The sequence below is a fragment of the Triticum aestivum genome, chromosome 7B, assembly GCF_018294505.1.
Source record: "Triticum aestivum cultivar Chinese Spring chromosome 7B, IWGSC CS RefSeq v2.1, whole genome shotgun sequence".
Classification (NCBI taxonomy): Eukaryota; Viridiplantae; Streptophyta; class Magnoliopsida; order Poales; family Poaceae; genus Triticum; species Triticum aestivum.
Window position 1 is genome coordinate 573,207,462 of NC_057813.1, and position 70,366 is coordinate 573,277,827.

Genomic DNA, 70,366 nt, shown 5'->3' on the forward strand with positions numbered 1-70,366 from the left:
ACTCCCCTATACCGAGTTTATATTTTTCTATGGTAACTAGGTCTCATAAACGGACGAACTACGTTTTTTTATATTTTTGCAATTTTTTCTAATTTAGTTATGGCCATTTGAAATCTGGTCAAACCCTAATAACCCCGTTGACTGGCTCATAACCCCGCAGAAATGCTCCAAACCCTAGCGTCGAACGTCCGCCGTCGGATCCTACCAAGCGCCAAACACCACCCGTCAGATGTGGGGGCAGGCATGCGTGATCCGCGTGACGCATCCTGATTGGCTACTGCACTCCCTTTTACGATCTGCCCCCCTTTACATATGAAATTGTATTTTTCGCACATGACCACCACATGTCAGTGTTATGAGTTGGTTCAAATATTCAAACTGCAAAATACAATGTGGCAAATCGTCAATATAGCTTCCCCTTCTCCTCTTCTCCATCTGACAGACAAAGGCATCGAGCAGATCTTGAGCAGTTTCTCTGTTTCTTTCCCCATCTTCTCGTTCTTCTTCCTCTCGAGCAATTCCTCTGTTTCTTCCTCTCCGGCGATATGTCGACCTCCTCGCCAGCCCCCCATTACACGTGGCCAGTGTATGGTCCAGTGCCGATGACTCGATGCACTGACTGCCCACGGACTGCGCCACTGAAGCGGTTGACTTCGAAGGAGGAGAAGAATGGGAACTTTGGGCGCGAGTTCGTCAAATGCGAGAGCAAGCCGAAGGGGCAGGTTAGATCTGAGTTTTCCTCGCATCCTTTATCTCTAATTTCTCAAAAAATCTGTCAGCTTTGGGATTTAGGTTACGTGATTTCGTTTTTAGATCGTGAAGAAATGCCACAATTTCGAGTGGATGGATGATTACATCCAGAGGCTTCAAGGGTTGGGCTTGCTGGATTCGAGGGGGAATGCAATCTGCGAGTTCAATCTGCCCCATGACAGTGTCGCTCCGAAAGCAGAAGCGCATCCGGAATACCCGACGGTGGTAGATGTTGAACTGAAGACGGAATTGAAGAAGATGAACAAGAACTTCAAGCAGTTGATTGAGTTGAAGAAGCAATCCAATCTGATAGCTTTAGTAATACTTGCTCTAGGAATTTTTTACTTGATGGCCATCTCTCGTTAGAGATGTTTGTCTACTGTTGTTGCCACTGTTTAGCAATCCAAGTCTGTTTATCTCAAATGCAACTCTGTTTAGTGCAACTGCCGATCTCTGAATGTATGCAGTTTACTGTTATGTTTCGACACTTTCAGTTTCGGTAGAAGACAACTACCAGTTCAGTGATAGGATTATTTTGTTAGCTAATAACCTTGAGTATTGGATCATACCCTAGCTCGTGAGATGACAGTAAGCAGTACTTGAGCAGCACAAGGGATATACATCAAGTTCATCTCTTCTCTCTCGCACTTGCCAAACTTTTGTCCTCAAGTTTGTCAGTTCTGCTAGAAAAAAACCCTACTTCGCGGGCCTAAAGAGAATCAAGCTGCAATAGGCCCACAAAGGATAAATGAGGCCCAGAAACAAGCGATGTTTCTTTTTTTTGTTTAGGAACGATTGCTTTGTTCTTTTTTGTTTCTGATTGATTTTTTCATTAATTTGATTGCCCAATATCTTCTATTTCATTGAGGAATTTTTTTGGCTTTCCTTTATGGGTCCCTTCATTTTTTTTGATTTCTCTTCACCGTATGTGCTTTTGTTTTGCTTGCTCACAACCTGGCTTAGTTTGGCGGTGATGTAATTTTAGAATCAAAGTATTTGCAAACCGCGGTATTATTATGCCTAGCAAACCAATACTTCAGTATTGGAAAATGAGGTCCAACCCTCTTTTTTATATACTTCAAAAATAGTGTAGTTTTCTACATATAAAACTACACTTTTGACTAAAGCCAAACATCTCAAAGTATTTGATACTTCAATATTTCTAGAAACCAAAGTATTCTTAGAATACCTAAAAAATATAGAGCTCCCAAACCAAAGCCGTGTACAATATGTTCTTATTCTTAGAAGGCATATATAAACACATCATTTTTAGTTAGTTTGGTTAATTTTGCCCACGTCAATTAGCCGTGTCTAAACTTGGGACAAACAAAATACAAACATAACAAAGCATTAATATAACACACATAACTTAACTTAGATAGGGTTGCTAGGGCAACACAAGTTCTTACATATAACACGATACCGATAGATAATTAACCTTACATAGATAGGGTAGCTAGCTCGGGCAACACACACACCAAACTCACACTACATAGTAGATAGGGTAGCTAGGGCAACACCGCCATGTCTTCACCGTCGTCTTCACCTTAACCGCCGGCTTCACCGTCTTCTTCGCCGCCGGCTTCAGTACTGCTCCTCCTCAAGGCCGTTCTCGCCAAGGTAGTACGGGAGGCTGTGCATGCGGTTGCGAGTGGGGAAGACGCTCTCAAAGTCAGTGAAGATGTTATAGGTGGTGAATGCGATGAACTCGCACCCACACCAATACACCTTGCCGAGCAGGTAGTAGGCATCGAACCTATTGGTGAAGTGGACGACGAGCCCTACCATTAGAGCGTTGGCGTGGGGACGTTGCTCCATGAGGTTGAACATAGGCGGCGAGCCCGCCGGGAGGTGGTGGAAGCCCGCACGGAGGAACCCCCGTGCAAGCTCAGTGCTACCCCTCCAGCGTGAGAACGCCCACATGCGGAGCGATGCCTCGACGACGACGTTGGCGGGGTACCGCCGTTCCGGCACGGTGGGCGGCTCTTGGAACGTCGGCTCGTTGAACTGCATCTTGCTCGCTTCTTGTTGTGTGTTTGCTTTGGCTTTTGGGGGAAGAAGAGAAGGGGAGGTGCAGATGGATCTGTAGAAGAAGAGGCAATGAAGGGCGGTTTAAATAGCCGGGGGAGACGAAGAGGGTACACGCGGAAACGGCGTAGATCATGACTCAGTGCGTGTGTGAACCGATGCGATCATGAATCGATGCGAGCGTGCATGAACCAATGTGTGAACGTGAATCGATGTGAGCGTGCTTTGCGTGCTCTGCGTTGGCGGCTACCTTGCTCCCCCTTCTGCGTGCTCTGCGTTGGCAGCTGCTTGCCTCCCCCTTCTGCGTGCTCTGCGTTGGCGGCTGCCTGCCTCCCACAACTGAACCGATGCCTCGACATATGGACGCGAGCGTGCAGCCTTCCCCTTCTGCCATCGGCACGTATGCCTGCGACGCGTGAAACAATGCTGCGGAGCGACCGTGCAACATGTTGTGTGCGTGCGGCGTGCATGTCGTGTCGGCAACCGTGCGGCACGGATCGATGCGCGCGTGTCGGCGTGCATGCATGCGATTAGGTCTAGGTCACTAGATGCGTTCGTGGCGGCGTTCACATGCATAGCAGGCCACATCGATGCCAAAGCCGGGCATGCATAGCAGGCAGCATCCATCGATAGCAGGCTTTTTTTAATTGGGCTTCCTTTTTAATTTATTACCAACAAACTAACGGGCCCGTCGTATGAACACAAACACGGCCCAACCAGTGAAGCCACAGCCACAGTCAACAGAGTCCAACGTAGCCCCACAAGTCAGTTAACGGCCAAGACGGCAAACGTCTGCTATGAAAATTTGTGAGAGTTTCAGCTAAGAGAGTGGGGGAAAGTGTAACGCCCCGAGACCGACGCTCCAGAAGACTCCCAGCTATTCCGAGTTTCGCCGTGTGTTTTATTTGCTTGTTGCATTGCATCATGTCATCTCTTGCATTGCATCGTTTCATCATGCCATCATATCATTAATTTTTAAAACTCAACTAAATAAATTGTATGGATCTTCGATCCATTTAAATCGAGGGAATTCACATGGTGTTTTCTCTTTATAACATATGCTCCCAATATTATTAGGGAGCTATAATATTTCATTATTTGGAATTGATCATAACACACTTGCAAATAAATCCCAATGCCTTTGTTATCTCAATTCTTGGTCTCCAACTCTGTCCATAAATTCTTTCGTCATTTTCCCAAGCTCCACCAAATTTCTGAACATTTTTGGACTCTTCCAAAATGTTATCCTAGTCCATACCATTCGAATTATATTCAAATAAGTTTGAATTTAAATCTTGCATTCGTGCCTCTTTTCTATTTTTCTTGGATCAAGCACATTTTTGTGAGTTCGGGAAAACTATCTGCGTGTCCAACTTCTTCCCCTAACCCCTCTTTCTTTTCTTTCTTAATCTCTGTTTTTTTTTCTTTTCTTTTAGTAGTGAGAGAGAGCCCAGCCGCAACCTGCAGCCAGGCCGGCCCTGCCCCCAAGGCCCATCTGCGCCTAGGCCCAGCCGCGCCCCTACCTAACCCTAGCCTCTCCCCTGCTCGATCATCATCTCCCTCGCAGCCTCTCTTCCTCCTCTCGTTCCCTGCCCGCCGCCACACACACACACACACACGCATCGAGCCAGGGAGACGAGCTCCCTGCGCCTGATCCCCTCGTCAGCGCCCGTGCCTCCTCCTCCCTCACCTGCGGCCTCCTCCTCGTCGCCCCGCGCCTCCCGGAGGGCCACCCTGCGCGCGTCCCCGCCGCCAAGTCCCTCGCCATCTCTCCCTCCTGCTGCCCTCGTCCCGACCCCTATGCCTCCTCCTCGTCGCCTGAGACCGCCGCTCCTCCCATCCCTGCAACCAAAGACCTCGTCCCCATGGTCCAGGCTGCCGCATCAAGCTCTTCCCGACGCCTCCCATGGAGACAGTGCCTTGCCGCCGCTGCTCTTCTGACGCTCGTTCCCCATCATCTCCGCCTTCGCCTCCTGCTACCGGCGCACCGCCATACCTCCGCCTCATCTTGCCATCGTCCGTGCAAATCCTGCCGGCGCCATGCCCAACCTTCTCCTCTGCTTCGTCCCGGGAGAAGAGGGGCGTGCCTCGTCCCGCTCCTGCGCTTTGACCGCCAGGGTCACTCCCATGGGCTAGGCCCAGATCCCCGGCTCCTCGTTGTCCTTCCACCTCGTCAGCTTCCTGCCGGAGGAGCTTCGCCCTTTCCTTTGCCCTGCCTTGGAGTAGTGTCGCTGCTGCCTTTTTTTTGTGGTTGCCAGGCCCAGAGCCACGGACGTCTCTGGATCGCCAAGTCCAGGGACGCCATGTTCCACTACCGTCGACCCTCAAGTTCATAAGTACCCTACGGATACGCAAGACCGTCTCAGATATCGCCAAGTACCACGACAATATGAGTACAACTACCGTCGACATGCTTTTCGCCGAGTCCCTCTCGGATCCGACAAGTACCCCGATGACATGTGTACCACTACCGTCGACCCTCGAAGACCCCGTGGACCCCGAACATCCACGGGACATGAACAACTACTTCCACTATGAGATGTACCACTATCGTCGCCAAGATCGCGAGTACCTCTACCGTCGCCGCGAACGACTACTTCCACGACGTCCGTGAACCACTACTTCCACTACAACCGCCGCGAGAACGACTACTTCCCTCGACGACTCGAACCGCTCCGAAAACGCACGCTTCGAAGGTATAACCACCGAGATGACCGACCGTGATCGAATGCATGTGTGTTGTATGAGATGCTCGTGTTTGCACCGTGCCCGTTTGTCTTTGCACGTTCCTCGTTTGCCATGCCGCCGTCCCGTGGGAACCTGGTAATCCGAGATCACCCCACCATCTTGCATGACTCGCTCACGTCCACACTTTCTTTTGCACCGACATCTCGACGAGTTGTCGGATCATCGAAATGTTGCCGTGGCACCATTTTCGTTATCGTTGCCGTGGCACCCCTTTCATTCCACCACGGTGACAAATGCTTCATAACATGCTCATATCAACATTTTCATAAAAATTGCATAAACTTGTATATGTCATCCGCATCATGATAACAACTTTTAAATGTTTAAAATTGTTGTTTGCATTGAATTGCTAAATGACATGTGGGGATTTTCCGGAATTGTTGTTTGTTGTTTCCGGCCCCATTTAAACTTGCCTAAATAGTTAGTTTACTTATGCTTCACCTCTTGCCATGTTTAACAACATTTAATATTGTTGGGCACATAACCGAGAGAGAACTAAATAATTGATGTGGTGTTCCGTCAATATGCAACTCGTTGCATATTGAGCTCCACTTAAATTGTAGTGTTGTTTTCTTTACCTTGCCATGCCATGCCTCATTAAACTGGACATGCATCATATTTGGTTGTGCATCATGCCATGATTATGTGATGGTTGTTTACCATGTTGTTTGCTTCTCTCGTTAGCTTCGGTTTCGTTTCAGAGTTGTGAGGATTCGTTCGACTACGTCCGTTTGTCTTCTTCATGGACTCGTTCTTCTTCCTATCGGGATCTCAGGCAAGATGACCATTACCCTTGATATCACTTCTATCTTTGCTTGCTAGTTGCTTCGTTCTATCGCTATGATGCGCTGCCTATCCCTTGTTTACCATGCCTCCCAAGTTGCCATGTCAGCCTCTAACCTTTTCACCATTCCTAGCAAACCATTGCTTGGCTATGTTACCGCTTTGCTCAGCCCTCTTATAGCGTTGTTAGTTGCAGGTGAAGTTGAAGATTGCTCCATGGTGGACAGGATTATGTTGGGATATCACAATATCTCTTATTTAATTAATGCATCTATATACTTGGTAAAGGGTGGAAGACTCGGCCTTATGCCTGGTGTTTTGTTCCACTCTTGCCGCCCTAGTTTCCATCATACCGGTGTTATGTTCCCAGATTTTGCGTTCCTTACGCGGTTGGGTGATTTATGGGACCCCCTTGACAGTTTGCTTTGAATAAAACTCCTCCAGCAAGGCCCAACCTTGGTTTTACCATTTGCCTACCTAAGCCTTTTTCCCTTGGTTTCTGCAGACTCAAGGGTCATCTTTATTTTACCCCCCCCCCCCCCCCTGGGCCAGTGCTCGTCGTGAGTGTTGGTCCAACCTATCAACCGCCGGTGGCCACCAGGGGCAACTCTGGGTTGGCCTACCGGAAGTTTGAACAATCCGGTGTGCCCTGAGAACGAGATATGTGCAGCTCCTATCGGGATTTGTCGGCACAACGGGAGGCTTTGCTGGTCTTGTTTTACCATTGCCGAAATGTCTTGTAAACCGGGATTCCGAGTCTGATCGGGTCTTCCTGGGAGAAGGTATATCCTTCATTGATCGCGAGAGCTTATCATGGGCTAAGTTGGGACACCCCTGCAGGGTATAAACTTTCGAAAGCCGTGCCCGCGGTTATGTGGCAGATGGGAATTTGTTAATGTCCGGTTGTAGATAACTTGACACTTGACCTCTTTAAAACGCATCAACCGCGTGTGTAGCCGTGATGGTCTCTTTTCGGCGGAGTCCGGGAAGTGAACACGGTTTTGGGTTATGTTTGACGTAAGTAGGAGTTCAGGATCACTTCTTGATCATTGCTAGCTTCACGATCGTTCCGTTTGCTCTCTTCTCGCTCTTATTTGCGTATGTCAGCCACCATATATGCTTAGTCGCTGCTGCAACCTCACCACTTTATCCCTTTCTTTCCCATAAGCTTAAATAGTCTTGATCTCGCGGGTTTTGAGATTGCTGAGTCCTCGTGACTCACCAGATACTATCACAACAGTTGCAGGTGCCGATGATACCAGTGCAGATGATGCAACCGAGCTCAGATGGGAGCTCAACGAAGATCTTAGTTGTTGTTATGTTTCGTTTCATGTTGATCAGTAGTGGAGCCCAATTGGGACGATCGGGGATCTAGCAGTTGGGTTATCTTCTTTTCTTTTGGTGTTGTCCGTAGTCGGACTATGTGTGTACTCTGAATGATGTATGATATCGGGGATCTAGCAGTTGGGTTATCTTCTTTTCTTTTGGTGTTGTCCGTAGTCGGACTATGTGTGTACTCTGAATGATGTATGATTTATTTATGTTCATTGTGTGAAGTGGCGATTGTAAGCCAACTCCTTATCCCAGTCTTGTTCATTACATGGGATTGTGTGAAGATGACCCTTCTTGTAACAAAACCACAATGCGGTTATGCATCTAAGTCGTGCTTCGACACGTGGGAGATATAGCCACATCGTGGGTGTTACAAAAACTGAGCAAAAGTTTGGAGCGTGGGAAAAACTAAGCACAACTAAGGAATTGGGGGCACAAATGGAATAATCCCTAAAATTTAAGCCCAGCATATTAGTTGGCTCTACTGCCCAGAAGATTGGGGCCCAATCGGCTGAGGGCATGCGAGAGAGAACAACCTTTCGAATTGAACCCCTAAAAAAACCTTTCGAATCGAGAACATACAAAATGACAAAATTCTTCAGCTGGAACTGGAAACACTGTGCTATCTATCCGTACAATCAAACACAAAGATTTCAGCAGTCTTCAAATTGAACATGAAAAAAAATTGTCGTTTCCTTGGCATGAGAAAGTGACTTGCAATAATTAAGTTATGTGCAAAATATACGGCCATAACTTTGTCCTAAAGCATACACGGATCTTGGAGGAGGACGAATCGAAGATATTTAAATCAGTATAAATTAGCTCTAGATAAAGACATCATCAGCGAAGGCATTAACTAGCTAGGTGGCCACTGATAAGAAGTGTTTCCACTAATGCAACGCCTCCAACTATACAATGTGTAAAGAGTAAAGGCATCTTCAAAGCCGTACGGCAAATCGCCCGCAAATGTTCGGACCGTGATGCCCAGACTATTTTTTACATTCAACACGGTGCCAAATGCGTCCACGCATGTCTAAATTACCCGCCAACCGGCACCATACCCAGGGGAGGTATGCGGGCGTCTAGACTCGTGCCATGTACGTGTCCGACTATGCGGTCCTACCCAAAACCCTCTTGTTGCGTGTACCGCTCTCAAACGTTTATTGTGCATTCATGTCGGTCAGTCGCTCCAGGGCGGACACAGCTAGACGCTGCCGGTCATAGCGACGTGGCCTACCGGGAGAGCGGTGGCGCTTCAATGCAGATGCGGCAACCAAGAAGCCCTTCTTCAGCCGTTGCGCCGCATTGAAGTGGCATCGGTCCGCCTGCCCTGGCTATTTATGGAGGGCTCTAGCGCCAGCCAAAACACATCCCCTCTCATACCCACACCCCACGACCTCACTCCTCTCCTCTCAGCTCGTCGCATCGCTGCTCCTCTCCTCAACGATGGGCAATTCTGGTTGGTTCTCGACACCAGCGGATGGATCCAGCTCTCCGTCCAAATCATGGCACAAACGCCCATGTTCTCCTAGGCCTTCCACCTTCACCGTCCCGTAGATAAAGGAGGAGATCATGCTCTCCTCCGCCGCAACGGACTAGGAGTACCAACAACACCTGGAGGTCCTCCTCGAGTGGTCGCAGTCTGGTGCACCCCCCCCCCCCCCCCGATCGCCTCTCCACCATGTGCAAGGAGGACGCAAGACGTATCCAGGTTCGGGGCCCTCCGAGGAAGGTAACACCCCAAGTCCTGCTGGATCAACTATGGGGATCACAAGAGCTAAAATGGCGCTCCTTGAGCTGTGTGGAAGGAGGAAGAAAGAGTTAGCTCTCCACCTCTTGTGTGTGTGTGCGTGCGTGTGTGTGTGTGTAGAATGAGCCGACCCCCTCTCAGGGTGGGCTCCTATTCCCAAGACGACTTCTTAACTCCCAGGAAAGTCAATGACATATATAAATTGGGTGGATCACATGTAAGCGGGCGATGTGGTATTATTTGACAGGCAAGTTGACCTTCTTTAATACATAACATAACCTGGTTCGGTTGGTTGTGGCATTATGTGCTTAACAGGAGGTTGCGTGTTTGATTCTATGCTCAAGCACTTTTTGCATGGGTCTGGCTTGTCGAGAGAGGTGGGCCCGATTCCTTGGGCCACCAGCCGCATCACACGGGCTGGTTAATTTGGTCTGCGGGGTGTTGGGTTTCATTCTTCTCTCGGGCCAGAGTAGACGTGAGTAGTTTTTTAAAGACGAAGGGAAACGGGTGTACGAAGGTTTTTGAGACGGACGGGCAAAAATTATGGGACGGACGAAATTACGGTGGTAAGAAACGCTTCTTCTTTTATTAGTAGGTATAGATATAGATTGTTAGGGCAGGCTTAGTATTACTTCACACAATTTACAATACAGAAAAAACGTGTGGTATCTCCGCCCGCCAAGCATCCACCTCCATCAGCTCCACATGACTCACTCCGCTATCGCCACCCCATCGTCGAGGGCCGTCGCACCAACCTGCAATGCCCTGCCGCCACGTGCTAGAGAAGACTGTCACTACAAACCTAGCGCTACTGGGCAGGCACCACCGCCACCACGCCGTTGCCTCCCTGTTTTGGAAGCCATGGAGGACGCGGCTGATCGTAACCCTAACCGCTCCACAACCCGTGCCGACCACATGGCAGGATCTGGACCCGCCACCCTAGGCACTCGTCGCCCACACCACCCCCTGTCATGCCGCCCACTCCACAAGCCGGCGCCCACGGTGAAGCCGGGCACCCTCGGCCGACGCCACACGATGGCTCGTCGGCGTCAGATCTAGCTGGATCGAGCCAAAGGCCGTCTCGCACCCACCCGCCCGAGGAGAAGGTTTTCGCAGTAGTCGTGTCACAAGCAAGCTCATGGACACCACTGCACTGCCACGCGAAGACGTTGCCACCCTGCACCCACGCTATCACGCCACTGGGCCCTATGGCAACCCAGTGCCCTCGCCTGCGAAGCCATCTCACGCCAGCTAGTGGATCGAGAGGAGAGGAAATAGGGCCCCGCCGCCACCTATGTCGATCGGGCTTTGCTCAGCGGCCCCTCATCGCGGCGGCAGGGGGAGGAAGACGGGATGGAAGGAGAGAGAGGGGCAACAAGCTAGGGTATCCCCTGGTCACTCACAAGAGCGGCGCGGGAAAGTTAAACCTGTTACCCCCATATGTCCTAACCTTGCCTTATATAGGGCTGACAAGGTTAAGGTTTACTAATAGCCAAGTCAACCAGGTTGTTCCTGAGTGGTAAGGCTCGTCACAATAGGAAGTATATAACATACTAATGTATGATATACCATTACAGTGCATAGTATCATAGACTATTATCATAACTTTCATCTTGATGAAGCACCGTTAATCCACCCAAGTGGGCCTCGTGGACTGGACATAGGCCACCCTGCCAGGCCGATTGGGACCTCATCATATTCAGCGACCTATGCGCCGGACAAACACGCACCCCCCCCCCCCTTTCGCGCGGCAAATCCTATTTGACGCCCGCGGGCGTCAAAAGGAGGAGCCTTCGCTGAAGCAAGTCACCACTTGGGCCGGCCCACGTACGGATCGTTCGCTGCTGTCTTCCCTGTTTCTTGCGGGGGGTTTTTTCGTTTTTCTTTTATGGTTTTCTTGCTTCCAGTTTTTTCACTGTTTTGGCCGGTTTCAGTTGTTTTCTTCCGGTATTTTCTTTTTCTTTTCTGATTCCTTTTTGTCCTTTCATTTTCTTTCTTTTATGTGTCCTTTTTTATCTTCGGTTTCTGTTCTTCTTCTCATTATTGTGTATTTGTATAAAAAGTTCACCGCGTGTTACAAAAATCTTCAATGTATTAAGAAAATTATCATCATATATTATCACATAGTTCACCTTGCACTGTAAAATTGTTCATTGTGTATTACAAAAAATGTTCAGTGTATATTATTAAATTGTTCAACATATATTAGAAAATGTTCATTATGTATTAGAAAAATGTTCATTGTATATTATTAAATTGTTCAATGTATATTAGAAAATGTTCATGGTGTATTACAAAAGTGTTCATTGTATATTATGAAATTGTTCAACGTATATTTAGAAAATGTTCATTGTGTATTTAAGTTTTGTTCATCATATATTAAAAAATTGTTTAACATATACCCATAAAATGTCCATTTTAGTATTTTAAATTTTTCAGTATTTTTTTACAAAAACGTTCACTGTATTTAAAATTTCTTCAACGTATATTATAAAATGCTGAACTTTTTTTAAGGATTTGCCTCTGTACATTCTACTTCAAGATTGGCGCTGCATAAAGCGGTTGCATTAGCTTGCTCGGCTGGGTAGCCTCACTGGATTTGAGCATGTGGTTGTCGGTTCGATCCCACGCATACGCTTCTTCTTTTTTTCATTTTTTTGCGCACAGCGAGATTTTTGGGCCGGCCCGTGTGCGCTTCGCTTCAGCGAAGTCAGAACGATCGGACGCACACGGGCGGCGTATACGAGCTCTCCTTTCGCGCACGCTTTTGGGAGCCCATGTGCGTAGGACGGCGCGGGCAAACAAACACGCACCCCCCAGTGCTTTTGGGCCGACCCATTGCAGGGTAGGGCACCCCAGTTTTTTCCTTTTATTATTTCTTTTTTTTCTTTACTGAGTTTTTCGCATTTAAGGAAGCATTTGTGATTTTAAAAAATGTTCAAACAATTTGAATATTGTTCACAAACTGAAAAATATTCAGATCTCAAAAAAGTTCACGAATTTTAAAAAATGCTCACTATTGAAAAATGTTACAAATTAAAAAAAAGTTTGTAAATCTCTGAAAATATCCGCGGACTCCAAGAATATTCACAAATTTTGGAAGTTGTTCCCAAATTTCAAAAAATGTTTGTCGATTCAGAAAATGTTCGCCATTCAAAAAATGTTCACAGATTTAAAAACTGTTATGAAATTTCAAAAATATGTTCATGATTTGTAAAGTTCTCGCACTTCAAAAAATGTTCATGAATTTGAAAATTGTTCGCGTATGTCAAATAATGTTCGCATATTAGAATTTTTTTAATGAAATTGAAACTTTGTTTATTATTTTCAAAATGTTCACGAAAACAGTTCACTAATTTGAAATAAGAGATTTTCAAAAAAAGTTCACGGATTTGAAAATACATTCGGGAAGTAAAAAATCACGAATTTTATTTGAAAAAGGAACAGGAAAATAAAACATAAAAAGGAAGAAGAAAAAAACAAAAGAAAAATAAGAAAATAAAACCGGTCCAGAATGGGCCGATCCATATAGCTTCATGGCGCTCGCATGATTGCCTACCAGGGGTTTTCTTTTTGGGGTGCGCGTTTGATCTCTATCCCCCCGCGGTAGGCAGGGAATATGATCTGCTAGGCCGGTTCCATACCCAGGAGAGGTATGCAAGCGTCTGGACTCATACCATGTACGTGTCCGACTATGCGCTCCTACGCAAAACCCTCTTGGTGTGTGTACCACTCTCGAACGTTCATTGTGCATTCATGTCGGTCAGCCACTCCAGAGCAGACACAGCTAGACGCTGCCGGTCATAGCGACGTGTCCTAACGGGAGAGCGGTGGCGCTTCAATGCAGATGCGGCAACCAAGAAGCCTTCTTCAGCCGTTGCGCCGCATTGAAGCGACATCAGTCTGCCTGCCCCGGCTATTTATGGAGGGCTCTAGCGCTAGCCAAAACACATCCTCTCTCATACCCACACCCCGCGATGTCACTCCTCTCCTCTCAGCTCACCGCCATAGCTGCTCCTCTCCTCAACGATGGGCAATTCCGGTTGGTTTTCGACACCAGCGGATGGATTCGGCTCTCCGTCCAAATCATGGCACAAACGCCCACGTTCTCCCGGGCCTTCCACCTTCACCGTCTCGTCGATAAAGGAGGAGATCGTGCTCTCCTGTGCCACAGCGGACTAGGAGTACGAACAACACCTGGAGGTCCTCCTCGAGTGGTCGCAGTCTGGTGTCCCCCCTCCCGATCGCCTCTCCACCATGTGCAAGGAGGAGCTGCTGTCATGGTGTTCTCATGGCAGATGCCATGGGTAGGCTTATCGAGTTGGTTGGGGCCAAAGAACGCCGGTGGGTTCCCGAAGCGAGATTGGGCACGAGCGAGCAGGGACGCAAGACGTACCTAGGTTCGGGGTCCTCCAGGAAGGTAACACCCCTAGTCCTGCTGGATCAACTATGGGGATCACAAGAGCTAAAATGGTGCTCCTTGAGCTGTGTGGACGAAGAAGGAAGAAAGAGCTAGCTCTCCTCCTCTTGTGTGTGTGTGTAGAATGAGCCAACCCCCTCTCAGGGGGCTCCTATTCCCATGACGACTTCTTAACTCTCAGGAAATCAATGACATATATAAATTGGGTGGATCACATGTAAGGGGGAGATGTGGTATTATTTGACAGGCGAGTTGATCTTCGTTTAATACATAACATAACTTGGCTCGGTTGGTTATGGCATTATGTGCTCAACACGAGGTTGCGTGTTTGATTTTATGCTTAAGCACTTTTTGCATGGGTCTGGTTTGTCGGGATAGGTGGGCCTGATTCCTTGGGCCACCGACCGCATCACACGGGCTGGTTAATTTGGTCTGCGGGGTGTTGGATTTCGTTCTTCTCTCGGGCCAGAGTAGACGTGAGTAGTTTTTTAGAGACGGAAGGGAAATGGGTGTACGAAGATTTTTGAGACGGACGGGCAAAAATTATGGGACAGGCAAAATTAGGTGGTAAGAAATGCTTCTTCTTTTATTAGTAGGTATAGATATAGATTGTTAGGGCAAGCTTAGTATTACTTCACACAATTTACAATATAGAAAAAACTTGTGGTATCTCCGCCCGCCAAGCATCCACCTCCATTAGCTCCACATGACCCGCTCCGCTATCGCCACCCCATCGTCGAGGGTCACGCACCAACCTGCAATGCCCTGCCGCCACGTGCTAGCAAGAGAAGATCGTCACTACGAACCTAGCGCTACTGGGCAGGCACCACCGCCACCACGCCGTTGCCTCCCCGTTTTGGAAGCCAAGGAGGACGCGGCTGATCGCAACCCTAACCGCTCCACAACCTGCACCGACCACATGGCAGGATCTGGACCCGCCACCCTGGGCACTCACTACCCACACCACCCCTTGCCATGCCGCCCACTACTAGTCGGCGCCCATGGGGAAGCCGGGCACCCTCGACCGACGCCACACGACGGCTCGTCGGTGTCAGATCCATCCGGATCGAGCCGAAGGCCGTCTCGCACCCACCCGCCCGAGCAGAAGGTTTTCGCAGTCGCCGCGTCACAAGCAAGCTCCTGGACACTACCGCACTGCCACGCGAAGACACTGCCACCCTGCACCCTCGCTGTTGCGCCGCTCGGCCCTATGGCAACCTAGCGCCCCCGCCTGCGAAGCCATCTCACGCCAGCTAGTGGATCGAGATGAGAGGAAACAAGGCCCCGCCGCCACCTATGTCGATCGGGCTTTACTCGGCAGCCCCTCATTGCGGCGGCAGGGAAGGAACCCGGGATGGGAGGAGAGAGGGGCGACGAGCTAGGGTATCCCCTGGTCACTCATAGGAGCGGGCACGGGAAAGTTAAACTTGTTACCCCCAAATGTCCTAACCTTGCCTTATATAGGGCTGACAAGGTTATGGTTTACTAATAGCCAAGTCAACCAGGTTGTTCCTGAGTGGTAAGGCTCGTCACAATAGGAAGTATATAATATACTAATGTATGATATACCATTACAGTGCATAGTATCATAGACTATTATCATAACTTTCATCTTGATGACGCACCATTAATCCACCCAAGTGGGCCTCCTGGACTGGACATAGGCCACCCTGCCAGGCCGATTGGGACCTCATATTCAGCGACCTATGCAACGAACAAACATGCACCCCCACCCTTTCGCGCACGCTTTGGGAGCCCAGATGCGCAGGACGGCGCGGGCAAACAAACATGCACCCCCCAGTGCTTTTGGGCCGACCCATTGCGGGGTAGGGCACCCCATTTTTTCCTTTTATTATTTTCCTTTTTTTCTTTACTGCTTTTTCGCATTTAAAAAAGCATTTGTGATTTAAAAAATGTTCAAAAAATTTGAAAATTGTTCATAAACTTGAAAAATATTCAGATCTCAAAATAAGTTCACGAATTTTAAAAAATGCTCACTATTGAAAAATGTTACAAATTAAAAAAATGTTTGTAAATTTCAGAAAATATCCGCGGACTCCAAAAATATTCACAAATTTCGAAAGTTGTTCCCAAATTTCAAAAAATGTCTGTCGAAATGTTCGCCATTCAAAAAATGATCACAGATTCAAAAACTGTTATGAAATTTCAAAAATATGTTCATGATTTGTAAAATGTTCTCGCACTTCAAAAAATGTTCAAGAATTTGAAAATTGTTCGCGTATGTCAAATAGTGTTCATGTATTATAATTTTTTAATGAAATTGAAACTTTGTTCATTATTTTCAAAATGTTCACGAAAACAGTTCACTAATTTGAAATAACATTTGAGATTTTCAAAAAAAAGTTCACAGATTTGAAAATACATTCGGGAAGTAAAAAATCACGAATTTTATTTGAAAAAGGAACAAGAAAATAAAACATAAAAAGGAAGAAAGAAGAAAAAACCAAAAGAAAAATAAGAAAATAAAACCGGTCCAGAATGGGCCGATCCATATAGCTCATGGCGCTCGCGTGATTGCGTACCAGGGATTTTCTTTTTAGGGGTGAGCGTTTGATCTCTATCCCCCGCGGTACGCAAGGAATATGATCCGCCAGGTCGGTTCCTAGTAATGTGGGATGCAAGTGCAACCTTCCACAGCTGCAAGTATCAGCATCATCGTAGAATAAACTAATAAACTGAAGAATGAGCTTTTTCACTCAGCATGATCACCAATCCAACTGCAGAACATTTTCCAGAGAACATGAGTAGTACCTGCAGGATTTGCAACCAAGAAGAAAAAAATTAACAGAAAACTTGGCATGGGGAGGCTCAAGTCGGAATGTCGTGAAATAGTCGAATAAACATGTGCAAGTATCTCAAGCAACTTGCTGAACTAGCACCCCCGCCAAAACCACCATCACAGTTTGGTACGAGAAACTGAAAACAAAGCCTGGTGATGACCAATAATAGAGAAATAAAAAGCCCCCCCCCCCCCCCCAATGCTCTCATAAATACAACTATATGTGCTCTTAATCCTCCATTTGTCAAACAAATAGCAAGATTTAGATGATTTGTCCATGTCTAACATTATATAACATGTTTGGCCCCCTCTATATTGAGTTTCTGGCTCTGCCACTGCTCACCGGCCGGCTTGCCCTGAGCTCAACTGAAAGGACAACCAAGTGCAAATTATGCAAGGAAGCAACATGGCATGTATCCTTCTAGTGCTATATCCTACTCTCTTTGACCAGCAAACGGAAGATGCTTTGATCCTAGTCTACTACACCATGAAGTTGCTAACATGGAACATGTACGACGTAGTCTGACTACGGACAGACTACCTGCAATTATTGATGGTTCTCCCTCCTGATTGGTCTGTATGGCACACACTCATGCAGTTGCACATGTGACATACTCGAAATGCTAGTGGATATTACTCTTCGTCAACCTCCAATAAACAAGACTGCATTATTGTGAATGAAGGCACACATAATTAACTGTATATGATTGTGAGTGACAATGTTTATCTTGCAAAAGACCTCAGAGAAATAATAATGTACTACTGATTGATTGAGAATAACATGATTGTAGTGGGCTTGCCGTCCTATCATTATTTGTTAAACCAGAACTAGAATCGTAGGATAGATTGATCTGCTCATGGTACCAAGCCAGTGATGCAGTGCGCGCATATAAGTAGCACCAGTATGCGACCTATCTTGTCACAGACATATGCATTTGTTTCTCACACTCATACATAGCACCATGGGCCGGGTGAAAAGATTTTACCAGGATTTCATCCATATCAAGCTGCATAGCTTTTGCCGTATCAGTAGATATGTTGTCGATTCAATAGCTTTTGTCTATCGATTTGTTGCATTGCATGTTCACCCCTTCTGGATCCAACTGTCCTACTTCCTTGCCATTGCTATACTTGGTTCAGTCCTCTTGATGTCGCTGAAACCAAGCAACCCTGACTTCAGCCCTCCTTACATTGACATGTTATTCTTGTCAACTTCTGCTCTAACAGTTTCTGGCCTCAGCGCCATCACGATGGAGGACCTCTCAAGCTCTCAAATTGTGGTCTTGACACTGCTCATGCTTGCAGGAGGGGAGATCTTTGTTTCACTCTTAGGCCTCATGCTTAGAGTGAACCATCAAGACATGCCAGATCTTCCAAGCATGAAGATCAGCTCAGTTCCTGTCGAGCTTCAAGAGATAGACTTGGCGAATAGCGTGGCACTCTGTGATGAGTCGCAGCTTGAAGAAGCAGCTCATGCAATTCCACCCAAGAAATGTACAGAGTTGAAGAGGAGTAGGCCTGTCAAGTGCTTAGGATATGTGGTCTTTGGGTACTTTGCCGTGATCCATGTCTTGGGCTTTCTGCTGGTTTTTCTGTATATAACTCATGTGCCAACTGCAAGTGCCCCACTGAACAAGAAAGGGATCAACATCGTGCTCTTCTCACTATCAGTCACCGTCGCTTCCTGTGCGAATGCAGGACTCGTGCCCACAAATGAGAACATGGTTATCTTCTCAAAGAATTCAGGCCTCTTGCTGCTGCTCAGTGGCCAGATTCTGGCAGGCAACACATTGTTCCCTCTCTTCCTGAGACTATTGGTATGGTTCCTGGGGAGGCTCACAAAGGTGAAGGAGCTGCGGCACATGATCAAGAACCCTGAGGAGGTGCATTTTGCTAATCTGCTTCCTAGGTTGCCGACTGCATTTCTCTCCTCGACGGTCGTTGGCCTTGTAGCAGCTGGGGTCACGATGTTCTGCGCCGTTGATTGGAATTCTTCAGTGTTTGATGGGCTCAGCTCTTATCAGAAGACTGTCAATGCATTCTTCATGGTGGTGAATGCGAGGCACTCAGGGGAGAATTCCATTGACTGCTCGCTCATGTCCCCTGTCATTATAGTACTATTCATCGTCATGATGTAAGTTCATGAGTGCATTGCACTTCATTAATTGATGTTTCATTTCATATCATTTGATAAGTAGGTACAACTTACTGGCTTTGGAATCTCAAATTCATGTGCGATAATTTACTTCTTGGTCTCAGGTATTTGCCATCATCAGCAACATTTGCAACACCCAATGGAGATACTAAAACCACCAATGAGAACACAAAAGGGAAAGCCAAGAGAGGGTCGTTGGTGCAGAATTTGGCATTCTCACCGCTCGGATGTAACATCATCTTTGTGATAGTTGCCTGCATCACTGAAAGGAGAAGGCTCAGAAACGATCCACTCAACTTCTCCACCTTGAACATGATATTTGAGGTCATCAGGTGTGTTATTCTTTCATGTGATAAAAAAAAACTTACATTACTCTCCCTAACTAAAGATGGAGAGAAGTTAGCAAGGCAATGGTAGCGTAGACTAGACATAAATGGCAATTGCAGCATAACATAAGAATGAAGTTAATTCATAAACAGAGCACTTTGTGTCTGCAAGAGCTAGACACGGCACTCCCTAAACTAACTTAGAAGGCAAAATCTAACTCGTGAATGCATTTCAGTAAGGAGATTAACTTTGTATGCTTTGTTTTGCCGTGCATACGGCAACGTTGGGCTATCCACTGGTTATAGTTGTTCTAGGCTGCATCAGCTGCACCCAGAGATCATCTGCCAGGACAAGCCATACAGCTTTTCTGGATGGTGGAGTGACGGAGGAAAGTTTCTGCTAGTCTTGGTCATGCTCTATGGAAGGCTTAAGGTGTTCGCCGTGTCCACAGGTAAATCCTGGAGAGTATGATACAGTTGGCCAAGACTAATTGCAAAGGCAAGTGTGCCAAACTGGTATAACTGTCGCGTACTTGCAAGACGAATCAGGTTTCTAGCTGGATCAGTGGATGGAAAAATATGTTGGTGGATGTTGGGCATGCAATGGAAACCATCTATCAACGTGTGGCATCTTGACGTGAATTCCGCAGGGTTCCAGCGGAAAGACAATTGAATTCTTATTCTTGTTGTTAGGGCAGGGTTAGTATTACTTCACACAATTTACAATATAGAAAAAACTTGTTGACACCCTATTTATAAGCACAGCTAATGTTGCTCTATCATTGTAGTACATAGTACACAGAAGTTCCAGGAGAAACTAGATTTTTTTTTACTTAATTATCGAAACTCAAAGCCTGAAATTTGAATTAAAACAATGAGCAATACCTTTGGTATATTTTGTTGAGGTCTTCCAAAGGCGTTGCACAATTCTAGTCAACAGGCAGAGAAAGCATGAAGATCCAGCTAACACGCCTGAGTTTTGCACTAACGCTTAATTGCTTCGGGACGTGAACATGTGGTGATCAATTCATGCTAACAAATAATTGTACACACAGATCACGGAAGGCCACCAGGGAAGGCGAAGTTATAGTGAACGCAGAAATCATGCAAAGCGATAGAGCCATTCAGTTGCTGGTTACTGAGTTCACTGAACCTTGTCTGGTGTCTTCTTCCAAAGTAACTACTCGTTAGCATCTTCATATCAATAACAATAACAGGTTTACCTCGATTTTCAGTGAGCAGTGACTTTCCATCCGAACAATTATCATTTGAGTATGTCGGCCCTATTAGAAGTCGCAGTCGTATCTGAAAGAATAGCCTTTGGACTCATCTTATCTCTTCAGCTCAGGATCAATCAAGATGTAACAACAGCATGCCTCATTTATGATGCACCATGGCTAGCAAGCAACAGACTAGAAAGTGACTAACTGAGGGAAGTTTCCTGTCCACTGGTGGTCTATGCATGCCCCTTGAAGCATGGCATTAGAACACTTCCTGGCCATGAGTTCGGTCACAGCAAGACATGCAGCGTGTCATCGTTTTGTTTCATAGCACCACAATCACTTTTCTGACCATCACTGCTGGGCAACTTCAAGGGAAGAACCAAATGCAGAGTTCCATAATCATTTTCTGCACATTCTTGTTTACATTGTGAATTTATTTTTTTCTGCATTGTGAAATTCAGAGATGCTCTTATATCGATTTACATATTAAATATAAGTTTGGCATAACTTTTGGGAAACTCCACTACCAGTAGCACCATACATGTAACTATGTAAGCAACACTTTCCTGGTGACCTGGTCGAGGTCGCTCTTGGCGGGATGGCAATTGGCAATTTGTCTTCGTATGGAAGCAAAGCCTTCACTTGCCTAATCTGGTGATGTGGTCATGGTTACCCTTTGAAAGATGACAATTGGCAAATAGTGGGAGGAAATTTTAGTACACATGCAAACTGTTCTTTCTATGCTGCTTTAGCGTGCATTTAGCATGTTGGTGCATGATCCTAAGACATAACATTAAATTCTGAAAGGTATCTTTTTCCAAAGATTAAAATTTAAGAACTGATGATATACTCCAATACTCCATTGATAAAGTTTTACTTGTAAATGCCAGGAACATACACTATGAAGAGCTCGAACCACTCCATTTAACTCCAATGCCTAGCCAGCTGCATATCATCAGTTCATCCGTGTTTATTTTTCAGTCCATTGCTTTCGATCTTAGCTTGCTTTTGATTCACCTGTCCTATATTTTTTTCATCGACATACTTGGTTTTGTTTCCTTGATGGCTTTGAACAAAGGTTAGTTGATTATGGAATCAAAGCCTAAAATCTGCATGGAAATAATGAACAATACCTTGGTATATTTTGTTGAGGCGCTATCCAGTCTGAGTACTGCACAAATGATTCACTTGAAGAAATAATTGTACAAACAGAACACGAAAGGCCATCATAGAAGCTAAAGTCACAACAAACGCCAAATCATGCAAAGGGGTAGAGCTATTGAGTTCAGTGAACCTTCTCTGGGGTCCTCTTCCAAAGTGAGGTGAATCCATTAGCATCTTCAGTCCGTAACATTTACAGATTTTACCTCAAGATTCCAATCAAGCAACACTCCCCATTTGAGCACCAATTTGAGTAGAGAAATCCTAGCCGGATGCACTTCAAATAACCTCGGGACTCATCTTACCTCCTCAGCTTAGGACCAATCAAGATGTAACTGCATCCTGGATTTGTGATGTACCATGGTCAGCAGGGAACTGACTAGAAAGGGACTAACTGAGAAAGGTTCTTGTCCACTTCTGTCTGTACATTTCCCTTGAAGCATGGCATAGAATACTTCCTAGCCATGAGTTCCATTACAGCTAAACATGCTCTGTGTCCTTGTAGCATAGCAGCTGCAATCGCTTTCTGACTCATTATTGCTGGACATCTTCAAGGAAAGAGCCAAATGCAAAGTACCAAAACCGCTCTATGCACATTCTTGTTTGCACTTTGCAATGCAAAATTCAGAGGTGCTCTTAGATCCATCTAAAATAAGTTGACCATAACTTCCAGGCAATTCCACTACCAGAACATACGAGCTGTTCCACCACCTGATTATTGGCATGGCAACGGGAAAAATTGTCTTCAAGGGAAGAGCCAAATGCAAAGTACCAAAATCGTTTTATGCACATTCTTGTTTGCACTTTACAATGAAAAATTCAGAGGTGCTCTTACATCCATCCAAAAAAAGATTACCATAACTTCTGGGAAATTCCACAACCAGAACATACGAGCTGTTACACCACCTGATCAAGGTTGCCTTAGTGGCATGGCAATTGGCAAATTGCCTTCAATGTAAACAACACTTTCACTTGCCTACTCTGGTGAGCTGGTCATGGTTGCCTTTAGAAAGATGACAATTGGCAAATGGTGGGACAAAAATTTAGCACGCATTCAAACTGTTCTTTTCTAAGCTCGATCTGCATGCCCGCACGCATAGCATTAAGTTCTGAAAGGTATCTTTTTTTCCAAAGAAAAATTATGGAAGGCATCTCAAACCGTATTGCCCATGTCTGCTTGTCCACTAACTTTGACCGGGCTGTATATATACTTCCATTGCTCACTTGTACTTGTAGTTGCCTGCTGAATCAAGGCACATACATCAAAGATATAGAGGCGCTGCCATCTATCTAACTCCAATGCCTATCCGGCTGCCAATTTTTCTCAGTTCTGCAAGGCATGTCAGCAATTCATCTGTGTTCATTTTTCGGTTCATTGCTTTCCATCTTAGCCCACTTTTGATTCACTTATCCTATTTTGTTATCATTGATGTACTTGGTTTTGTTGCCTTGATGGCGCTGAAGCCAAGCAACCCTAACTATAGTCCTCGCTATGTCGACATATTTTTCCTTTCGACATCTGCAGTCACAGTTACAGGATTAGCTACCATTAAAATGGAGGATCTTTCTAGCTCTCAAGTAGTTGTCCTAACTCTCTTGATGTTGTTAGGAAGTGAGATGTTTGTTTCCCTGCTTGGCCATATTCACGAGTTGAGCAAGCAAAACAAGCATGATCCTGAAGATAGTAGAGTTAGATCGGTTACCGTGCAAGATGAGTCGCAGATAGAAGAGGCAATCCCGGCAACACCATCAATTAATACCATTAGCCTCAAGAAGAGTTGCCTCAGATACATAGGGTTTGTGCTGTTGGCATACATGGTCTCGATTCTTCTTGTAGGTTCTCTATTGGTGTTCTTGTACGTAGCACATGTTTCAACTGCAAGAGATGTGCTAACAAGGAAAAGTATCAATACCATGCTTTTCTCCATATCAGTCACTGTCTCTTCTTTCACCAATGGAGGGCTGATTCCAACGAACGAGAGCATGGCGGTGTTTTCCTCAAACCAGGGCCTCCTCCTGCTACTCACTGGCCAGATTCTTGCAGGCAACACCTTGCTTCCTGTCTTTCTGAGGCTGGTGATATGGGCACTGAGAGGACTAAGAATAACCAGAGCTAAACCTGAAGAGTTTGAGTTCATGATGAACAACACAAAGGGTGTGGGTTTCAACCACTTGCTGCCTACCCAGCAGACAGTATTCCTCACAGCCTCGGTCGCTGCTCTCATAGCCGTTGCCATCACACTCTTGTGCTGCTTGAACTGGAATTCGGCAGTGTTTGCAGGGCTGACCCCCAACCAGAAGATCACCAACGCATTGTTCATGGCGGTGAACACAAGGCAGGCAGGAGAGAATTCCATCGATTGCTCCCTCGTCGCTCCTGCGGCTTTAGTACTATTCATCGCCATGTGGTAAGCTCCGCTCCCTCTAAGTTATTGTTGGCAGGCAAACAACCACAGGAACAATTAACAAGTATCTGTACATTTTCAGGTGCATTCCAGCCTCGACATCATTTCTCTCACTGCATGAACGTGACAAGAGGGGCATCACAGAACACAAGGATGGGGCAAACAAGAGAAGACTGTCACTGAATAAAATGCTGTTTTCACCACTAGCCTGCACCGCGGTGCTGATAATGCTGGTCTGCATCACCGAGAGGAGATCGCTCTCCGCCGACCCTCTCAATTTCTCCACATTCAACATGATCTTCGAGGTCATAAGGTAATTAGCCGAACACACTGAAATCTTCTGAAACTTTAGCCCTCTCATAATTCTTCAGGAACTGCTTGTGTTGTGACTGAATCGATTTCCACGCGTGCAGCGCGTATAGGAACGTAGGACTGTCCATCGGTTACAGCTGCGCGAGGCTGCCGCACCCGGAGAAGCAAAGCGTCTGCCAGGACATGCCGTACAGCTTCTCCGGGTGGTGGAGCGACCTGGGGAAGGTGGTTCTTGTCCTGGTGATGCTCTGCGGGAGGCTCAAATGCTTCCACAGGCAGAGGAGCTAGTCAGTTACGCCAACGCCATCAGATTGTCCGGCCATTTTTCTCTCGTGGTGCTCTTCAATCCTGGTGTAAATTCGCAAGAAATTGGTCCTGAATAATGCTTCTGTATGTGCAATTATATATGCTTCTGTACTGTACACAATACGAAAGCCACAAATACGAGCGCTTACAGGGTGGTGGAGGTTACCGGGCGGCGGGCTGCCCCGAGCTCGAGGCCGTATAACACCGCTGCCGGTGCCCCGCAGCACGCCGGAGCTCTCGATTCGCCCCGCGTCGCGGACATGCTCCGAGCCCGAGCGAACGGCTCGAGGTGGCTGCCGTCGGCGGCCACGGCTGAGAATGCCACCGGGGCTTGTCGCCGCCGCCCACGTAGTCCTCGTCCTCGGAGTCGGCGCCGTCTTCAGGGGCTGGGGGCGGAGGCTGGTGTGCCGGATCAGGGCCATCGGCGTTGACTCCGGCGGCCATCTCTGCTGCAGCGGCCGTGTGTCCGGTTTGGGCCGCGACGGGCTTCCAAAATTTTAATTTGGGCTTTGAGTTTGGAGAAGCTTAGCCCGTTCGAATTGTTGGACGAAATCACAGAAAAGCGAAGCGCGTTCTATGTAAGCAAATCCAACAGCGCGTCTCAGGGCCCAACTCGGATTCAATCCCCATCGAGAGAATCCGGTTTACTCCTTTGCCGCCACACCACCGGCTCCAACCCTTTCTTGCCCCCTCCGGCTTCCCGACCTCCGATCCGGCGAGCTCGCCTTCTTGCCCCAGAATCACGATCCGCGTCCTCTTGCTCCCTCCCGCCGCCATCTCGCGTTCGTCTGATCCGTTGCTCTCGCATTCCACGGCCGCGACCATGGGCGGCACCACGGTGCTCCCGCCGTCTCTGCCCCCGCGCCGCACCGCCGCCGACCTTCACTCGTGCTCTTCCCGCGTGCGCGTGAACCCTGCCCTGATGGCGAACCCCGCCGCTGCCAAGAGGCCGAAGCGTCCCATGTCCGTGCGCGACGGATCGCAGCCGCAGCCGCCGGCGAAGCGCGTACGCGGTGTCTGCCCCGGCGGCGAGCTCCGTGTCGCGATCACCACCGCCAAGATCAACCTTCCGTGTCCCACCAGCGGCAAGGATCCGAAAATTCCCAAGAACCAGGTCGCTGAATCTCCGGCGAGCGCGACGCAACCGAAGCCGCCGATCAGCATGCGCGAACTGATCGAGAATGCTCGCCTCGCCAAGGCTTGGGCTCGCCCTGCCGCCGAAGAAGAGACCAGCCGTCGGCGTGACATCGAGCGCAGCAGAGCAGAGGCCCGGCGAGAGGTGGAGCGGATGGTGGACACCGTGCAGTTCAACGACCCTTACATCGACCCCTCCGACGTGACCAAGTCCCCACAGGAGCTGCTGGAAGCAAGACAAGAAGCATGGCGTGCTCAAGCTCAGCTCGTTGCGATGGCTCGTCGACGGGACATGGAGATGTACAAGTGATGCATGCATAGCATATCCACGGATGTGTGCTGGAGTGAAGTGATCGGAGGAGGAAGAGAAGAAGAAAGCTCTTCCGGTGTGCAGTCTTACGGGTGGTACTCTAACTTAGCCGAGCAAAGCAGGGGAAGTAGTCTGCACTTTGCACTCAACAGAGGTGGTCTTACTTAACCGAGCAAAGCAGAGAAACAAATACTCCCTCCGTTCCAAAATAAGTGTCTCAATTTTGTATTAGCTCTAATACAAATTTGTACTAAGTTCAAGACTCTTATTTTGGGACGGGGGGAGTAGATAAGTAACAAGGTGTCAGCTATGTAGTTTGGTTGCAAGTGTCTAGGAGTATTTCACTGGCATGTTTTTCAGTAGTGCGAGTGAGATTCTTAATTTTACCATGAATTAATGAGTGTAAATTTATGATCACAATTGATCCATCAAGGCAAGGGATTTGTTTTATGCAATAGCCTTGGATCTGATTTGTGCAAGCATCTGTCACTCGATCTCTTCCTATGTTTTCATCTGATGCATGTTCCCTCCTATTAACTTTTTTTTCCGTGAGTAAGAAGATTACTTTTGTGCTTGAACTATTCCAAGTTAGTGTTATTTTTTTCTGGAGTCATGAACTCCCGATGCACACATCATGCTACATTATTTGCCAAATAGCTCAAAGTGTACTTGTCTGAATTTTCCAACTGCTGCAAATTTTGTTCAATACAATTGGTGCCAATATCAGATAAATTCATGTCACATTACAAAGAAAATAAATACTTGACATGAATGACGTTATCCTCTTTTTTTCCTTTTCGGTTTAATACGCTTCACCGAAAGGAGCACAATTGTGCTCCATCATGGAGCTTGAGTGTGCTTCGTTGGGAAGCATACTTTGTACTGACAGCGAACCACCCTCGTGCTCTGCTGGACACATGTGCTCCACCACGTAGCATATCTATGTTTCACCTTTTTTTTTCTCTTTTCAGACACATCTGTGGTTCACTCCGAGGTAGAACACCTCTGCTCTACAACGAAGTAGACTTGATGCGGGACCGCACTAGGAAACGACACATGGTGCATTCTCGTGCATCCCTGTGCATAACCACACAGCGTGGTACTAAGAGATACCTCTAACTAGCGAAAATTCAATTCGGCTCTTAGGAGCATATGTTCTTGCGCATCAAAAATGTTTTTGGCAAATGCCAATTTAAAAAAAAACAAATTATGTTTATTGTCACACCCAAATGCTACCTACAAATTTTTAGGAGAAAAATTTAAGCATTTTGACCTGTGAAAAAAAAAGTTGAACGCCAAATCTTACCTTCAGATATTACACTTATTTTTGTTTTATTCATCGACAAAAGCATTGCTATCACATTTCGCATGAAAATTGATAAGCACGCTTGTTAACTAACAATAACATCTACACAAAAAATAGAATTTAAAAAATTTAATTACTATTTATTTGGAATCTTTACTCCTAACTAGTAGAGTGCCCGTGCGTTGCCACGGGCTTTTGAAATAGTTGCAAGAGTTACATGTTAAATTTCACATGTATAAACAATATTGTGGCACTTGTGGAATCCATGCAGTAAACATGTCAAATAATCTTATCCATTTGGCCATCTTAGATTATAGATGACTCACACATGTCGATTATGCCAATATTGTGACAAATATGGAATCCATGCAGTAAACATGTGATGGTGACTGGACTTGTTAGTGGTTGCAACATGCCTACGATAAAGAAATATTTACTCAAAATAAATATTTCTAGGGATAATTTATTTGAATGAAAACAAGATATTTGGGTTCATATCAAATTACCACATATATCTTAGGTAACAAATTTCATCAACTCGGCATCTAAAACAGGACTTCTAATTAGAGTTATTCCTTTTAAAGGTAAGTCACATAACACCTAGAAATATATATTTTTTCCTTCCTCTTGGACACACAATAAGACGTGTCATTGTATATAGAGGAAATAAACTAATATAACTACAAACAATAGCGTTCTATTTTGCACAACAATCAGTATAAATATATTGTTATGAAATTGTGCTAACAGGGTCTTGGGGGTGGCTGCCGCCCATGCGTCGCCCCAATGGAATCTTGCGGGAGGCACCGCTCGCGCCTCCCTAGTGCAGCCTTGGACATGCAGCACAACCACCCCATTGCCGCCACCACCTCGCGCCACAGCATATCTTATTAGTTAGCAACGATCGCGTCAAACATGTACCATTAGGATCCTCACGCACACCAGACGATATTGTTGATTTTATACCTTCTTCCTCCCCAACTATCTTCTCTTCGCCGTCCCAATCCAAACTCACCTCCTCGTCGATGACGCATTCGGCTCGCAACCTTCCACAAAGTTAAATTAAGAACAACACAAATAAACAAGCATCTAGTCGATCGATCTCATCTCACTATCCAAGTGGCCAAGCCCATGTACAATGCACATCAACAGCAATTCAAACGCTCGCTTGCTGGCGGATAGTATAGAACAATATAGAGATATTTATATATAGTTAAAAGCAGGTGTGTTGCTATTACTCTTAAATCAATGTAAAGTTACTATGTATTTACTATCTTTTTCTCTCAAGCTTCTACAACAAAATTAATCAAGCAGTGAATTTTGGAAAAAAAACACAAATTACAATCTTAATCCTGTCATACGTTTTATGTTCTTTGAAGATGATCAACACTAATAGTGAATTTGGAACATAAGAAAAGTTGAGGAACATTAGGCACTCTCCAGATTCTTTGCTCATGGCCTACAGACAAAACAATAACAACGATTCAAATAGAGAGATTAAAGTTCAGAACTTCAGAACCCCAATGGATGGCATTTCCTCCAATTCTGATTGAATGTTTCTTAAAGGATGGTATAGTTTGGAACTATGGCCTCGATGAGAAAGCTTTCAAGGTAATCATTCATGGTCTACAGTACATGGCTTTTGTGAGTGCACTCTTTGCGGACCTTTCTTTCTGTTTGTCCGTCACACCAAGAATGATACTCCCTCCATTTCAGAAAATAAGGTGTATTGATATCCTCCAAGTCAACCATTCGAATGTTTGACCAAGATTATAGAATAAAATATCAACATCTGAAAAACCTAGTAGATAAAATATAAAACTACTTTTCATGACGGATCGAATGATATAAATTTGGTATAGTGGATATCGATATATTTTCTAAAAACTTGGTCAAACATGCACTCGTTTGACTTTTGAAAAAACAATTAGACTTTATATTTAGGAACGGGGGGAGTATGATTTTTTCAGTTGTTCCAACTAACAAAAATGAGCTTCTTGAATAGATGAAGAATTTATGACATAAAAGGAGATAAGGACAAGACAAACTGGACTAAGCCTTGATTAGGTAGAAGGAAACCCCAAACAGAGTTGGCACGATCTGAAAAGACTCTAGGTTGGCACAATCCTATTAACATACCGGGACCAACTTGTGATAATTCACCTATCTGAATATATACGGCATAAAACAATAACTACATGGTTATCTTTCCAGGAAGTTATATACACAGCTTATAATAAAATAGCTCGGTTCATCTACACTGATTTTTGCTCAGATCGATGGTGGCACATGACAGAAGGGTACACATAGCCTAAGCAAGAAGATTTAGAATAATCCAAAGTGGAAGGCAATACACCAACCATTAATCAACCAAGAATAGTCAAAAATTCAGAGCGTGTGTCATACTCATACCAAATGGAGAAAGATTGAAATGAGAAAATGTTTTTCTGTGAAGGAACAAAATTAAGAAATGGATAAAGTAAGAGGCTTGGTCCTTTGTGTAAAAGAACTGGGCAGGAAGTACAAATCTAACCTTGGAATGAGGATTGATTATTCATGTCTATCATCCCAACAAAGCATTCTCTCAACGCTTTCTCTCCAATGTAGCATGTTAGCACTCTACAATGCAAAAAAAACCATGAATATATTAGTATGTGAAAACACTAAATAATATAACTCATGTATATGCATTAGATACTTGCCACATGAAGATACTGTTTTCTATGAGTATAATGACATGCATGGAAACATGAAACTGGTACGGATACAATCATTTAGACCCCTCTCCCTCTCCCTCTCCATCGCTCCCTCCCTCCCTCTCTCTCGCGCGCGCACCATTGGTGATACAGCATAAAGAGAAAAGAGAGACTAAAACGCATGAGAGCTAGAGGATGTACATTTTATCTACATTTTTCATATACAAAGAAAAGTAACCATGGATGCCAATGTTAATGCAGTAAGGAATTTCTTAGTATCTTAGTATGATCTAGGATATATGAAAACAAAAAGCAATATTCAAATGGAAATTACCAAAATCTGGTACATGTTGCTAACAACAAATTGCATGATTGATAAACTACATCAATTATGTCACAAGCTATCAGGCACTTCCAAATCATAATGAGTTTCACATTTAGTGTACATGAAGAGTCCAAGCAGTTAAGATACGATCTAGAAAAATAAACATGTGCATTAACTTAAGTACTCTCAATCAAATTAAGCAATTGACTTCACAATTATGGGATTATAGAGAACCCTCCAATGATAAAGAACGTTTCGGGTTTAAAAATAAGCACGATCAGGACTAACCTGCCAAAACACATTTTAGAACCTCTCTTAGTATCTGAATATATTCATCATTCGACATATCCTTGACAGTTTCCATATTTTCGTTTAACTCGAGGAAATTAATTAACTCAACAGTATCTTGCAGCATGTACTTTGACAATCTTTAAAAACAGAAAAAAAAATCATGAAAAGCCCACGATTAACGATATGCAGAAACAAATGATGTTGAAGCATGCTCAGGGAACTGTACCGTCAAAGCATCAGAACCTAGTGAGCTCTGAATAATATATCTAACAGTGGTTATGTAATTGCTTAAAAGAATTACTCCCTCTGTTCACTTTTATAAGGCCTTGAAGACATTTCAGACAATGTGCAAAGTAGTTTATTTTGAGTTGTCTGAAATGACTTATAAAAGTGAACGGAGGGAGTAGCTTTGTTAAAGCACCTAATATCCAACTTCAGCTTTCTTACGGAAGAACTGACCAAGTATTTTCTAGACAGCAATTCAAAAATATTATAGCACATAATAACATGAAGCTTTGCCTGCTTTTACAGATATTGAATTGGGAAAGGGTGAAGATGATGCACAAGTAACGTCTAATATTCACACAATAAGCAATTATGTATGCATGGGATATTGAGGGTTTGAGCAGAGATCTGAATTGTACTGGAGCTTCCTCCTCAAGTTCCAACTATTACGAAACAAATATGTTAGACATTAGCTTGCTTGTTTCTTTGATTCTTCGGTGGAGAGAAATCAGAGAATAGGTCAGCGCAAATGCTAGCCAAGGAGCAGACCTTAATCCCATAGTGTGGCGCACGTGAGGGGGGGGGGGGGGGGGAGGTTACTGGGGATGATCAGTCAGCCATGGAGGCAATAATAGGAAGGGTGGCCGTCGCCCGTGCATCGCCTAGACAGAGCTTGGGGGAGGTCTCTTCCTCTCGTCTGCATCTCTTTCCTGATGAAATCACTTGCATAACTTCCTTTTGGAACCTTCCAAAGCACAGAGTCATACCTTTAGCATAAATATGACCATATGTAAGAATATTTTACTCGCAAGAACATAATTAACTTTCCGATATTAACACCACCATGATACATTAGTATCTGGAATGTTTCAGGGAAAAAGAAGTGTGAAATGAATACCCCCAATTATAAGGGTCCTCTTCCTGAATAGCTACTACTGCTGCTTGTTGCATATCTGACCCTGGAGGGAATGTTGCTAGTTCACACTCCTTTGCCAGAGTAAATGAAGTTCCGTATAACCAAATAAGTCAATCTGAAGTAAATGAGACGAAAATGAAGAGGTGCAGTTTAAACCAAGTACTTATAAGTAGTTGTCACTCATTGCTATCCAACAAAAAAATGATAGACATCTAGCAAAAGCTCAAAAGTGCCTTACCACCTTTTATAAAGAGAAATATTTTCTTACCGAAAAATTTCCAGTTGCTCTTAATGTCGTCAACGCCAGCAAAATGAAAGCTTGGCAACAAATGCACATGAGTCAAACATTCCTGCTGAGGCCTGTACCATAGGTTCCAATATGCAATCAGCATGAGATACTGTTGAAAAAAGGCAATGCAATACATCTAGTAAATCAACTCTGAAGACCTAGTATGCAAATGCACGAAATCCTCCACGAGAGTCAATGTCCACTGTGCCATCATGGGCACTGTAATTGAAAAGCATAGGAAACAGACAGGTAAGTTCCAAAGATGAATATGCATAAACCCCGCCAGATTTTTAGTTGTGTAAATCAAGCAGCACAATTTACCTAAAATCACGAATGTGCAATTCGTAGATGGTTATGTCAGAGCAGGAATCAAGTTTTGGCTTCTCATCGGCCAATTCATCCCAGGAAGCTGGCTTCAATGTTTCATCGTTAATGTCAACCAACCAGGTCCACGGTCCATTTGCAGAAAGGCTGATAAAATAAACAACAAGCTAGTTTCTTCCTCTCCCTGAACTTTTTTTCTTCTGCGGAAAGTTCCTCTCCCTGAACTACATAACTGAAATGCGCACAGCCACATACCCTCTAGCATAAAGGTCACCAGCTAAACATTTCAGAATTTGTGCTTTAGTTGGATGATACACGTCAACTTCATATAAATAGTATCGGTTTTCCCACTCTCTTGGTCATGTAACACTCCAAATACCATTTGACTCCTTGAGCTGCACCATCTCTAGAGCAGGGCCTGCGGACCATCTAAGAACCACACACTCACATCCTGCAAGATATATTGGGAACATTTTACATATAAGCGGGAATAGTATAGAACCGGAGGCGACACTTGAGATGGTAAAATGCGTCGTCTTTAGAAGCCAAACCTGTGTTGTAGGAGCCCAAAGGTGCAGGCTCAGAGAGTCCTCGCTGAAAACCGCACTGAGCGGTCCTGTGTATGCAAACATGTCATCCAGCACGCCGGGTAATTGCAGTCCAGTAACATCTACGTGTTTCCCGTCAGCTGCACACAAGCAGTATGTAAGGATCTTGCTCTGTCTCAGAACTTGTCTGAAGAATTTGACACTCATCTCTGAATCTGCATGTAAGGGTGCAAAGAATCGAGAATTACCACCGAAAGAAGCGACGACCAGTTGGCATTTCACAAGGCTGGCGACGTCGACAGAGCTCGGAACTCTGAACGCTCTATAAATGATGATGAAAGGGAACTTCTGGGTCACCTGAAACATGTTGCGAATGGCACTCTAGGTTCAAAAAACTGAACTTCAACAAACTGAAAAAATACATCACTAAAGTGGGGAGCCAGCCACGGCCAACAAGAACTCAAACTCCTATCCGATTTCGACTTCGTGCTCTTGACTTTCCACATTGCAACCTCGAGAAACCATCAACATACATCCCCGCATCCACCCCTACCTCCTGGTGCCGCCTACATTGTTCTTGCTCATCGGGGAAGGGCCACAATCTCCTCTACGATGGCCACAAACAGGTCCACGGGGAGGACACAATCTTCGAGGGGCACTCAACCAAGCACGTCACCCTCCACATTCATCCTATCCCAACCCTAACAGCGTCAAGACCCTCCATTGGTCCATGAATCAGGCTCGTAGCGTCCAGGTTCGTTGCGACGAGTTCGTAGTCGAAGTCTTGACTTTGGCTATCCCCACGACAGCACCATCGATCTTGCTTGCGTTTACCTTCACTTTGTCTCTCCCCAAGGCAACACCACCACCCAGCCAATCACCACCACCGCTTGTCCAGATAGAATCACGAACAATCCCCATGGCAGTGCTGTAGGATCACCTTGGCGACCTCGACAGCAACCGCCCAGTCTAAAATCTAAGCGAGCCAATCTCTATAGAAATCAGTAGAAGCAAGGCGCATGGCTCAGATATGTTCATTTTTTGATGCACGCGCCTCTCTGGAGACAGAGAGGAGAAGCGGCGTGCTTGCCCTGCCACCCACCAGCTCCTGGTCTATAGCTCACCTAGCTAAATACTCTGCTTTCCACCGGGCCAGATTTTTTTTTGCACATTTATAATACAGTTGAGTGGGTTAAAACTATTGCAAAACAACACACACTTTTATAATCTCTAAATACATATTTAGTTCGGTCTATATGTATATCCGAAATAACTTATCAATGTCTCCTCGTGCATGGGACCCAAATACTGTACGTCCGAAATCACGAACAAATTGACATGTTCGCTAGAATTCCACGACGGCATGCAAAATCACAAATAAGTATTGTCTTGTTGTATAAAGAGAAATTTCTTTGCGAAAAAACTAATATAGCTTGACATGTGGAACCTGGACTTACCCTCGTTGACACCACTAATATGTTAAATAGCTTCAAAATAATCAAACACATACTTGTCTTCGTATTTCCAGCCTCTCCACACAAGCGACATTTCCCAACAAGTTCCTAAAGGAGCTCATGGTCTGTCCATTTTAGTCAAACTGAACCCCAACAAATGGGGCAAATATAAGGACACCAAGTTTCAAGTAATTCATTGCAGTTTCAGTTCTCAGTTTAGGTGCAGCTCACACAACAACCTGCAATTATATACCTATTACAGAATTATTTTGAAGGCATGTTAATACTTAGAATAAAAAATAACCCCACAGGAGGGTAACTAATTTATACCAAAGAGCATGCTAGCTCTCTCATGACCATAATGCTGCCATAACCCCACTGCAGCACGCCTTGCCCGCCATGGGCTGCCGCACACCCCTGAGCGCGTCCTATACTTCAGTCTTCTTATTCGTAGTGTAGATTTCATTACATGTTTGTAAACAAAATAAAGATTATTTGTATCAGCAATGTACATTTTCTTTAGGGCGATAGATATAAATTGATGTATTATCTAATACCTCCAACTATGAAACTGGAATAAGTAGAGTTGACATAAAATTGGAGATGGTTAACAATTAAGGAAAAAAAACTAAAGAGGACCCCATGTGCACCTCTGATATCTATACTGACTCCACTCTGGTACATCATGAGTCGAAGCACATCGAACGAAGGGGTGTGGAGAAGAGGCGTCGAACGGGAGGCGAGAAGGGTGGTGGACCACCGAGCAAGGGCGCTCAACGGCTCTGTCCCTGCCCAATGGTGGCCGCTGCTCGCAAGGGCATAAGGGAGTCATGAAACAACAGATGGTACAGCTCCTTTGCAGTTCGATTCTTACTGTACAGGTACTGTAGCTGTTCAAAAAATTGAGACATGGTTATCTCAAGAAACTAGAAGGACTAAGTGTAACAAGAATGTTCATATATTGAACTTGTATGAGCAATGAGAAAGGAAGGCTGAATATAGAGCTTGGAAGGTTGGTAATCTGCTTCCTACATAATAACAGGAAGGATAATCAGAAGAGGCTAAGGCAAGAGAGATGTACCTGGTTCTTGGAGACTAGGAACAGTAATGTGCCATTCAAATAGACCAGATGTTTTTGAAAGAGCAACACTCCACTATATATGGAGATGGACAACCCGCCGTGGAGGAGAAATACTCAAGATGCACCTGGTTTTGAGACTTGGACTCATTTGCTAGATCTCTTAATCTTAGCCAAATTTAAAAGTATTTCAGAATGCAGTTAATTGTTTAAAGCAAAAGGCAACCTCATTCAAAGCAAATAGAGTATTTTAAAAAACATGCTATGTTTCAGAGAGCATTTAGCAGCTACGTCATGTTTTCTTTCAGAATATACGTACTGCGAATAGCTTGCATCTGAGTCAAGTACGCACATAAAAATATGCACAATACATGGAATTTTCAAACCCATAAACTACTTCATTTTAGTAGTTGTCTCACAAAGAATTTAATATTAAATTCATTTGTGGGGAAAAATTAACATCATATCATGAAGAACAGTACTGTATGCGTCTTCATTGGTCCTGTTTGGCCCTGCTTCTTGAATCATTGTGTGGGTTACAAAAAATTGTAGTATACTTTGTACTCTCTTCATTGCATGAAAGAAAAGAAAAGACTAATCTCTCACATATTTTTTCCAAATTAAAATTGCTATGACAATATCATCAATTGCTAGTACTGTTAACTGTATCCATGCCACTGTTGTTGCCTGGATGCTGCAAATAATTCATCTCCAGCTATATTCAGAACCATTACATTTTTCACTTAGGAAACATGCATGCAACAATGTATTTCACGCACAAATCCAAAGCCCATTAACAGCAGGACTACATTTTGCTCATTACCAACAAACTGAAGAGAGTATATTTTGGCCGCAATACCACGATTCCGTTAATCATCCTTTGATAAGAAAATTAACACATCAATCTTGATCCTAAAAAAAGCTAGTGAACATTACCCTACCAACTTATCTATCTCTAGATGTCAATTTGGATATTCCATGCTCACCAAAGAAGGAAAAAATGGAGATGTTTTATACTGCATATCACTATGCTCATGTAGAGTTGAAGATACAGCTTCAACAAGTACAGAGATGTTAAAACTAAGAATTCGAAAACAGAAGGCTAAAACTACTTGTTCCTCCGATCCTGGAAGTATATATATATATGATGAATTTGACTACAGTTTGTTACAATAAAAAATAAAATATTCCACCATGTTACCACGATATTATCGAGTCAAGCCAGAATGACATTTAGCACAGCAAGCTGAATCTTCTCAGCATTCTTCTCATGAACCGGTGTACTATAAAGCAAAATATACAATCATCTTATTTTACGATTTAGTACATATACACTGAAGAAGCACCAAAGTGGGTAAAAGCAACAAAGTTTAATCACAATCCATTAGGAAAATATACTGTTTATAAATAGGATTTCATTGCAACAAAGTGTACATTTAGCAAGTATTGTAATTTGGGGAGCCATTATCATAGCTCATCAACACAAAGAATGGTTATTTGCACAACAGAACTAACAAAGCATCCCATATGTATACATACATAAGTAGAAAGACGAACAAGATAGCCCCATTGGTTTATTTTTTGAAGGTATGTGCACTGATAAAAATAATCAAACCCTGATCATGCTACAAATGTTTACCATTCCACGTAGAGTAATCAAATAGATAATTTATGAAAACATGATAAGATTTGTTAAATTTAGCATGAACAGATCCTTCAACACAGAGTAGCATATAATCCAATCACCAAAGAGAGAGAAAAAGACAGAGCTGAGTAGCCCTTAATGAATGAGCTATACCTGCATCACCAGAAAAGGGGAGACCGTTAAATGAGTTCACTTGTTTACCTAGGTTGGAATTCCAAGACCTCGGCTAGCTTGTTCATGAAGGTGTACTTCCATTATCATTTGCCTTAAATATAGGGAGGCATGCTGCAGGCCATCATAATTTAAATCACAATAATTGCAATAGATCCAGCCAACAGCTTGAGGATGCCAAAGAATATGAATGTAGTAACTACCAGAACCATTATCCGAATCCCTCTAAAACAATGGTCAAAATCCATGAGAAGAGGAAAACGTAACCCTTCCACAAGATCAGCCACTCCAGCACCGAACATGTAGAAGATGTGATCATGCAGAAGCCCAGCATAGACGACCATGGCACCCACCCTCATCTAATCACAGAACCAAAGACCAAACCAAACAAGATTCAGTGACTAATCCAGAAATTATTGAACGAGGGAAAGTGATAATCTTGCATGGGGTTTCATCCGGCCAAGTGAATTGATAACAAGTAGTAAGAGTATAAACCACGACATGGTATATCTCACCAATTATCAAACCTGAATTGCGTTGGTGTAGGAGTGCCACATGAAGCCGATGATTGTGATGTACTTGATCGTTCCCATCATCCTCTCCCGTTTTCACTTCCACTATTTCCAACGTGCTCTCCTTGTCATCAATTCATCCCAAAAACTGAACCAAGCATCCATGAGTTAGGTTCTCCACAACGTTCTCTCGAGAAATTGCAGAGCAGAGCCAGATGGCTTAATGCAAGAGACTACCCTGACTTGGATTAAATTAGGGTGATCAAGGACATGGCAAACAACCAGCAGTCTGCCGCAAGAGGAGCCATGTGGAGGCCTTGACGACATAGTCAGCAGGGCGTCTACCTCGTAGGCTCCTAGCTCGCTGTCGTCAATGCCACAGTAGTTGACGGAGACACACGGCAGGGAATGAGGTGGTCGTGGCCGCCGACGGCGAGTTGCTTGACGAGCTCCGGCACCCACCGTCGCAAGGACTGCTGCTGCTGCGCCGACGTTGAGGCTCTACGGTGGCTCCCCCGACCGGATTTGGCCAAAGTGACCACTGGAGTGGCAAGGCTTGGCCCTCTCTCCGTCAGATCGGGTCAGGGAGGGGAAGTCCTGGCCTTGGACGAAGGAAGGAGGGAGAGGAGGGCAGCGTGAGGCCACGAAGGAGTGGTCGGCGTCACAAGGCCGCGGAGGAAGGGTCGGGTGTTCCTTGCGAAGGAGAGGACGACAACGTGAGGCCGCGGAGGAGTGGCCGGCGTCTGATGTGACGGCGACTGCGAGGAGCCGAGGAGTCGCCGGCGACGGCGGGGCGCCAAGGAGATCAGATCGAAGGAGAGGGGCGGCGGGGGGACGATGAGGAGGGGCAGTCGTCCGCGGGATCTGATCTAGGGCGTGCGTCAATAGGCGCTCGAGGGCAGGAGGCCTCGCTCGTAGGCACGCACGATCTTGTCATGGTTTTTTTCGCTGGTTAATTTTTGTAGGGTTTTTTTCGCTGGTTAATATTCGTAGATTTTTTTTTCTTCGCCTATCTTGGGTGCGATTGGAGGTTAGGCCCTGAAGAGCGCGGGGGCGGGTGCGGACTCGGTACGAGTTTTTTTTGGTTCATGGCGGCTTAGCGTGAGGTGGGAGGAGGTACCAAAATAGGTATCAAAAAAACCCGGATAAGGTGGGACGCAAATAAAACCCGGAACGCGACCTATCAAGTGAGACATTAGGAGTAGAGATGGAGCAGTTGGTGGTATCCGTCCGTCAATTTTCCTCCCATCAGAGACGGTTTTTTTTCGTCCTTTTTTTTCTTTGTTTTTTTTTGTCACCTCCCCACCCCACCTCACCCCACCCCTCGCACGCACCCCAAGAAAATCACCCGGCAGGAGGAACGCCGTTTCTCTCGATCCTCTCCCGTCGCCGCCGCCGTCCTCTCGATCCCCTCCCGTCGCTGCCGTCGTCCTCTCGATCCCCTCGAGTAAGCGGCGCCGCCGTTGGCTGCCGATCTCCTCGATTAAACGCCGTCGCCGTCGTCTCTCGATGCCCTCGAGATCGCTGCGCCGCCATCGTCTCTCCATCCCCTCGAGATCCCAGATCCCACACCGCCACCGCCGGCTCCTCCTCCGCTGGCGACGCGGCGAACGAGAGACAAGGGGAACGATGGTCTCCACCGCGGCGGAGGAGGGCGAGGACCCGCGCTGGAGGAGGAACAGCATGGGTGCGTATTTTTCTCGTCTGCGGCAGCAGCCTCACTAAGGTGACATACCACGCAAACCCCTTCCTCGCTGAGTTTTTGTGACTCCTTGCCGGTGAATGGCAGTTGGATGCCGCCTCGGTTGGTTGATTTACTGATCGGGGTCTGGAATTGGTGTCTGGCAGCCTCGACGTTGCATCAAGTCACTCCTGGACACAGGAAGCAGTGCCACCTCGTCGGCAGTGTGGCCGGTATGAGGAAGGTTGTGGTCACGTACGTCCTAAACATGTTAACTTGATTTCATTTATCCACTTCCATGGTATTTTACATCGCCATCCAAACAATCAAGTTTCTTCTGGCCTTGCAACACTGCATATGGGAAGCTTCAGTATGAGGCTACTTCACTTTCGTACATGTTTTTCTTTGCGGCATGTACCTCTCTGTTTTTTTAATGGACTAGCAATAGTGTGATTGTGTAAAAGTGCTACTGCAGTATCGTGCTGTAAAAATATATAGTATGATAGTGCTTTATAATTCGATATATTGTGTTCAATATAGTAGTATGTTTCAGCCTCGGTGACTTCCTCTGCTTCACCATCCTAGCCGGCATCAAGGACCAGAAGGACCCTCGCGACAAGCTCCACCATGGCGGCTGGATGGCCCAGATTTTGTACTGGATCACCATCATCTTCCTTTTTGTTCAGTGTGCTCAACATTGTGTCAGCTTCTTCTGCGGTAAAAACCTTTCCTCCCATATTTTTTCTATGACAATATTCATCTTATTTATTAGCCCCGAGCAAACTCACCTTATCCCCCGGGTACAGCATGGTTGTCAATTTGATGACAAACGTAACAATGAGGAGGTAATGGCTATATAGAGACATGCTTTTTTAGGTGTCTTGATAATGATTTGCAATTGTAATCTATAGTTGTTCTATAAGGATATTTTCTCCTCAATTATTGTAGATATTCTGCACTGTGTATAAACATCCAAGAGTGTATATAATATGATTTTTACTGCAGGGCAGCTTCTATGATGTTACAAGACAGGCAAATTGACGCTTGTATATTGAATTGGGTTTTTCGTTGTTTAGGGAATCTTGTAGCTGGAGTTGTATACATGGTTGACTCAATCCTAATTGTTGGAAACAATATCACAGGTTAGCTAATCATCCTTTTGTCTCGATTTATTTAACAGCACCTTGATTCTTTCATCATTAGTTACAGTTTTTAAGTATTAACTAAATTTTATTCTCAGATCAAAGCTTTATCAAGTCCCGTAAAATGTGTGAGAAGTGTGAGAATAGAGTTCTCAGAAAGGTATGCTTTCATTTGCTGGTTCAAAGTTACCTCATCTAGCGATGCATACTACAGTATATGATTTATGGTTTCAAATTTGTGGACAACTTATTAGGAGGCATCATGGGCATTGTGAAAATGTAGCAGAAGGCAACTTTGAGCACAAGAAATATTGCAGGTTATGAGGGTGTACTCCAAACAGGGCCCAAAGCATGTGGAGAGGAAGGACGCCCACAGGCATTTGTTGGCGCGAGCCGATGCGATCCCGCTGTGGCAATTGGGATGGGTAGATGGAGAGGCATGGTGGAGGCCGGTGGCAGCATCTGGCAAGGAAACAATGAGTGAGGCGGCGGCAGTGTACAGTGGCATGGCCGTTGTGTGGCAGCCATCGCATAGACATCGAAGGAGCACCAGCGACACGTGCGCACACACAGACACACACACTGCTGGTGCTGCTGGAGACCATGGGGCTGAGCGAGAATGAGAGTGGTACACATACGATTCTTAGTGATCCGTCTTCACTGTCATTTTTAGCTGGTTAATATGCTTTCTGTCAAAGTAGTTTGCTAGATGATGAAATTTATCTTTCATTTTGTTCATTCTGCTCTAGATACTCTACGTGTTTTTACACATGATATGAGAAATAATTTTCACTAGGCAAAGTATGGCTATAATATGAACAATGGTGCAATTCCTCACGACCTTTCCAAATATATTACCGGTTTGCCGTTCAGAATGGAAATTATAATGATTGGGATTTCTGTGGCATATACGTCCTAAACATGTTAACTTGATTTCATTTATCAGCGGCATTGTACAGTGGCATGGCCGTTGTGTGGCAGCCATCGCATAGACATCAAAGGAGCACGAGCGACGCGCGCACGCGCACAGACACACGCACTGCTGGTGCTGCTGGAGACCATGGGGCTGAGCGAGGATGAGAGTGGTACACGTACGATTCTTAGTGATCCGTCTTCACTGTCATTTTTAGCTGGATAATATGCTTTCTGTCAAAGTAGTTTGCTAGATGATGAAATTGATCTTTCATTTTGTTCATTCTGCTCTAGATACTCTACGTGTTTTTACACATGATATGAGAAATAATTTTCACTAGGCAAAGTATGGCTATAATATGAACAATGGTGCAATTCCTCATGACCTTTCCAAATATATTACCGGTTTGCCGTTCAGAACGGAAATTATAATGACACATATACTTTTTTTTTAATTCTGAAATTGATGGTATCTTGTGCATGCGGTATATTAAGTTAATTTATGATCTACGAGATCATGTACCCGGATTTACAAAGGCAAAAGTGGTACAAAGTACTGTGAGATACATCAGTAGTTTAATGCTTTTGTTTTTTTATTGTAGTACCTATCTGCATTTGGCTGTTAAAAAAATAGCTAGCATTGTAACAAATTGACAAATCTTACAAACGTGTCCTAACAGTTTTGAACCGTATAGCTTATACTCACACATGAGCTTTGCTTGATTTTTCTAGATTAAAAAAGCATGCAGTTGTTCAAGATTTTTAATCCTTTGCTCTATCTGTGAGCAAAATCACACGTGCCCCTGTTAACTAAACAAGATGCTTGTCAATTGGTAGAAGTATTGCTAGATTTCCATTTGTGGGTTTCCATTTTACTAAAGTTTACTTCTTTTTTTATATTCCCTGCAAGTAAAAACTACTATACATTACTACAAATGTGTTTCTGCATTGTTTGTTTCATTAGTTTATTTCCTTTTTTAACAAAAAGAAATATTTACTGTTACCTTTTGTCCACATTTTTTGTACGGCACTGGTAGCATTACTATCAAGAACACTGGCATGGCATTGATTCTTGGTATCTATAATGCACGCGGCACGCGGCACGCCATGGTCGTCTTCCACCACACTGCGGCCTCCACACGGTGCCTCCAACCCTCCAAAGTGTGTCACCTCAATGGTCGTCGTCGCCTCGTGCTCCAGCTCTCCCAGCCACCGCCATAGGTCGCCGCCTCTGTCCCTCCAAAGAACATCACCTCTCTGGTTGCAGCCTCCTTGCCACGACGACCAACGATGGGGAGGAGGAGCTGGGCGAGGCGGGGAGGCCAAGGGCGAAGAGCTGTGGGAGCTTCATTCGTATAGAACGTGTTGTAGCCTTGTAGGTCAAGGGCTGGCTCCTTAACATCTTGCAGGCCTAAAGTTATGTTGTTGGTTGCTACAGGTCACCACATCCACTTCCTAGGGCAGACGGCAATGGTGAGGAGGTGGTGAGCGACAACGGGAGGCTAAGGTGAAACTGATGAGAAGCAGTGTCGCTTCGTCAATTATGAGAAAGGAAAAGTGTGGGTAGCTTGGAGGTAAGTCGTGGTTGGTTCTGAGTTTCACATATGTTGTTTAATGGTAGATCATGAACTGTTAGACAATACTCAGCTAGATGTAGGTATGGATCGAGCTCTGAATGTGATGCGTAATTATTAGTCCATGTTTTTGCGAATCAGACCAGAAGAAATCACACTGTAAATGTTGGTGAAGATCAAACAAGGCGAAGTGGTTTTATTAACTTTTGTGGGTTACTCAAAATAGAGCCCATGTTTTCTTAAGATTGTGCGGAGTGGTGTCCTAAGTCCAATGAGCAATCACTTTTATTTGATTTGAATTAAGATGGTGGGATGTACATTACACAAAAACGTTATATATTTATTATGCTCTCAGGGTCTTGATTTGAAGGCCGGAATTTTGTTATCCCCTTGTAACGAAGGGGCTCTTTATCATGAAATATATGTAGCCTACAATATTGTGAGTGTTATCTCTCCTTCAAGGGATGTAACCTTCAATACTGTACTAGACGTTCTGTAGAGAAAGAAAGATATATATGAAGTTCTTTTTAATTTTGTCAGAGAGAAATGAGAGTGACACACATGGAGAGATAGAGTCGGGCCGGGACATATGTACAACTGCTTGATCTCACCGTGAAGCAGCAAAGATGCATCTCAACCTTAACTTCGGCTCTTTGGACACTCTTGTTATCTCTGTAAGAATTTTCTGATGTTTCTTTTGTGATGCATGTAGCTTTCAGCTTGCCAGCCTTTCAAATCTGCAAGTGTCCGACGTACTAGGCTACTATGGAAGTTTTGGAGGTTATGTAGTTGTCGGTACTAGGTTTGACCATTTGAGTTTTATATTCTGTATGTATAGGAAGGTCGCTTTATTTGTTCTAGGGTCATTTTTGAACATGTTTATGTATTATAAGATCATGGGCATGTATTGATTATGAAATTATTTTGTTTCTCAAATGAAACTATTTTATCTATCAATAATATATGTAGATTGCCTGCCGTGTCTTTTCTAGGTTTACCTTCCTTCATTATGTTGCATCATGTGATGTGAATTTTTTATTGTAGTTAAAGTCGCTGCTGCAATTTTACTACAAAGAATTATGGTTGTAGTTACAATTGTGCAAAATAGTGGCTGATCGTGCAGGGCGAGCAATGGAGAAGGAAAATGTTGTGGTGTACCTGATGGGAAAAATACATAGGAGCTCCTGGGTGCCCGTGAACCCTATATAAAAATTAAAGTTTACGGTCAAGATAATTTAATCTGCATGGATGAATGTGATGGCTTGTTAGCCTAGATTTTTATTATACTTGTCGAAGTATCATGCACATGAACCTAAAGACAGCATTCCTACCTTGTAATAGAATATCTTAAGCGCATCAAGTAAATCTTAGTTTGTAATATATAATATCTTAAGCGCATCATGTCTCTCTGTGTATATAATCAAATTACCTTGTAGGTGAAGTGGATTTAAGTTATTTTCCATTTTTATAAGCTATCATTTCTATGCATGTGAAATATAACATTATTTTTCTGTCCAAAAATACTTGTCAGAGAAATTGATGTATCTAGACGTATTTTAATTCTAGATACATATATTTTTATCAATTTCTCCGATGATTTTTTTGATGGAGGTTGTAAATTATATGAGTAATCAAAAATAAATAAATTAAAAGCCCGTGACAACGCACGAGCGTTCTACTAATTTACTATAATCAAGAAGTATATGCACTCCAGAGCCAAAAACGGCTGTTCCCTCTAACTAGTTGCTTCCTTGGAATGGCCATGTTTCCAACTGCCATGCCTTCACTGAAAGCCTCAAAGTAAAATTCTCTTAATCTCTCCCCTGAAGGACTGTCAATTAATTTGAACAGGAGGGAGTACCAAATTTCCAACTGCCACAACACTCTTGTCTAAGTATTCCCCTTATTACACTCAAAAAAATGTATAAGTATTCTCCTGAAAGAAAATACAGTATGATTTTCTCAATAAAATAAAACAAAATATTAAGAAAGTATAAGTATTCCCCTTATATACACTAAGAAAGTAATCTCCCTGCTTTCTTTCCTGTCAAGACATGCCCGTCGCGACTTACCAGTACCAAGCGCTCAAAGAGGCCCTCGCCGCTTCCATCTCCGCCGCCGGCGACGTGCGCCGCCCCCACGCCCTCGCCGTAGTGTCGGGTCTCGCCGGCAACGGCTACGTCGTCTCCCTCCTCGTATCCCGCTACTTCCGCCTCAGCGCCGCCAATGCCGCGCGCAGGGCGTTCGACGCTGTTCCCCTTCCCCGGGCAGCGTCGCTCCCCGTCTCGGCGCCGCCGCCCAAGCCCCTCCTCTACAACGCCATGATCCGCGGGTACCTCGCTCTCGGCCTCCCCCGCCTGGCGGTCGGTGTCTTCCGAGAGATGGCGTGCCCGCCCGACCGCCACACGTACCACCTCGCCGTGACGGCGTGCGCTCGCGCGTCGGAGTTTGAGCTCGGCCGTCGTATCGGGAGTGAAGCGTGCTCCAGAGGGCTTTCGACCGACCTCCTGGTCGGGACGGCGCTGGTCGTAATGTATTCTGAAGCAGGTGACATGGAGGCTGCTCTTACGGTGTTTGATGAAATCCCGCACCGTGATGATGTGGTGTGGAATGCCCTCATTGCTGGATATGCCCGTGCGAATTGCATGGGAGAGGCTCTCAGGTTATTTGCAAGGATGAGGATGGTGGATGGAGTGTCTCCGACTGAGGCGACACTGGTGAGCTTGGTTTCCGGGTTTGCAATCTATGGTTCTTGGAAGGTCTGCTATATGATGCATGCTGTTGTGATTAGGTCTGGTTTCCACCTTAACGTCTGTGTTTGCAACGCTCTCCTGGAGCTTTATCTTTACTCCGGCTGTTTGAGGGAGGCTGTGATGTTGTTTCGTCAGATGGAGGAGAAAGATTCCATCACTTGGAGTACGATGATTGGTGGGCTTGTTCGGAATGGACGACCAAATTCTGCCCTTAACCTTTTCCACTGGATGCTGTCAAATTCGACTGTGTCGGCCACTAGGTCCATCTTGCTTAATGTCATTGCGGCCTGCGCTGAGCTGGGGGAGTGGAAACAAGGAAGATGGATTGAACAAAGCTATGTGCTGGCTGATTCTAGTGAATTCAATAGAGATCCATCTTTGGTAACTGCACTGATATATATGTATGCAAGATGTGGACAGGTAGATTCTTCAATTGCTCTTCTACATGGAGTTGCAGCAATGAGAGATGACATAGTTGCATGGAATGCCATGATCAAAGGCTGTGGAGTTCTCGGGCATGTGGGAAAGGCAATAGGATTTGCAGTGGAAATGCAGAGGGTAGGCATTGATCCAGATGCTGTCACATTCCTGGAGATCCTACCTATGATTTGTTCGATTCCATCACTGAAGAAGGGGATGGAAGCACATGGTCAGATCGTTAAAAGAGGTTTCCAGAGTGAAAGGACAATTGCTAATTCACTCATCACCATGTATGGTCGATGCGGGGATCTTAGACATTCATTTGACACCTTTAGTGGGATTGTGGACAAGGATGTAATCTCTTGGACTTCTATGATTCAGGTATATGCCTGGAATGGACATGCTGCTGAAGTTGTCCAGCTTTTTGAGTTGATGAAGAAAACAGAAGTGAAACCGAACTGCTACACCTTTCTTGCTGTGCTGTCTGCATGTAAGAACACAGGTCTTGTTGAAGAGGGAATGGACTTGCTCAAGTTCATGGAAGAGCAATATGGTCTTGAGCCGGATGTTGAGCATATTTCATGTGTTGTTGATATGCTATGTCGTACTGGACGCTTGGCTGATGCATATGACCTGATAAAAAGTACTGTTTCTGAACGTGTAGACAATCATATATTATGGGGGATACTGCTAAGTGCTTCCCGTTCATCTGGGGATTTGGTGATTGGAGAAGCAGCTGCCAGACATCTCTTGTCTCTGGATCCAGAAAATCGAGCCAACTATAAAATGCTTGCTGATATTTATATCTCGCTTGGGAGAAGGGATAGTGCTGATAATATCCTTAGACTATCATTGTCAAGAGGGCTAGACTCGAAACCAGGCTGCAGCTGGACTGAAGGTGGCTAAATGTTGCAAATACATGCTAGATGGTATGGCTCAAATATGGTTAAATCGTCCTCTTTTCTCACCTCTGTTTATATTTCATCTATCATGTTCTCAGTTCTAAAGCAGGCTCTGATATTATTGTCTAGATGTATCATATTCTTACCATTTAATGGTAATGTTTCATAGTTCTTTTAGCATAACCAATACTCAAGTCATCCAACTTACAGCTCTTTGCCTTGTTGAAATTAGTTTTACTTTCGTATTCAAACCACTGACCTTAAGCACAGTTATTTGTACACGTGGAAAATACTACTGATGTGACACCAGTTAGGGCATGCACCTTTGCTTCAACACTCTGGAACTGCTATTTGAGCATGAGATTTTCAATTATATTTTAATTACAATTCACAAATACATCCACTGATAGAACTATAAGTTGTGAACCCAACAAAACCTTAGAGTGTGACATAAGATTAACCCTTCCTTTTCAATGAAATGTAACACAAAATTCTTTTGCATCTTCTCGAAAAACAACATCAAATGAATGACTAGACCATGTGTTGAGTGTTAATAGTTAGTCCAGGTATGATATTTTTAAGGTACTCAGTGTGAAAAGTAGTTTGAAGGACAAAAACTCAAGAGGGGGATTGGTCGTGATGCTAAAATCTCAAGATTGAATATTTTCAATACTAGGTAAATACCTGTGCATTACTATGGATGAATCAAGTTAGAGGACCCAACATGTTGCTTTTATTCCAACTTTGGTGGCAAGCATGACCACCATCTCAGATGTTTGTAATAGATTAACGGCTCACAATAGAAAGGAGCCAGAAGGTGATGAACCGCCACCATTGACGTCTTTATAGGAGTAATGATTTATGAGGGGATTATTGTTTATTTGCACTTTGGCATTTCTTGTTCTATTTTTATATCTCAAGTAACTGGAATGGACGAAGGACAGGCCTGGCGCAGTGGTGAAGTACTCCCCACTTCTGCCAAGAGGTCCTGGTTTCGACGCGGCCTCTCTGCATTGCACTTGCAGGGGTAAGGCTTGCCTCGTATAATCCTTCCCCAGATCCCCCTGGTGTGGGAGCTTCTAGCACTGGGTCTGTCCTTTTAAGTAACTGGAAGGCACACGTCTCTATGTGAGTTGCTAGATGTTCTATCTTAGTCCCTTCGCTAGGAAATTTTGTGCAGCTACCTCTGTGAATGAAAGATTAGTATTAGCATTCTATTACCTCCGTCTCAAAATACTTAGTTGTCTTAGATTTGATATCATGATACTCCCTCCGTCCGGAAATACTTGTCATTGAAATGGATGTATCTAGATGTATTTTTGTTTTAGATACATCCATTTTCATCCATTTTGATGACAAGTAATTCCGGACGGAGGGAGTACAATATGTCTGAAACTTAAAAGAATGCCATGAGCCCAAAAGGCATAAGCTCCAGAACTCCATATAGTTCCATTTCTAAATTCCTTTTCAATAGCACTGAAGGATTGTGAAATACTCCCTCTGTCCCAAATTAGTTGTCTTAGATTTGTCTAGATACGGATGTACCTAACACTAAAATGTGTCTAGATACATCCGTATGTAGACAAATCTAAGATAACTAATTCAGGACTGAGGGAGTAGTGACCGTGTCTGCATGTTGAGAACATACTTTGAGATATGATTTTATCCCCTCACTAAACTTAAATCTAATTTTTTTGGAGATTTATCTTTTGCGGACTATAAATTAGGAAACCGGGGACCTTGTTTAATGCTAACATTTTTTATTTGCATCTCTAATGATATTCAATATTAATAAATAGAAACATGGTACATCTCCTTAATGTTAAATTTATCTGTGCACCATTTGCGGTACTAGTACTACTGTAACCATACAAGTTTATATGCTTTTGCTGGAAAATAAGTGTTAGGGAAAGAGAGAATGTTTTTCATTTGGTAGTTATTACTATGAAAAAAATACATATTATTGTGTGGCACATTCAGTGAGGGATCAGGAACTGTTCTGAGTGGTGTCAGTTTCAACGCCAGTAGAATTATCAAAGCAAGCCACAGAAATAACTCAGCAGCCAAAACATGTTAATAGTACATGCCATGTCGGTAGTGCTGAATGATGATTATCCTTGTCTTGACTTTGTTGTGTTGTATGAATTCTTTATGTGAATATATTCTGTAAGTGCTCTAGGTCCCAGAAAGTGGCATCTTCAGGCTGGTAGATCCCAACTATTCTTTTCTGTAATAATGTTGAAGCTGTGATACTTTTTACTTTTTGGTCAAGTCAGTCATGATTTATTTACCAATGTTTCCAGAATCAGGATGCGGAACCCTTTTCCTTTTTCTCGGACCAAGAACAACTTCTCTGGAGCTTTATCCCACAATCTAACAAGGTGCTGAACTATTTTCCCTCCTTTCTGAGACACTTATTTCCCTTAATAGATATTAGTGTTTGTAAGTGTGATCCAGTTTTTGGCGGATTGTTTTACAAAATACCAGAAGATACTTAGAAGTATGAGATTGATGGATTAATTAGATATATGCCACTGCCAACTTCGTATATTCAAAAAATGTTGCGCACTTTCTGCCAAGTAGATGTAATATCCTGTTCTAGTAGTATGTAATTAACTGGTAAAAATGTTATGATTGCATAATGTACTGTCAGAAACTCTGGGCTAAAATTTATCACAATTCATAAGCGCAAAGTGATGCCCTCATGTTATTTTTTGCCTCTAGCTCCACTCTCTGCAGGTGTGGTCTGAGCCTGTGTACGAGTGAGTGAACAGTGTAAAAAACGAAATTAACTCCAGAGTCCAGACTACTGACATAAACAAGAAATTTCATAATAATAACGGAGTTGTATCAAGATAGATAACCTTCTCATCCCCGAAATAAAGCTTGCTTTCAGCGTTGCCCCTCTTTTTGTGTTGGTGCACATTTGCTATACCTTAGAATGGTGTGTGTATGTGTGTGTGTACACACACAAGAGGGTAGTTGGAGAGCTCGTCCTCAATCGATCGCGCGGCTAGGCTCTTCCATGGCCATAACGCAAGGCTCTGAGTCCTGCAAGGTTTGGGCGCACTTTTCTATTTTTTTCTTGCTGGCCTAAATGTATGAGGTCCCGTCTTCACATAAAGCCTCTCTAACAAACTCGATTATGTAAGAGATAAGACATGCTGCTCTTCAAAACAGAGATCAAATAATATATGAAACTTAAAAGATAAAGAAAATAACCTATTCTGAAACACCAACCTTAGCTGAGAATTGTAATGGTTTCCTATTAGATGGCTTGAAATTTTACAAGGTTGTGAACATGAGACTTTGTGCGAGATAGACGAAACAGGCTAGTAAACTACAAGAAACTAAAGAAACAGTAAAATGGACTAGTATTATGAAGGCCATCATGTTGAAACTTGCGCTTTCAGAGATGCACACAACTCCCTCGATCATTTGACTCTTGCCATCTACCAAATTGTAGCCTCCTCCTGGATTGTCTCGTCTTGGATTGCTACTAGGTGTTCCTGATGTTGCCGAAAATCATATTTCAATGCCCGCCTATGTTGCTACTTCAACAATTGCCAGAGCACATTGATGATTACACTCTTTTAACCTTCACAGTCCGAGCAGACTTTGTCTTGGTCTTACAAAGATTGAACCAACGATCTGAACTAATTTCTTCTTTTACCGGTCCGGACTTGATGTGGATGCACATTGGTGGTAACCGGGTAACTGTTTACTGAACAACTATACACATCATATAAGTATACAACATGATCCACCAAGTGAAGTTACATATTTCTTGGTCTGAGTGATATGATGATTTTCTCTGCTCTTCATTTCATCTTAGACTGCTCTGGGAGTCTGGGTAACAATTTGACGTAATAGTTGAATGTATTAAAAATGCCTTCTGCAAGTTTCTCAAGAAAAATATAACTATGGAGCTGTGGGCATTTCACTATATTTCGGGAGTGTTTAATCACTAATGATTTCTATCTGATCAAGTATGCTAGCAATTCACACCATAGTCCTGCTTCGCGATACCTGCATAAAAGTCAAAAAGCATAAAAACTTAAGAAGAATATTTGTTGATTATGTTGAATGTGTTGAATGTCTCATTTGGGGACTTCCATACATTTTGTGCTGAAGCAGGGCTGCTTCAGTGCTGGGTCATCTTCAGGAGGTTGCTGTCCAAAGATCATCTCGCAGCTCATGTCTTCAAAATCTGAACAGTAACAATATGATTGACATAAGTACGTAATATTCTATTTCCTCTTAATTAACTAGTAACGTCCTTAAGGGCTTGTTTGAACTTATTCCAAATAAAAGAAAGTAGATAAAGAAAGAATAGATTATTTGGTTTTGTGGGCATCAGACATGGAGTTGGAAACGCTCCATTGTAATATACAGGAGTGAAGCCCCAAGGGGTAAGACAATTAGCACTTTTGTAGTGGCAGTAAGCAACATTCACTGGCTGCCCCTGGAACTATGTACTCTAAAGCACAAAAGGAGAATCATGCCTTGCATATCCCAACTCAAGTTGATCCTAGTTGGGTGGACTGCCGTCATAAAATATCAACATCATATGACCTAGAAACAATGATTGTTGCATCTGAAATATACAGCGAATCACCCTGGAAGAACCAACACTCGCAAGTGCTTCTCATAAGTGAGACTGAACCATATTCCTCTGATATTTGAAACATGATGGCCCTGCACTTTAAAGCGAAGGTGCCTATACTGTGTATGTCTAGTCCTGGATTGTGGAACAGTTGGAATAGACAGTACAACTTGTCTGCCAGCCCCCCTTCCTCTAGCCCTATTTCTGTCCAACACTTGCAATTAATGTGTGACCTGCAAACACGTTGGTCCCACTCCAACCCTTTTTGTTCCTCAAATGGTGGCCTGTGGTTCCCATAACCAAAAAAAGGTAAAGAACCTAGGTATAGATGGCAAGGTCTTATTTAAGTATGAGATCTCTTTAAGTATCGGGTTCTGTATTATTCATATGAGAATCTTGATATCATGGATGCTTTGAGTTAACATTTCCCTTCAAGGGCTAGTCTAAACATTTAGGTGGCTAGGGACCTATTATAGCACTACTTAAAGTGGAAAGATGTCATTCTAAGTTCACTGAAGTCAACATTAGTAGTATACTGTTACACTTGCATTATAATTTGGTCACTGACCAGGGTAGTTAAGATACACTTTCAGGTTTCAATATCTTAAGTGATAATCCATTAATCTCTTGCTGAATTTATTCAGAGGGCCGGAATATTAATTTTATCATTTCACTTCTATTCGAACCGATTATATTTCAGTTGTTGCGTACCCACTGATATACTCACTATTCAGGATAGCCTATCGTGGATCAGAGCAAAGGAAGCTTACTGGGTGACATGTACACAGAAACTCCAAGCGAATCTTGCATAAACTTCTGGGATGGGATCTTGCAAAGGTTCGTGCACATACCGACACAGTTGGTGCTTTCCAGAAACCTGTCGCCGAGTAAGATAACAAATTAAGAAAGATAAGCACCACTTACGTCAAGATTTGTTGGTATGTCTGCACTCTGCACCTTGGTAAATATTCCTTATGCCAGTGTTAATTTGGATAGTGTCTCAAGCATGGGTAGTGTTAGTATGTTGCATTGGCCTCTTACTTTTCATTTCTTCTTATTTTCAGAAGATATTTTTCATCTATTCGCATAGGCAGTTTGTGGAGTGTGAGTAGGAACATCAGTTTGCCACAATTGCGACATGGACAATACAAGTGGCATGTCAGCCTTAGTACTTTCTTGCCTTTTCTTTCAAGTGGATTTACTTGAGTATAAGATGGACATACTGCAATAAATTCATTCAATCAATGGTTGCAGAATCATGCGCTGTTAATTTCAAAATAAGTTAATTGTTTTTGCACCTATGAATGCTCAGAGCAACCGTTTGGACCAGTATATTTGGGACATCTTATATCAACCTAGTTAAACTCATCCGAAAATTTGTTTTCTTGCATTTATTTTCCTTAGCATTAGCTACTCAGCGGAACAGTTCCTCGGTTATGATTGAATTACCTGCATTTGGGGATGTACACCACATTCTTCTCTCTCGTTCCATCGACTTCAGATTCCCTGACCTTGTTCAATGACATAATAATGATCACTCAGAAAACTTATCCAAAGTGGGGAGTGTATTCCATGTGGGACTGCATTAAATATTAATATATGTACTATAAATGTCTTGTATATTGCTACATCCAAGCCACATCCTACCACTTTTGCAGTATTTATCAACTTGGCATGTGGCTTTATATCGGTTCATTTTGGGCAGGGCTCACCAGAAGCACTAGCATGGAGTCTTTCTTTGAATGATGCCCTCCTTGAGGGCAGGCTACTTATTTTATGAAGTGAAATATTGCATATTTATTGCATGGAGCAAGAACATGTCAAGGAGAGAAAATCTGTTGATATAGTACCTCACATGGTCCAACCAGCCAAGGGAAGAATATGGTGGTGAAGGCAGCAAAGTACTCCCTGGAAAATCTTGAAGGCGGCATCATCACCTTTATCTGCCCAAACAGAATTCTGTCAAACCAAAATCCAGGTAAAAAGTAGAGACATTTGTACTGTTTCCCCATCCATCCGTGTCCAAAAAGAAGGCTTATAAATTTGAAAGCAAAATTTTGAAATCCTATATAGTTTTTTTTTACTTTTTTTGTTGTTGAGAAAATCACTGGTGGGATAACATAGTTAGCTGAAATCTGAATACTATTATGATGTTAATTATGCATGGGGTGTACTTGCCATTGTGACGATGTAGCTTGGCATTGCTCGTTCGAGAGCGCTGGCCACAATCTCGCACTGTGTGTCGAGCCTGAAGATTCTGGAGATTGTCACCGCGGCCTCTATTAATCCTTGGTAGCCATGTTTTCCGTTCTTTATCCCTGTCATACATGACATAGATACATGATGTTCAGGTCAGTCAGCAAGTGTTGACCATCCTTAACTTGGACCACATCTAACTAAAACTGTAGTGTAGAAAACTATAGTGAACAACAAACAGCACACTAATACTGACGCTTTCCTCTAGTCTAGAAAAAATATCTACTTTTTCTTGGGTACCATCAACGAACTGGGCAAAAACTAAACAGGGGTACGTCATAGGTACGTACTAATTCGCGTGCCTAGTCATTGTTTCTGAGATAGCTCACCACTCGCGCTGAATGGTAATTCGCATGTCTAGTCACACCGTCATCGAAAAATCTGATCAGTGCCAGAAGGAATTTACAGCTGCTACATAGTAGACACACTAAGTGGCTAGCTCCTAGGCGAAACCATTTGCTACATGGTGTTTGTTTGACTTGTCCATTACCATTAGGCAGTATCGTGTGAAGAAGAAGAAGAACAAAAAGGACAGACTCACCACTGAAAGATTCCTAGAGTGTGCACCTCACATTCTTATACGGCCGGCAAGTTATGGCCACTCGTAGTTGCCTGGCTATATATGCTGATACGCACTTGCGCTTGTTTTGCAATATACTCCCTCCGTTCCTAAATATTTGTCTTTCTAGACATTTCAAATGACTACTATATACGGATGTATGTAGACATATTTTAGAGTGTAGATTCACTCAGTTTGCTCCGTATATAGTCACTTGTTGAAATGCCTAGAAAGACAAGTATTTAGAAACGGAGGGAGTATATGCATATGCTACTCGCTCGCCTAGCTAAGCTCTTCAACATATTATCAAATCGGTTTGATCGTCTGATATTTTCCTTCTATTCTGTCATGACTAATCTCGAGTGAATTTTGTTCTCTCACATTATATGTACATGCATGTGGAGCCTAAGTCCTACCCAGCCGGGCGACATAAACCGAGATGCATAATACCACTACATATGGCTTCTTTGCAGAAAAAAAAGGAAGCTAGTAATATTTATGATCGTATATACAGATATAGTACGGACAGCAACAGTAATCAACTGTATGTGTGTAGCACAAAATTTTCGTGCCACGCACGGACGAATGCATCAACCCAAGGTTAGCATTACGTGATCAACGTTGATTAGTTAACTATTGGTGAACTAAGTTAAATTAATCGGTCTATACTGACAAAAATGGACCATAGTAGCACCCGTCAGGTGGCAAGGCCATCAGCTAACGACGAAAAGAAGCATCTGGGAAATGCCCATTTTATTCTTGTGAAGCATCTAACCTCAAATTACTCATTTTTAATTCAACATTTTTTTTACGATCATTGTTTTGTCCAACTTAATTAACCACGAACTTTTCTTTTGTCGACGTAGCCACTTTTATACTCCCTAGATCCGACCATCTCCCATCTGAAAAAGAAAAAGACCTTCCACAAATACGTGTGGCCGCGTGGGACACAAATGTCTGAGCCACACGGCCATCTTCCTAGTCGATGCAAAGATCGTGAGGGCGGGCTAATGAAAGCTATGAAAGCAACACTGATTCATTCACTAAAATTATGTCTCTTCGCATGCAGCCGAAACTCGCATGGGTAGGGTAAAACCACATGAAGGATGGAGGATCATTCCAAAGCTGGCAAATATGTATACGATCGAGCACGAACCAGAAGCTTCTTGAAGTTTCCTGGACAGGTAGCCAATGGCCAGGTTGTCGAACCAGGTGTCGTGGTACACGGTCGTCGTCGTCGTGACCGCGGCAGTCTCTCTCACCGGCCTTGTTGGCGCCGGTGCCGGGACCCGAGCTAGCGTCGCCTCTTGTGGCCTCGCCATGACCCCTCGCACCGTGGAGCTCCGCTTGATCCTCACGTAGCTCTTCTTCGTCACGCAGGAGACACCTCTTCCGCCCACGCATGGGGGTGCTCTGGCCGTGAGGCCACTGTGGCTGTGAGGGAGGAGCACAAGTGCGGTGGCCTCCATGTTTATGGCCTGTCTAACTATGAGTGTGTGTGTGTGAGACAGAGAGGGAGGGGTATATTTGTAGAGTGGGAGAAGCGGAAGAGTTGAATTAAGGTGTATTTGTAGGATGTTAATCACTAGGCTTATGATTTGACTTGTATGGGAGAAAGATAGAGAGAGAGGGGAGGAAAAGCCCAAACGGCAGGGAGGGGGGCATCTTGGTGTGGAGGGACGATGGAATCAAGGCTAACATCATGTTCCACACGAGATCCTCACCTCGGTCGGAATGGACAAGAGCGAGCTGTGTCAATTTCTAATGGGCTTTGGCTATTGATGCTCCCTCCTTTTGTCAGTTGGACCAGGCGAAAAGATCCATGGACATGTTTTTTTAGATGCCATAGACATGAGAATTAACAACACTTTCCCGAGCACTCGCTCTTTTCTACGGCGACATATGTCTGCACTTCCGTTCACGCTGCTATCTAAACTGTTGCACCAAACTTGGACCCCAGACCGACCAATTCTAACATTTCGTATATGCAAGTTTTTTTTTTCGCAAAAGGCCCCAGAGCCATAAATTAAGTATCACAGGTGCTTACACACCCATACATAAAAATAATATTACATTCAAATCCTTGAGAGTGTCGAAGTCTTCTTCCGCTTGCATCCACCGGCGGCGCGCCGTGCACATAGCTCGATGTTGCCACCACGCTTCCGCCTCGGCGGAGCAAACTTGTTTGAACCGGGAGCTTGTAGAAGCCGTGGCCGGGAAGACGCCATCGACTGCGATCTGCAAAGCAAATTGCCGTCATGAAGAAGAATACACCAGTAAAGGACATGTAGAAACTTTGAAGACCACAAAAGCCAACCGAATCCAGATTGATCCATTGAAAATCAAATCACCCGGATCTCGAAAGACCCGCTAGATACCCGACTTCACACGCCCTCCGTCAGTGATAAGCACACCAACGGGACAGATGGAAAGGGCTAGGGAGAACATTATTCCTACACCGGGGCAACGCCATCGTCTCGCTTCCCCAAACCAAACACGACTCCACAAAGAAAGCAAGAAAAAAACACTCATGCCGTTGCACGCCAGGTTTGAGATTGACGTCGAGCTCGCCGTCCAGGACCATGCACCGACCTCCTGTTCTCTGATGCCTAGCCAGGCCAGACCTTCGCTAAAGATCGCTGCACTGGAACACCAACGCCGTCGTCGAACATTGCCTGTTGGAGACCGCAACTTGGTAACACATCCTCGTTGCCAACCCACGGCAGTCCACCGACCCTCCATATCAGGCTCCCACGATCAGCAGCCTCCCTGCCGCCGCAAGCGGAGCACCCTGTAAGGGTCACGATCGATCTACGAAGAGGAGCTAGGGTTCATGGTGAAATGGGGAATTCGGTAGCATGCTTTTCCTCCCAACCTCCCTCACTGCTACAACTGGATTACAATCGGCCGGAGCCGTCGTCCAAGTCCAAGCCAAGTCAATTCGAATGCTACAGGTTTGAATTTAACTACCGAGTCCACTCTGGGCCACCGTTCTACCTGGGCTTTGCCTTGGTTTGAGTGTGCCGCGCCGCAGGCCCGCTCGGAGCCTTGGTCCTTGTCATTGCTTCCTCGCTTGTCGGATGGTGAACAGTATCTAAACCTGTTGCCGCTTGGTGTCGATCTTCAGTACTCTTCACATGTGGGTTAGCGTCGCTGACAATCCTCCCTCCTTGAGAACCAGCTTGTCCCCAAGCCGGAGCACGGGAAACTGTTGCTTGAGAAACTCCAAATCTTCCCAAGTGGCATCAGCTGGTGAAGAATCGGACCACTGGACCAGTCCTCGGACGATACTATGGTTACCAACCTGACACACCTTTCTCTGCAAAACTTGGACTGGAACTTGAAATGCAGCTTGAGGTGTAGGCGATGATTGACTGATAACAGCTTCTCAAGGCAAAAACCGTTTCAACTGCGAAACATGAAACACAGGATGCAAACGGCTGGTTGCAGGAAGATCCAACTTATATGCTTAGTCCCCTATCTTTCCAAGACCTGGATGGTCCATAAAACTTGAAAGCAAGTTTATGGTTCGCTCTGGAGTACAACGACAATTGAGCATACAGTTGCATCTTCAAGAATACCTGATCTCCTATTGCAAAACTTCTTTCAGACCTTTTCTTGTCAGCTTGACTTTTCATGTGCTGTTGTGCCATCAACAAGTGTTGTCTAGCTGTCTTTGTAATTGCTTGATGAGATTCTTGCATTTCTACTGGTGCAATTGTATCAGACTCACTAACACCAAAGTATCTTAGAGTGTACCCATATAGTATTTCAAAAGGAGACTTCCCCAGAGTAGAATGCCAGTTGGAGTTATAACAAAATTCACACAATGACAACCACTTACTCCATTTGTGAGGTTGAGCACTAATGAAACACCTGAGATAACACTCCACCTGTTGGTTCACTCTTTCAGTCTGCCCATCTATCTCGGGATGATTTGATGTGCTCATGTTCAACTGAGTCCCAGTTCTAGCAACCAACAGCTTCCGGAAAGTACTAGTGAAAATTGGATCTCTATCAGAGATAATAAACTTTGGCATTCCATGCAATTTATATACATTATCCAAAAACACCTCTACCACTTTCTGAGCATTAAAAGGATGCCTCAAAGGAATAAAATGACCATACTTGGAAAACTTATCAATTACCACCAAAATGTAGTTAAATTGAGAGGAGCGAGGAAGACCACTGATGAAATCCATAGAAATAGTGTCCCAAGCCTGGTGTGGCACTGGCAATGGAGATAACAATCCAGGATAAGGGACTCTCTCAGGTTTAGCTTTCTGACAAATTAAGCAGGACTACACCTGAGTCAAGATGAATTTCTTCATAACATGCCAAGAAAATAGGGCATGAGTTCTCTTATATGTAACTGGAAAACCTGAATGCCCACCCAAGGGACTATCATGGAAAACAGCAAAAAAAAATCTGGTGCAAGGCAGGAACAGGACCCACCCATATGCTCTGCTTATATTTCAGCAATCCATTCACCAGGTTGTAGGGTGGTTTAGATGCTGGTTGTACAGCTAATTGTTGCATTATAGCTAGAGCTTTCTCATCTTGCTGATAACTATCTATGATTTCAAGCAACCAAGCAGGTTGATTACTGGAGATTAAAAAAAGTTGGGACTGATCTGGAGATCTTCTAGACAAAGCATTAGCTGCAGTATTTTCTGTACCTTGTTTGTACTGAATTTGGTAGTTCAATCCCAACAGTTTAGTAAGACATTTCTACTGCCATACTGTATGTAATCTCTGATCTTGCAGATAAGCCAAGCTTCTTTGATCTGTTTTGATAGTGAAGTGATGTACTTACAGATAAGGCCTCCATTTATCCACTACTAATAAGATAGCCAGATATTCCTTTTCATACACTGAGAGAGCTTTGTTCTTAGGTCCCAATGTTTTGCTGACAAATGCTAGTGGGTGACCTTGTTGCATGAGAACTGCACCAATACCATATTCACAAGCACTAGTCTCAATCATGAAAGGTTTAGTAAAATCTGGTAAAGCCATGATAGGAGCAGACACCAGTGCCTGTTTTAGTGTTAGAAAAGCTTCATCTGTTATATTGGTCCACACAAAAGGAACTCCCTTTCTTAAGCAGATCAGTCAATGGTCTTGCAATAATCCCATAGTGCTTAATAAACTTCCTGTAATAACCACTCAACCCAAGGAAACCCCTCACCTCCTTCACATTCTGTGGAGTAGGCCATTGTTGAACAACTACGATCTTATCAGGATCAGTAGAAACACCCTCTACAGAAATAACATGCCCCAGGTATGCTATCTTAGGTTGAGCAAAATCACATTTAGACATCTTCACCTTCCACTGCTCCTTATGCAAAATAGATAGCACCCCATCTAAATGCTCCCAATGTTCCCTCAATGTTTTACTAAAGACCAAAATATCAACAAAGAATACTAATGCACATTTCCTAAAAATAGGGGAAAGATCATAATTCATTGTCCCCTGAAATGTCCCTGGTACTCCTGACAAACCCATGCCCATCACATTAAATTCATAATGTCCATTATGAGTCTGAAAGGTTGTTTTGTATTCTTCTCCCGGTGCTAATCTGATCTGATAATATCCAGCTTTCAAATCCAATTTGGAAAACCAACAAGCTCCTGCTAATTCATCCAGAAGTTCATCTATAACAGGAACTGGATACTTACTTTTCAATGTGATAGCATTGAGATGTCTGTAATCAATCACCATTCTCCAAGTGACCTCTTCCTTTTTCTTGACCAGCAACATAGGAGAAGAGAAGGCACTGTTGCTACATCTGATCATCCCTGACTCCAATAGTTCTTTGATCTGTTTCTCCAACTCATCCTTTAAATGTGGAGCAATCCTGTAAGGTCTCACAAATACTGGTCTTGCTCCAGGAATCAGTGGAATAGTATGATCTTTGAGTCTTTTGGGTGGTAATGTGGTAGGAGTTTCAAACACTACAACATGCTTATCCAATAGCACCTGCAATTCTGGATGTTTCACTTTTTCTTCTACAGGCCTGATTAAGGAAATAGAGAACACTGTAACAGCATGTGACGCCCGGATAATTAAGCTACAGTAATTCCCTATTAACGATGCCACGTCACCACGATTACTGTTGTTAACCTCTAGATGCATCAAATCCCGTTCGAGTTCATATTCAAAATCAAGCAAATAATAAAAGTTTTCAATTGTCAAAAATTAAATGTTCTAAGGTTGACCAATAAATCCTAAGTAATTATGGTGGTGAAACCACATTTTTATAATATGATTAGATGCACTAAATAAACTAAAACAACGATAAAACAATTATCTAAAATGATTTTAAAATAATAAGCACATGCAAAACACTTTATTTAAGGTGCCAGAATATTTGGGGCTGTGACCTATTTAATAACACCAAATTAGTTGTCGCTTTTAAATTTTATAAAACTAAAATAAAAGAAAACTGAAAAGAAATAGAATAAAAAAAGGAAGAAAAGGAAACAAAAAAAAAGGACCCCCCCACTGGGCCACAGCCCAGCTGGCCTCTGGGCCAACCAGGCCGGCCCAGGTCGGCCCCCACTCCCTCTCCTTATCCCCACACCCCGCAAACCCTAGCCCACTCACGCACCCACTCCCCCGCTGGATCTGGATCGGGGCAACCGTGCCCCGCCCCCATCGACGCCCCTCGCCGGAACCCTCCACCCCGACGAACGACGCCCCCTGCCTCCTCCCAGGTGCCCCCCCCCCACTCGACTGGATCGGGGAGGGGCCAGAACCCGCGCCGTTCCAACGCGCCTCGACGCCGGCGCCCATCCCCTGCGCCTTCGCCGTCGTCGCCGGACGGCCGCCGCCTCGTCCTCTCCCTCGACGGACCTCATCGACCCTCCCCGAGCCCTCTGCCTAGTCCCTACGACCCGCCGTGAGCCTCGCCTCCCCTCCTCTTCCCTCCCCACGACGCGCTCACCGCGACCGGCCGCGTCCCGCAACTCCACGCCGCCGCGCCGCCCGCGCCGTGCTCTCGGCCCCCATGACCCACGCGCCCATCCCCTGTTGCGGCGCCTCGCCGCTGGCCCCGTGCCCCCTCGTGTTGATCTGCTGCGGGCGCTGCCGCCGTCGTCCACCCGCGCCCGCCGTGGCCTCTCCCCACTCGCGTCCCGCTCCGGCCGGGGCACCCTGACCCCCGTACCTTGGCGCGCCTCGTCCGCCCTCTCCTCCTCCCGTGGCCGCGCCACCGCGCCGCCCGCGCGCCTCCGCCCGCCATGGCCCCGGCTAGCCGCGCCGGCGTGCCCCGCCGTCGGTGCCCCGGCGGCCTCGGCCCGCCCTACGGGCGAGTGCCCGCTCGGGTGCGCCCGGGACCGGTGCCCGTTCGCCCGTTAGGGCTCCCCCTGAGCCACTGACCTTGGGGCCCCACCCCAGAACGTTTTAAAAAAAAAGAAGAAAAGAAAAGGGAATTAAAATAAATAAATAAAAAGTATATAAAAATAAATAAAACAATAATTAAAATAAAAATAAATTTAATTAATTAACTAAATTAATTAAGTTAATTAACCTTAATTAATTAATCTAATTAACCTGTTAGCTTAATTAAACAGTAATTAGTTTAACTAAATCCTAATTAACCTAACAGAGTATGACAGGTGGGTCCCATTGGACCCACGCGTCAGTTTGACCCAGTCAACCCCTGTTGACTGCTGATGTCAGCATGACGTCATGCTGACGTCATAAATCCATTTTCCGAATTAATTAAATAATTAAATAAATTCCAGAAATTAATAAAATCTTTAGAAAATCATATCTTTTAATCCGTAACTCGGATTAAAATATTTTCAACATGAAAGTTGCTCAGAACGACGAGACGAACCCGGATACGTAGCCCGTTCGTCCACCGCACACCCCTAACATATCAAACCCGCAACTTTTCCCCTCCGGTTCATCTGTTAGAAAACACGAAACACCGGGAATACTTTCCCGGATGTTTTCCCCCCTTCACCGGTATCACCTACTACCGCGTTAGGGCACACCGAACACCGCGTATTGCCTTGTTATATTTTGTGATGCTTTGTTTGCTCTGTATTCATTATTTCTTCCCCCTCTTCTCTCCGGTAGACTACGAGACTGACGCTGCTGCTGACCAGTTCGACTACGGAGTTGACGACCCCTCTCTCTTGCCAGAGCAACCAGGCAAGCCCCCCCCTTGATCACCAGATATCGCCTATTCTCCTCTATACTGCTTGCATTAGAGTAGTGTAGCATGTTACTGCTTTCCGTTAATCCTATTCTGATGCATAGCCTGTCATTGCTGCTACAGTCATTGATACCTTACCCAATCCTAAATGCTTAGTATAGGATGCTAGTTTATCATCATTGGCCCTACATTCTTGTCAGTCTGCCTTGCTATACTATCGGGCCGTGATCACTTGGGAGGTGATCACGGGTATATACTATACATACATACATACTATACAGATGGTGACTAAAGTCGGGTCAGCTCATTGAGTACCCGCAAGTGATTCTGACGAGGGGGCTGAAAGGACAGGTGGCTCCATCCCGGTAGAGGTGGGCCTGGGTTCCCGACGGCCCTCAACTGTTACTTTGTGGCGGAGCGACAGGGCAGGTTGAGACCACCTAGGAGACAGGTGGGCCTGGCCCTGTTCGGCGTTCGCGGATACTTAACACGCTTAACGAGATCTTGGTATTTGATCTGAGTCGGCTACGAGCCTATACGCACTAACCATCTACGTGGGAGTAGTTATGGGTATCCCGACGTCGTGGTATCAGCCGAAGCACTTCAGACGTCAGCGACGGAGCGGCGCGCGCCGAATTGGACTGGAACGCCACTAGGCTAGGTCTGCTTTCGGCCGCCCTCGCAACGTGCAGGTGTGCTATGGGCGATGGGCCCAGACCCCTGTGCGCTTAGGTTTAGACCGGCGTGCTGGCCTCTCTGTTTTGCCTAGGTGGGGCTGCGACGTGTTGATCTTCCGAGGCCGGGCATGACCCAGGAAAGTGTGTCCGGCCAAATGGGATCGAGCGTGTTGGGTTATGTGGTGCACCCCTGCAGGGAAGTTAATCTATTCGAATAGCCGTGATCTTCGGTAACAGGACGACTTGGAGTTGTACCTTGACCTTATGACAACTAGAACCGGATACTTAATAAAACACACCCTTCCAAGTGCCAGATACAACCGGTGGTCGCTCTCCCTCAGGGATATGAGGAGGGGATCGCCGTGTAGGATTATGCTATGGATGCTACTGGAGATGCTACTTGGAGATGCTACTTGGAGGACTTCAATCTACTCTCTTCTACTTGATGCAAGACGGTGGCTGCGAGAAGCGTAGTCTTCGATAAGACTAGCTATCCCCCTCTTATTCTGGCATTCTGCAGTTCAGTCCACTGATATGGCCTCCTTACACATATACCCATGCATATGTAGTGTAGTTCCTTGCTTGCGAGTACTTTGGATGAGTACTCACGGTTGCTTTCTCCCCCCTTTTCCCCCTTTCCTTTCTTTCTGGTTGTCGCAACCAGATGCTGGAGTCCAGGAGCCAGACGCCACCGTCGACGACGACCCCTACTACACCGGAGGTGCCTACTACTACGTGCAGCCCGCTGACGACGACCAGGAGTAGTTAGGAGGATCCCAGGCAGGAGGCCTGCGCCTCTTTCGATCTGTATCCCAGTTTGTGCTAGCCTTCTTAAGGCAAACTTGTTTAACTTATGTCTGTACTCAGATATTGTTGCTTCCGCTGACTCGTCTATGATCGAGCACTTGTATTCGAGCCCTCGAGGCCCCTGGCTTGTATTATGATGCTTGTATGACTTATTTTATTTGTAGAGTTGTGTTGTGATATCTTCCCGTGAGTCCCTGATCTTGATCGTACACATTTGCGTGCATGATTAGTGTACGATTGAATCGGGGCGTCACAAGTTGGTATCAGAGCCGACTGCCTGTAGGAATCCCCTTCCAACTCCTCGGCCGAAGTTGAGTCTAGCCATTGCAAAACTTTTACTAACTTGGCTGTGTGCCTTACGGGCCCACGTCGCCATTGGGTGGTACTAGGATCTTTTACTCCTCGACCTTTACTCTGGGACTCTGATCTCTCTTCTATTCGGGTTAAACGAAATTTACTAAATCTAACATTAGGATCTCGTTATCACTTTCACCCGGAGAGCCCCTTATTACTAATGATCGTCTGCTGCACCAGAAGACCCTGAAGATACTCTCCACTGTTAACCCGAGAACTTGTGTTCATCGCGTTTGCAATTCACCTTCCACCGCAAACCCTTATGGATAACTACTTGCAGTTGTTATTCTTACATTCATCCCCAGTTGGTCTTGTTATTACCAGATACCTCAAAACACTCGTCGTTGTCTCGATAATCCTTTGAGCTTATCGCCTTGCTGTTCCTTGTCACCTGAATACCCCTATGGATAATTCTCGCACTTATCGAGTATCCGCTCATCCCCAGTTGTTCATGTGTTTCACAAAAGTCTAAATACTATTCGATCTTCCGAAAATCCTCTGGAGCCTTTGGCTCTTGAAATTCTTGCTTGCTCGCATTATGGTTAATCCCATAAGTCTCGTAGTCTTATTGATATTCCTTGTTATTATCATTTTGGGTCTAATGACTCAATATGTTTGCGAATACACGCAATCATCATTGATCCTTATAAATTACCTTTCCGGCTGAGCTGCCATTCTTTTAACTGGAATTGGTTCTCGACCAATCCAATTGTCGTTGATTGTACCCTAAGGCTATTCAACTTATCCATCCCTAATCAGAGCATTGCTTCTGATCCCTTGATTTGGAAATCATAATTCCTTTGCATTTGGCAATTGAGTTAGTCAGTTGTTTCTATAATCTGATCTCCTTGCATTCTTCTTCCTCTAGTTGAGTACCGATACTCGTATCAGATCCTTTGTGGACCATCAAGACCTTTGTTGGATTTTATCTGACAACGTCCCTCATATTCAATCACTTTGGAAGTTCTTCCTCTGATACATAATGCCTTTGGTAAATTGTATCCTCTGCTTTCTTAACCATGCTCTGTCTTCGAGCTTGAGTTAATTACTTCTAAAGATTCTGGTATATGATTCTAAGATGCCCCGATGGGTTGAACCTATGCCTTCCTTAATAGGTGTGAACTCGAAAGTTTTCACGAGTCGTACTCTTCTGGTATTTTGCCAGATAAAATTTCAAAACTACAACTTCATTGAGCGCGAGAAGTGAATGAAAGGTTGTGCATTGGAGAAGTGGGAGTCGACCTTGAACTTTGTGTTCATGCCCATGGACACGATGTAGATCCTGTCATAGAAGCTTCTTGTAATAATAACTATTTCCTTGAAAACTAACATATGGTATCTGTGAATTGATCCCTTGCAACCGTGGTTCCAACCATGATTGATCTTCTTTGATCTCATTTCTCGGACAATTTAAAACAATTGTCTTCTATGGATCAATACACTAGTCCAAACTTTACTTTGATCTTGTGTCGAGTATTACCCCCCTGGCATCTCGAGATTATCATGGAACTGCATAACTTTTTATGAGTTCTTCATCAAATGCTACCTTCCCACTGATTTCAATTTTTCGCGGGCTCTGAGTTATTGAACACTCAAAGACACCGATAACTGAACCGAGTCCGCACTACGGTTCAACAACTCTTCGGTAAGCTTCTATAAGTACGAGTTTGTACCCGATCCCGCCATTCCTAGCCTGTTTGGCTATATCATTGTCGTGATGATATTAACTGTGCTACCCGGTCCTTCTTCTCGGAGCACAATTTTCGACGATGAACTAACCTTACGTCGAACCTCATCGTCATACCATTTCGCCTTGAACAACAAGCTTGGTTTCGAGTTGAGTCGTACCCTTGGTTCCAATAACCTTTCACTTCATCATTACTTTGACTTGATGTCGTCGCCGATCGATTACATCTTCATGAACTCTCGCGACAAAGGTGTCGTGATCATCAACCCTCTGAGCTCATCCAGGATATCAATTGAATTCATGATGAGAAATACCATCCTTGCCCTCGATGAATTGTATTATCATCGACCACTTTATTACCTTCCCACCAACACAAGCTTGTTCATGTTTGGTGTTATGCCTTGAGTTCCTTGCTATCCAGCAATTGTTCTTCTTTACCTTGGAGTATTACCATCCTTTATGTCAAGAATGTTCTGAGATTTGTTCCACCTCTTGAGAATTCTTGACATAGAAATACTTCTCACCATCACCATTCTTTCTTGGTCCCCGTGTTAATTCCAACAAGTGAACGGTGTTGTTTGGATTCTTTCCTTCTAGCAACCCTATTTTTTTTAAGTTAATGGTCGAAAGTTCATTCTTAGACTGTTGATTATTGAATCACCATTCTGACATTGGTCGTGCAACCCAACCCATATTTCGGGTGCACCTTTCAACCAATGTTTAATTGTGTATGTTTTCCTCGAGCATACTTCCTTATATCAGTTGATCTGACAAATGTTATCTCCTTGTTCACTTAATGGTGGAAATCCATCTTTTGGGAATCTCGGTGAATTGCTGTTGAGTTCACCAGACACCTCCTTGTCCTCTCCCTGGTTTAATGGTGAACTATTGCTTCAGAAACCCGCTCCCATAGTTCATTTCCCGAGAAGCTTGCAATGCCATTTCCACGATTTGTGTTGCGCCTTTTCTTCTCGGACATCCTGAGTCTCAGGTATCCTGACACCAATTGGATCTGAATCTCGGTCAGATATGATGGTTGGGACAACTTTCCAAGAGTTATGACGTTGATCCTTTGATGACCCGGTAACATGATGTCATGCCTAGCACCCCCCCCCGGCTGGAGGACCTATCATTATAGATTCCTTTTCAGCAAGGTTATCCATTCGTCCATGAGGAAATTGTAAGACTTATTCTACAAGTTATTCTTGATGGATCCTTCGTGTTTCCAAAGTCTGATCTTCACCTGAAGACCATGTCAATGCTATCTCGAAGCATGTCAATGGTACTCCGATTTTCAACAGGAACATCTGAAGCACGATGCTAAATTTTATTTATCACTTATCCTAACACCGTTGTATGGGTAATATCAGGAGATTCCTTCCCCCTTACCTAAATGGTTTTCTACTTTATATCCTGTCATGGATATCATGCTCTGCTTGTTATTAGGAAGGATATACCCCTGAAATATGTGTTTAAACATATTTTCCTTTCCATTGTTCTGTTTAATCTGATGATCATATTTTCCTTCCATTGTTGGTTTAACCTTTCTTGTGATCGATGAGATCTAAGCAGTAATATTCTCCTACTTTTGTAAACACCTTGGTGTACAATTCTGTCAGTAAGACCCTGTTATTTTGGTGAGGACATTCCGGTAACCACCGATGGACGAGAACTTTGCCTATTGGTCCGCCTCGTTCAACGAGCAGGAAGATGGTTCTCTTCGTCCCTCGCCCTTGGTACCGACATTGTTGCGGACATAACTGTCAGGCTATCCTCTAACATGCCTTGCTTACATGATTGTGCAAGACGTCACTGCCTTTCCTACTTTTAACCCACATGGTGGGCCCATAACCCACAGTTCCACAGGATCGAAACCTGACTCTCCTATACACCCTGTTGTCGAAGTTATTCCTCGCGATTGGCTTCGTATTTAATTCACGGGCCACCTTCCTAATGCTCTATTCTGGTATCAGACGCAATACTTACTCTCGCTGCTCTGAAACCCTTTCTCACTCTGGTTCAGACTTCGAGCAACTATCTATCCACTTGGAACCTCTTATTGTACCTTCGTACCTTACTCTTGATGTATTCGATATGTTCAACTCGAGAGATAATCTTATGCTCATTCATGGGCTAACCCCCAGATTGTTTCCCTCATAAGCATTCTGTCGTAGCCGAGCTGCCCCTTACCTATTCGTAAGTGCGTTGGAGTTCCCGAGAAAAGAACGACATCACAATGATAACCTGAAGTAGACAAATGAAGACTTCAATGTAATGGATTGACCTCTTCGAGAAGAACAACCGAGACCAAGAACACTCCCTAGAATTTCGTAACCCCGAACCTTCCCCCTTTACTTCCCTCTTAAATCTCGGGACGAGATTTCTTATAGTGGAGGAGAATTGTGACGCCCGGATAATTAAGCTACAGTAATTCCCTATTAACGATGCCACGTCACCACGATTACTGTTGTTAACCTCTAGATGCATCAAATCCCGTTCGAGTTCATATTCAAAATCAAGCAAATAATAAAAGTTTTCAATTGTCAAAAATTAAATGTTCTAAGGTTGACCAATAAATCCTAAGTAATTATGGTGGTGAAACCACATTTTTATAATATGATTAGATGCACTAAATAAACTAAAACAACGATAAAACAATTATCTAAAATGATTTTAAAATAATAAGCACATGCAAAACACTTTATTTAAGGTGCCAGAATATTTGGGGCTGTGACCTATTTAATAACACCAAATTAGTTGTCGCTTTTAAATTTTATAAAACTAAAATAAAAGAAAACTGAAAAGAAATAGAATAAAAAAAGGAAGAAAAGGAAACAAAAAAAAGGACCCCCCCCACTGGGCCACAGCCCAGCTGGCCTCTGGGCCAACCAGGCCGGCCCAGGTCGGCCCCCACTCCCTCTCCTTATCCCCACACCCCGCAAACCCTAGCCCACTCACGCACCCACTCCCCCGCTGGATCTGGATCGGGGCAACCGTGCCCCGCCCCCATCGACGCCCCTCGCCGGAACCCTCCACCCCGACGAACGACGCCCCCTGCCTCCTCCCAGGTGCCCCCCCCACTCGACTGGATCGGGGAGGGGCCAGAACCCGCGCCGTTCCAACGCGCCTCGACGCCGGCGCCCATCCCCTGCGCCTTCGCCGTCGTCGCCGGACGGCCGCCGCCTCGTCCTCTCCCTCGACGGACCTCATCGACCCTCCCCGAGCCCTCTGCCTAGTCCCTACGACCCGCCGTGAGCCTCGCCTCCCCTCCTCTTCCCTCCCCACGACGCGCTCACCGCGACCGGCCGCGTCCCGCAACTCCACGCCGCCGCGCCGCCCGCGCCGTGCTCTCGGCCCCCATGACCCACGCGCCCGTCCCCTGTTGCGGCGCCTCGCCGCTGGCCCCGTGCCCCCTCGTGTTGATCTGCTGCGGGCGCTGCCGCCGTCGTCCACCCGCGCCCGCCGTGGCCTCTCCCCACTCGCGTCCCGCTCCGGCCGGGGCACCCTGACCCCCGTACCTTGGCGCGCCTCGTCCGCCCTCTCCTCCTCCCGTGGCCGCGCCACCGCGCCGCCCGCGCGCCTCCGCCCGCCATGGCCCCGGCTAGCCGCGCCGGCGTGCCCCGCCGTCGGTGCCCCGGCGGCCTCGGCCCGCCCTACGGGCGAGTGCCCGCTCGGGTGCGCCCGGGACCGGTGCCCGTTCGCCCGTTAGGGCTCCCCCTGAGCCACTGACCTTGGGGCCCCACCCCAGAACGTTTTTAAAAAAAAGAAGAAAAGAAAAGGGAATTAAAATAAATAAATAAAAAAGTATATAAAAATAAATAAAACAATAATTAAAATAAAAATAAATTTAATTAATTAATTAATTAACTAAATTAATTAAGTTAATTAACCTTAATTAATTAATCTAATTAACCTGTTAGCTTAATTAAACAGTAATTAGTTTAACTAAATCCTAATTAACCTAACAGAGTATGACAGGTGGGTCCCATTGGACCCACGCGTCAGTTTGACCCAGTCAACCCCTGTTGACTGCTGATGTCAGCATGACGTCATGCTGACGTCATAAATCCATTTTCCGAATTAATTAAATAATTAAATAAATTCTAGAAATTAATAAAATCTTTAAAAAATCATATCTTTTAATT

The 70,366-nt window shown here is 44.6% G+C and overlaps 6 protein-coding genes and 1 long non-coding RNA gene across 45 annotated transcripts; 4 read left to right on the forward strand and 3 right to left on the reverse strand.

Annotated features, from left to right (window-relative positions):
• The first annotated feature begins 17,559 nt into the window (after positions 1–17,559).
• LOC123158303 (cation transporter HKT1) lies at positions 17,560–19,871 on the forward strand. The gene is made up of 3 exons (XM_044576349.1): positions 17,560–18,745; positions 18,871–19,097; positions 19,362–19,871. Exons 1-3 carry the CDS (start codon positions 17,574–17,576, stop codon positions 19,562–19,564), a joined length of 1,602 nt encoding a protein of 533 aa, XP_044432284.1. The 5' UTR covers positions 17,560–17,573; the 3' UTR covers positions 19,565–19,871.
• Positions 18,487–38,632, reverse strand: LOC123158304 (uncharacterized). 34 transcript variants are annotated; one of them, XR_006479322.1, is made up of 9 exons: positions 37,727–38,632; positions 37,415–37,570; positions 37,242–37,325; positions 33,112–35,523; positions 32,867–33,003; positions 32,313–32,766; positions 32,150–32,210; positions 29,783–32,062; positions 27,725–28,295 (listed from the first exon to the last, which is right to left on the reverse strand). It is a non-coding gene; the product is annotated as an uncharacterized lncRNA (long non-coding RNA). The 34 variants fall into 34 exon arrangements; XR_006479323.1 differs by having other exon boundaries at positions 27,726–28,295; positions 33,112–34,556; positions 34,648–34,757; positions 34,968–37,570; XR_006479320.1 differs by having other exon boundaries at positions 27,726–28,295; positions 33,112–34,570; positions 34,648–34,757; positions 34,968–37,570.
• LOC123158300 (probable cation transporter HKT9) lies at positions 22,332–24,598 on the forward strand. Its single transcript, XM_044576346.1, has 3 exons — positions 22,332–23,884; positions 23,964–24,194; positions 24,295–24,598. Exons 1-3 carry the CDS (start codon positions 22,776–22,778, stop codon positions 24,479–24,481), a joined length of 1,527 nt encoding a protein of 508 aa, XP_044432281.1. The 5' UTR covers positions 22,332–22,775; the 3' UTR covers positions 24,482–24,598.
• LOC123158302 (uncharacterized) lies at positions 24,311–25,036 on the reverse strand. The gene is made up of 2 exons (XM_044576348.1): positions 24,666–25,036; positions 24,311–24,541 (listed from the first exon to the last, which is right to left on the reverse strand). The coding sequence occupies exons 1-2, from the start codon at positions 24,941–24,943 to the stop codon at positions 24,478–24,480; spliced, it is 342 nt and encodes a 113-aa protein (XP_044432283.1). The 5' UTR covers positions 24,944–25,036; the 3' UTR covers positions 24,311–24,477.
• Positions 25,243–26,244, forward strand: LOC123158301 (uncharacterized). The gene has a single exon (XM_044576347.1). It carries the CDS (start codon positions 25,323–25,325, stop codon positions 25,941–25,943), a length of 621 nt encoding a protein of 206 aa, XP_044432282.1. The 5' UTR covers positions 25,243–25,322; the 3' UTR covers positions 25,944–26,244.
• A 6,442-nt stretch (positions 38,633–45,074) lies between the features above and the next one.
• Positions 45,075–53,877, forward strand: LOC123157235 (pentatricopeptide repeat-containing protein At5g39350). Of its 6 annotated transcripts, none has more exons than XM_044575491.1 (5): positions 45,075–47,134; positions 49,411–49,488; positions 51,245–51,345; positions 52,448–52,651; positions 53,419–53,877. In XM_044575491.1, the coding sequence occupies exon 1, from the start codon at positions 45,087–45,089 to the stop codon at positions 47,109–47,111; it is 2,025 nt and encodes a 674-aa protein (XP_044431426.1). In that variant the 5' UTR covers positions 45,075–45,086; the 3' UTR covers positions 47,112–47,134; positions 49,411–49,488; positions 51,245–51,345; positions 52,448–52,651; positions 53,419–53,877. The 6 variants fall into 6 exon arrangements, with proteins under 6 accessions (XP_044431426.1, XP_044431429.1, XP_044431424.1 ...); XM_044575494.1 differs by having other exon boundaries at positions 52,448–52,550; XM_044575489.1 differs by lacking the exon at positions 51,245–51,345 and having other exon boundaries at positions 52,448–52,674.
• On the reverse strand, positions 50,378–56,160 carry LOC123157236 (beta-carotene isomerase D27, chloroplastic). The gene is made up of 7 exons (XM_044575495.1): positions 55,685–56,160; positions 53,892–54,031; positions 53,564–53,656; positions 53,163–53,224; positions 52,484–52,590; positions 51,228–51,317; positions 50,378–51,136 (listed from the first exon to the last, which is right to left on the reverse strand). Exons 1-7 carry the CDS (start codon positions 55,995–55,997, stop codon positions 51,102–51,104), a joined length of 840 nt encoding a protein of 279 aa, XP_044431430.1. The 5' UTR covers positions 55,998–56,160; the 3' UTR covers positions 50,378–51,101.
• Positions 56,161–70,366: the final 14,206 nt, after the last annotated feature.

What these genes read in the sequence shown, in the direction of transcription:
- LOC123158303 (XM_044576349.1), top strand. Translation starts at nt 17,574, where the DNA reads ATGGGCCGGGTGAAAAGATTTTACCAGGATTTCATCCATATCAAGCTG. An exon ending in GTACTATTCATCGTCATGAT is followed by an intron (nt 18,746 to 18,870) that starts GTAAGTTCATGA and finishes TCTTGGTCTCAG; the next exon opens with GTATTTGCCATCATCAGCAA. An exon ending in CATGATATTTGAGGTCATCA is followed by an intron (nt 19,098 to 19,361) that starts GGTGTGTTATTC and finishes CTTTGTTTTGCC; the next exon opens with GTGCATACGGCAACGTTGGG.
- LOC123158301 (XM_044576347.1), top strand. Translation starts at nt 25,323, where the DNA reads ATGGGCGGCACCACGGTGCTCCCGCCGTCTCTGCCCCCGCGCCGCACC.
- LOC123157236 (XM_044575495.1), bottom strand. Translation starts at nt 55,997, where the DNA reads ATGGAGGCCACCGCACTTGTGCTCCTCCCTCACAGCCACAGTGGCCTC. An exon ending in GTGTACATCCCCAAATGCAG is followed by an intron (nt 52,591 to 53,162) that starts GTAATTCAATCA and finishes ACTCGGCGACAG; the next exon opens with GTTTCTGGAAAGCACCAACT. An exon ending in GCCCTGCTTCAGCACAAAAT is followed by an intron (nt 51,137 to 51,227) that starts GTATGGAAGTCC and finishes ACTTTTATGCAG; the next exon opens with GTATCGCGAAGCAGGACTAT.
- LOC123157235 (XM_044575491.1), top strand. Translation starts at nt 45,087, where the DNA reads ATGCCCGTCGCGACTTACCAGTACCAAGCGCTCAAAGAGGCCCTCGCC.
- LOC123158302 (XM_044576348.1), bottom strand. Translation starts at nt 24,943, where the DNA reads ATGGCCGCCGGAGTCAACGCCGATGGCCCTGATCCGGCACACCAGCCT. An exon ending in TCGGGGCAGCCCGCCGCCCG is followed by an intron (nt 24,542 to 24,665) that starts GTAACCTCCACC and finishes AATTTACACCAG; the next exon opens with GATTGAAGAGCACCACGAGA.
- LOC123158300 (XM_044576346.1), top strand. Translation starts at nt 22,776, where the DNA reads ATGCCTATCCGGCTGCCAATTTTTCTCAGTTCTGCAAGGCATGTCAGC. An exon ending in GTACTATTCATCGCCATGTG is followed by an intron (nt 23,885 to 23,963) that starts GTAAGCTCCGCT and finishes GTACATTTTCAG; the next exon opens with GTGCATTCCAGCCTCGACAT. An exon ending in ATGATCTTCGAGGTCATAAG is followed by an intron (nt 24,195 to 24,294) that starts GTAATTAGCCGA and finishes CCACGCGTGCAG; the next exon opens with CGCGTATAGGAACGTAGGAC.